The sequence below is a fragment of the Kogia breviceps genome, chromosome 6 (genome assembly GCF_026419965.1).
Source record: "Kogia breviceps isolate mKogBre1 chromosome 6, mKogBre1 haplotype 1, whole genome shotgun sequence".
NCBI classification, from domain to species: Eukaryota; Metazoa; Chordata; class Mammalia; order Artiodactyla; family Physeteridae; genus Kogia; species Kogia breviceps.
The window spans coordinates 32,075,748-32,147,836 of NC_081315.1; the positions used below are offsets into that span (position 1 = coordinate 32,075,748).

A 72,089-nucleotide genomic window follows, 5' to 3' on the forward strand; every position below is an offset into this window, starting at 1 on the left:
AAAAAAAAAAAAAAAAAAAAAAGAAAGAAAGCCAGGATGACTGTGACTGTGAAAGAGGTGATATTTCATGCTATTTAAAATTCTTTCACATTCTAACACCAACACCCATTCTTAAATTTATTTTATTTATTTGTTTTTGGCTGCGTTGGCTCTTCTTGGCTGTGCGCGGGCTTTCTCTAGTTGCAGTGAGTAGGGGCTACTCTTTGTTGCAGTTCTCATTGTGGTGGCTTCTCTTGTTGTGGAGCATGGGCTGTAGGTGCGCGGGCCTCAGTAGTTGTGGCACGTGGGCTCTGTAGTTGTGGCTCACGGGCTTAGTTGCTCTGCGAAATGTGGGATCTTCCCGGACCAGGGCTTGAACCCGTGTCCTGGGCATTGGCAGGCAGATTCTTAACCACTGCGCCACCAGGGAAGCCCCCAACACCCATTCTTGAGAGTATCTGGGCACGCCTCTCCATTGCAACCTTCAAGAGTATACCTGCTATCCTGCTGACCTCAGCTTCAGCAAGTGGGAACTTTATTTTTTTTCCCAAGTGACCAAATCCTTACCAGTACCTGGGTCCAGAAACTAGGCTTTTTCCTTTTCACCCCTATTCTAAGACCTGGCCGTTTTTCTCAGCATGATACACCATTTCCACTGGCTCCGGGGTCCTGCCTTTACTGCTATGCTGCAGCTTCTGTTATTTATCTCAGGCAGTGCCCACCTTCAGGCCTCCTTGACAATGATTAACACCTTCTGAAACATTTTCCTATTGATTATAATGGGAGGATGCAATGTCAAACAGTGGTCTAAAGCATGTGCTTTGCAGTTGGGGAGACCTGAAAAGTATACTGTGAGCATTAAAATGAGATGACATATTAGGTATTTATCACCTATGGCCAGGATTGCTACTCCATCAAATGCCCAATATTCTTTCACTGCTTTGTGAAACAGAACGCTCACTGTTGGGTGTGATAGGATCCAACCATAGAGACTGCAGTTCCCTGCTGCCTTCCAGATGGCTTGGCCAATGAGATGCAGGCTGAGTTGTTTCATTGGGCTGGTGGGGAAAAGTGGCATAACAGTATTTTTTTACATTAATCTCACTTTTAACTTTAAAAGCAAGATATACACATACTAAGTTATTGCTGATCTACCAGATTGTTTTTTAACTTGTTGAATCACTACAATTCTTGTTCTTTCTGAAAGCTGACATTTATTAAACATGCAGTTTTCCCATGTTCCTTATGTTATTTATAATTTCAGGGGTTTCACCTAAGTCAGACTAATACAGTGATTACTCTCAACTGATCTTTTTTTTTTTTTTAACATCTTTGTTGGAGTATAAATGCTTTGCAATGTTGTGTTAGTTTCTGCTGTATAAAAAAAAGTGAATCAGCTATACATATACATATATCCTCATATCTCCTCCCTCTTGCATCTCCCTCCCACCCTCCCTATCACACCCATCTAGGTGGTCACAAAGCACCGAGCTGATCTCCCTGTGCTATGCGGCTGCTTACCCCTAGCTGTTTTATATTTGGCAGTATATATAAGTCCATCCCACTCTCTCACTTCGTCACACCTTATGCTTCCCCCGCCCCATGTCCTCAAGCCCATTCTCCACATCTGCATCTTTATTCCTGTCTTGCTCCTAGGTTCTTCAGAACCTTTTTTTTTTTTTTTTTTTTTTTGGTTCCATATATATGTGTTAGCATACAGCATTTATTTTTCTCTTTCTGACTTACTTCACTTTGTATGACAGTCTCTAGGTCCATCCACCTCACTACAAATAACTCAGTTTTGTTTCTTTTTATGGCTGTAATATAATATTTTATATATATACAATGTTCCATTTATATATGTGCCACATCTTCTTTATCCATTCATCTGTCAATGGATACTTAGGTTGTTTCAATGTCCTGGCTATTGTAAATAGAGCTACAATGAACATTGTGGTACATGACTCTTTGAATTATGGTTTTCTCAGGGTATATGCCCAGTAGTGGGATTTCTGGGTCATATGGTAGTTCTATTTTTAGGTTTTTAAGGAACCTCCATACTGTTCTCCATAGTGGCTGTATCAATTTACATTACCACCAACAGTACAAGAGGGTTCCCTTTTCTCCACACCCTCTCCAGCATTTATTGTTTGTAGAGTTTTTGATGATGGCCATTCTGACTGGTGTGAGGTGATACCTCATTGTAGTTTTGATTTGCATTTCTCTAATGATTAGTGATGTTGAGCATCCTTTCATGTGTTTGTTGGCAATCTGTATATCTTCTTTGGAGAAATGTCTATGTAGGTCTTCTGCCCATTTTTGGATTGGGTTGTTTGTTTTTTTGATATTGAGTTGCTTGTATGTTTTGGAGAGTAATCCTTTGTCAGTTGCTTCATTTGCAAATATTTTCTCCCATTCTGAGGGTTGTCTTTTTGTCTTGTTTATGGTTTCCTTTGCTGTGCAAAAGGTTTTAAGCTTCATTAGGTCCCACTTGTTTATTTTTGTTTTTATTTCCATTTCTCTAGGAGGTGGGTCAAAAAGGATCTTGCTGTGATTTATGTCATAGAGCGTTCTGCCTATGTTTTCCTCTAAGATTTTATAGTGTCTGGCCTTAAATTTAGGTCTTTAATCCATTTTGAGTTTATTTTTGTGTATGTGTTAGGGAGTGTTCTAATTTCATTCTTTTACATGTAGCTGTCCAGTTTTCCCAGCACCACTTATTGAAGAGGCTGCCTTTTCTCCATTGTATATTCTTGCCTCCATTATCAAAAATACGGTGACCATATGTGCGTGGATATATCTCTGGGCTTTCTATCCTGTTCCATTGATCTATATTTCTGTTTTTGTGCCAGTTACTGTAGCTTTGTAGTATAGTCTGAAGTCAGGGAGCCTGATTCCTCCAGCTCTGTTTTTCTTTCTCAAGATTGCTTTGGCTCTTTGGGGTCTTCTGTGTTTCCATACAAATTATGAAATTTTTTGTTCTAGTTCTGTGGAAAATGCCATTGGTAGTTTAATAGGGATTGCATTGAATCTGTAGATTACTTTGGGTAGTAGAGTCATTTTCACAATATTGATTCTTCCAATCCAAGAATGTGGTGTATATCTCCATCTGTTCCTATCTTTAATTTCTTTCATCAGTGTCTTATAGTTTTCTGCATACAGGTCTTTTGTCCCCTTAGGTAGGTTTATTCCTAGGTATTTTATTCTTTTTGTTGCAATGGTAAATGGGAATGTTTCCTTAATTTCTCTTTCAGATTTTTCATCATTAGTGTATAAGAATGCAAGAGATTTCTGTGCATTAATTTTGTATCCTGACACTTTACCAAATTCATTGATTAGCTCTAGTAGTTTTCTGGTAACATCTTTAGGATTCTCTATGTATAGTATGTCATCTGCAAACTGTGACAACTTTATTTCTTATTTTCTGATTTGGATTCCTTTTATTTCTTTTTCTTCTCTGATTGCTGTGTGTAAAATTTCCAAAACTGTATGGAATAGTAGTAGTGAGAGTGGACAACCTTGTCTTTTTCCTGATCTTAGTGGAAATGGTTTCAGTTTTTCACCATTGAGAATGATGTTGGCCGTGGCTTTGTCATATCTGGCCTTTATTATGTTGAGGAGAGTTCCCTCTATGCCTACTTTCTGGAGGGTTTTTTTTTTTTTAATCATAAGTGGTGTTGAATTTTGTCAAAAGCTTTTTCTGCAACTATTGAGATGATCATATGGTTTTTCTCCTTCAATTTGTTATTATGGTTTATCACACTGATTGATTTGTGTATATTGAAGAATCCTTGCATTCCTGGGATAAACCCCAGTTGGTCATGGGGTATGATCCTTTAAATGTGCTTTTGGATTTTGTTTGCTAGTATTTTGTTGAGGATTTTTGCATCAATGTTCATCAGTGATATTGGCCTGTAGTTTTCTTTCTTTGTGACATTTTTGTCTGGTTATGGTATGAGAGTGATGATGGCCTCGTAGAATGAGTTTGGGAGTGTTCCTCCCTCTGCTTTATTTTGGAAGAGTTTGAGAAGGATAGGTGTTAGCTCTTCTCTAAATGTTTGATAGAATTCGCCTGTGAAGCCATCTGGTCCTGGTCTTTTGTTTGTTGGAAGATTTTTAATCACAGTCTCAATTTCAGTGCTTGTGATTGGTCTGTTCATATTTTCTAGTTTTTCCTGGTTCAGTCTCTGAAGATTGTACTTTTCTAGAATTTTTCCATTTCTTCCAAGTTTTCCATTTTTTGGCATATAGTTGCTTATAGTAATCTCTCATGATCCTTTGTATTTCTGCAGTGTCAGTTGTTACTTCTCCTTTTTCCATTCTAATTCTTTTGATTTGAGTCTTCTCCCTTTTTTTCTTGATGAGTCTGGCTAATGGTTTATCAATTTTGTTTATCTTCTCAAAGAACCAGCTTTTAGTTTTATTGATCTTTGCTATCATTTCCTTCATTTCTTTTTCATTTATTTCTGATCTGATCTTTATGATTTCTTTCCTTCTGCTAACTTTGGGGGTTTTTTTGTTCTTTCTCTAATTGCTTTAGGTGTAAAGTTAGGTTGTTTATTTGATATGTTTCTTGTTTCTTGAGGTAGGATTGTGTTGCTATAAACTTCCCTCTTAGAACTGCTTTTCCTGCATCCCATAGGTTGTGGGTTGTGGTGTTTTCATTGTCATTTGTTTCTAGGTATTTTTTTGATTTCCTCTTTGATTTCTTCAGTGATCTCTTGGTTATTAAGTAGCATATTGTTTAGTCTCCATGTGTTTGTATTTTTCACAGATTTTTTTCCTGTAACTGATATCTAGTCTCATAGCATTGTGGTTGGAAAAGATACTTGATACGATTTCAATTTTCTTAAATTTACCAAGGCTTGATTTCTGATCCAAGATATAATCTATCCTGGAGAATGTTCCATGAGCACTTGAGAAGAAAGTGTATTCTGTTATTCTTGGATGGAATGTCCTATAAATATCAATTAAGTCCATCTTGTTTCACGTATCATTTAAAGCTTGTGTTTCCTTATTTATTTTCAATCTGGATGATCTGTCCAGTGGTGAAAGTGGGGTGTTAAACTCCCTTACTATGATTGTGTTACTGTGGATTTCCCCTTTTATGGCTGTTAGCATTTGCCTTATGTAATGAGGTGCTCCTATGTTGGGGGCATAAATATTTATAATTGTTATATCTTCTTCTTGGATTGATTCCTTGTTCATTATGTAGTGTCCTTCTTTGTCTCTTTTAATAGCCTTTATTTTAAAGTCTATTTTGTCTGATATGAGAATTGCTACTCCAGCTTTCTTTTGATTTCCGTTTGCATGGAATATCTTTTTCCATCCCCTCACTTTCAGTCTGTATGTGTCCCTAGGTCTGAAGTGGGTCTCTTGTAGACGGCATCTATACGGGTCTTGTTTTTGTATCCATTCAGCCAGTCTATGTCTTTTGGTTGCAGCATTTAATCCATCTACGTTTAAGGTAGTTATCAATATGTATGTTCCTATTACCATTTTCTTGATTGTTTTGGGTTTGTTATTGTAGGTCTTTTCCTTCTCTTGTGTTTCCTGCCTACAGTTGTTCTCAAAGTCCACTGCCTCAATTTTGGGATGACTTGTTGTGTATTCAGGTATTCTGCAGATTCAGGGTACATCAAGGTGATTGTGGAGATTTCATCCGAGGCTGCTGGGAGAGATTTCCCTTTCTCTTCTTTGTTCACACAGCTCCTGAGGTTCAGCTTTGGATTGGCCCCGCCTCTGCATGTAGGTCGCCTGAGGGCGTCTGTTCTCAGCTCAGACAGGACGGGGTTAAAGGAGCAGCTGATTCGGGGGCTCTGGCTTGCTCAGGCCGGGGGGAGGGAGGGGTATGGAATGCAGGGTGAGCCTGCGGCGGCAGAGGCCGGCGTGACGTTGCACCAGCCCAAGGTGCGCCACGCGTTCTTCCGGGGAAATTGTCCCTGGATCTCGGGACCCCGGCAGTGGCGAGCTGCACAGGCTCCTGGGAGGGGAGGTGTGGAGAGTGACCTGTGCTCGCACACAGGGTTCTTGGTGGCGGCAGCAGCAGCCTTAGCATCTCATGCCCGTCTCTAGGGTCTGCGCTGATAGCCGCGGCTCGCGCCCGTCTCTGGAGCTCCTTTAAGCGGCGCGCTTAATCCCCTCTCCTCGCGCACCAGGAGGCAATTGTCTCTAGCCTTTTCGGCAGCTCCAGACCTTTTCCCGGACTCCCTCCCGGCCAGCTGTGGCGCACTAGCCCCCTTCAGGCTGTGTTTACGCAGCCAACCCCAGTCCTCTCCCTGGGATCCGACCTCCGAAGCCGGAGCCTCAGCTCCCAGCCCCCGCCCGTCCCGTCGGGTGAGCAGACAAGCCTCTCGGGCTGGTGAGTGCTGGTCGGCACTGATCCTCTGTGCGGGAATCTCTCCGCTTTGCCCTCCGCCCCCATGTGGCTGCGCTCTCCTCCGTGGCTCGTAAGCTTCCCCCCCTCCGCCACCCGCAATCTCCGCCCACGAAGGGGCTTCTAGTGTGTGGAAACCTTTCCTCCTTCACGGCTCCCTCCCACTGGTGCGGGTCCCGTCCCTACTCTTTGTCTTTGTCTCTGTTTTTTCTTTTTTCTTTTTGCCCTACCCAGATACGTGGGCAGTTTCTTGCCTTTTGGGAGGTCTGAGGTCTTCTGCCAGCGTTCAGTAGGTGTCCTGTAGGAGTTGTTCCACATGTAGATGTATTTGTGGGGAGGAAGGTGATCTCCATGTCTTACTCGTCCGTCATCTTGAAGGTTCAGTCAACTGATCTTTACACTGGAAAAGATGTCACCTGTTTGTAGTATCTACAGATCATTAACTTATTCCTTTCCATGCAGACCAAAGAAGTGACAAATGTGAAGAATAGGCTTTTTGTAAAAGTCTAGTTATTTATTTACAACCTACCAAAGGCCAGTGATAATAATATGATGGCAACGAAGGAGGATGATTAACTGAGGCTTCTGCACCTGGAGACCAATTGGCACGGGACCCCATCCACCCTTGGTTGTCTTAAGCAGTTCAACATATACTTCTAATCTTGTACAGCAATGAGATTAAAGTCCTTATGTTACTGTAAGTACTTTGGTTTAAGAATTTAACTTCTTAAAATATCATTTCAGAAAGGGCTTAGAGTATGCATAGAGGTGATTTTTAAAGTTTTATTTTATATAATTGTATGGATTGCTGTCTCATGAACATGACGTATTATTTAGAAAAGATAATAGGGCAAAAAACAATACAAACCCCACCAGATATGTACAAAAGGACTAAGAGAAAAATAAAATTTGGCTACCAGACAAGATAGCATCAAGGCAATGTGAAAGAGCTGTTCAAAAAAATAAATAATTCAGGCATTTGGGTGTTTGGGTTTAGCAATTATTAATAACCAATTTGACTACTTCCACACCATACTACTATACAGTAATTTTCTGGTTACTGTAAGAGCAAAGAAATGTAATCTGTGAATGAAGCTACTCTGGACTGCCTACTGTAGATATTCAATAGGCCAGAATTCATCCTGAGTGTGAAAAAGCAGCATGTGTAAATTTAATTCAGTAGAAAATGTCAATGTTTTCCTCACAGTGAGAATTTCAGCCATGTCTTCCCGGTGTGAGCCATGTCTTATTGCTCTGCTATATTCAGAATATGTACTAATTCTGACAGAAGTTCAAACTAATGTTTATGTTTATGTTTACTCAACATAAGGGCCTTCTGACAGAGATGGTGAAAACTGATAGTTTAAACAACCAAAACAAATGAATAGACAAAAGTTTTTTGTTTTGTGGTATGCGGGCCTCTCACTGTCGTGGCCTCTCCCGTTGCGGGGCACAGGCTCCAGATGCGCAGGCTCAGCGGCCACGGCTCACGGGCCCAGCCGCTCCGCGGCACGTGGGATCTTCCCGGACCGGGGCACGAACCCGTATCCCCTGCATCGTCAGGCGGATACTCAACCACTGCGCCACCAGGGAAGCCCCGACAAAAGTATTTTTTAAAGCACCCATTTACATTGCTAGAGCTATAAGGGTGATCAGAAGCATCTGTCACCCCATGGATGCCAAGATTGATCCATGCTATGTGTTTGCTGTTTGGATGACAATGACCTTCCCAGAGAGAGGAGTCACATCACTGAGTTAAGACTAAGATTTTCACATATTTATTACAACAAGTTTCCTGAGGAGTTCAAAAGGCAATGTTGCTAACTTAGCTTACATAATATGTACAAAAATGCAATAAAATTTACACATCTTGAAAATATTCTAAAGTCAGATTTTGCTCTGATTGGCTACCCAATTAGGGCAAATTATTAAGATTTTTACTAACAATAATCTGAAACCTAAAAATTAAGTTTAGGTTTAAAAACAGTTCTTGGAATGATCATAATCTATGATGCCTCTTGACTGGACAGTAATAAAAAGATACAGAGCACTAGAATTGAACTTTGGCTGTTTTGACTCATACTAATGTCATATATCTTGCCAGAATAAACTCTTTTTTTAAAGTGCTTTGCACATTATGCAACCATAGAGGTTAGTACATTTTTCAGATATAAACACAATGACATATTGCTGAAGCTTGCTTCTTCTGGAATTTGAAGTCATTTCAAATACTGAATGAGAATATATTTACCATATCATAAAATATCACTTCATCAAAGTGAGACTCCAAGACCTCCTATCCTTCTCTGAACCACTGAAGTCCATTATTTGATAGGACTGGATGACGCTTACAGGCCTAAAAGTCCAGCAAAAACCTTAGCTACCTAGAGAAAGAAGAGACTCTTTACAGAGTCAAAATGTGGATGAGAAACAAAGTAACAAAACAGCCAGAAATGATGATTTGGAAAGTAGCAATTTGGGCATAAATATCTTGAGAGTCCCTATGGACCACAAGTTGAATATGAATATGCAAAACAGCAATGAAAACAAAAATGCCATATTAGGATGTGCTAAAGAGAATACAACAGACAGATCTGTTGTGGTTCTGTACCATGAAGACTGTCATTTGCCAAAGCTCTTTGCAATCCCGGGATGGCATAAGAGCAGTGGTTAAACACAGCCAGATAGTTCTGTCTTTCACTGCATTGGAAAGACCTCCCTGGCTTGGAACTCTGCCTTTGAAATTGTGGGCATAGTTCAGAAGGCAAGTGCTGGTTAAAGGGATTCTGAAAAAAAGGACTGTTTTCATTATGCATTAAGGCAGACTTTCAAACACAAGACCCCAAATAACAGCAGCAAATATTTGGTGAACCTCAACCCCTCCTCAGTTTATATGCAGGGAGTCACATACAGTTTTCATTCTTTGTTTCTTTCCTGGAATAAAACATCAGGTGCCGTGGAAGAGCTGAGGGCTCCTAATTTGCTAGATTGCTTTAAAAGGTCAGAATTGGAAAATTAAGGATTAAATGACAATTGATTTTACGTGAGTGGGAGTGATAACTAGGCCCTTCTGCATTTTGCACCATTGCTTCTAGCAGGAGGATGTAAACAAATACCACGTAGAATGTCATCTCTGATGACCGGTGGTGGCCTCCTGGGAGCTGCGTGGAGGACATGAACCCTGGTCCGGCTGGCAGGAAAGATCCTGAGTATGAGGAAGGGTACCTGCCTCGGGCACAGACAGAGCCTATTGCTGTTCTGTTTGTTCCAAACAACCTTAAAGATCTCAGAGACACAGAAGGTGGCAGAGGAGGCCCAGCTGCACACATCTATCCATACATCACACGCAAAGGAGTTGTGGTGAGGACAGGGAAACGTGAACAAGCAGCTGGTTTTCTCCGAGAAGGAAAACAGTTGCTCTTTCACTGAGAATTCCATTCCTCCCTCACCTGGCCAACTCAGGGTCAACACGTCCCCAAACAGCATCCCTTCAGGACTGTGGGCTCTCACACTGTGTCTCATGGCAGGGGGAAATGAGCTTACCCACCCCCTGGGATGGTGTCCACATTGAAACACTTGCTTTGTTTGCTGTCTTTTCCATGACATAACTCACCTTGAGCAAAGTTCCCACTGCATGTAATTGACCTATCAGAGAACTTAACTCATGAGAGGAAATTATCCAAAGCTAGCTAGGTTGCAAGGTGACGCAGAAGGAAACCATAGACAGCTTCCTGATTTGTACCCTGAGGAATGAAGCAGAAAGGTAACAAGGACTTGAGAGCGTGGCCAGGGTGATGGTACAGTCATCTAGAGGTTGGCTGAGTGGAGGGAACACCCACTGATAAGTGCTGACTGCATCTTATGGTTCCTCCACCCTCAGCGACGGATGGCAGCCACGCCTTTGCCTAGCACTTCTCAATCGAGCATTCTTCCAAGTACAGGTGACGCACTGGGCGTTGGAAGAGTGGGCGCTGGAAGCAACAGCAAAAGGTTCTTGTGTTTACATTGATTTGAAATTAATTAAATTCGGATCCTCTTCATCCTCTGCTGTCAGGCCCAGCAGGCTCCCTCCGGGGCTGCTTTCTCTTGGAAAACATTAGCACCATTCAGTTTCAGGATTCATTGTCACTGCAAAAAACAGAACAATAGTATATTTCCAAGAAGCTACTGAGAGCTGGTCGCTGGGCTGTGGAGGTGACTCAGGAGAACATAAGGAGTCGGGGAGCCGACAGTGTGGAGATTACAATTTCTGAAACAAAGGTCAGTTCAGTTTGGATTTTATATCTGAACCCTGAGGAGGAAGTCTAGGAAAGCCAAGAAATAATCCCTAGCTCTAGTTGTAATATCTTTCCCCAGGGCTGATGTGGAGAGAGCCAGATGGAGCCGGGGTTCCCCCTTTAAAGAAATCGAATCCCATTCTCTATGAATAGATGCCAAACTGCCTTTCCTTTTTCCTTAAAAAAAAAATTTCGATATGTTATTTTCTCTCAAGGGTTTGTGGTCCTGGCATGTTTTCAAAAGCCCTCTTTTTCCCCATGCACAGAGGATCTGGCAGTGCCTTCTCAGTGTCATTTAGAATTCATTCATCAGGCATCTTGAGGTGTGAGTAGACATAAACTATGGACATGGTGTGTGGACATAACCATGCTAGTGGGCTAATTTCTGCTTTTGTTTCTCACTTGGCTCTCTCAGCCACAGATCTGGCTCTATAGCTCTTTCCCAGTGAGACCATGTCTCCACCCAAGTCTCCTGGTAAGCAGACTACTTGACCTCCCCCACCTCCACCCATTTAAAAAAAAATTTTGTGTCCTTTCACCCAAATTCTAGCATGTCTCTACTTGAAGTGACCTGTGTTTCCAAGGAAGTGCCTGAATGACGATCATCAACAGGACCTGGTGTCTCCTTAGCTCAGAGGCTCGTAGAGGCTACAATAGGCCATGTTTTTCTGACTCCTACTTTAGTTCTCACCTGCTCAGTGACACACCAGGTGTTTCCAAAAGGTCTCTGAAACGACTTGCTAGATGATAGAGAGCCAGCTAGCTAGCTAGATGATAGACAGCCAGCTAGCTAGCTAGATGACAGAGAGCTAGCTAGCTAGCTAGATGATAGAGAGCTAGCTAGCTAGATGATAGAGAGCTAGCTAGCTAGCTAGCTAGATGACAGAGAGCTAGCTAGATGATAGAGAGCTAGCTAGCTAGCTAGACGATAGAGAGCTAGCTAGCTAGCTAGATGATAGAGAGCAAGCTAGCTAGCTAGCTAGATGATAGAGAGCTAGCTAGCTAGCTAGCTAGATGATAGAGAGCTAGCTAGCTAGACAATAGAGAGCCAGCTAGTTAGCTAGCTAGATGATAGAGAGCAAGCTAGCTAGCTAGCTAGATCTATCCAAGAAAGAGGAGGGGAGATATTGTGTGTGTGTTTGTGTGTCTGTGTCTGTGTTGTGAAGACAGGGGGAAGAACCTGTGACCAGGAAGGCTGACCAATGGGAAAGAAAGGGGAAAGCAGACATGGACAAAAGGACAACTTCTGTAGGAAAACTTACTTAATGGAAACCTGACTGCAAATGAAGACATTCTTTATCTGAAGAACAAACGTAACAACCCGTTTTCATAAGTCACACTGAACAGCTCTTAAACTGGGCAAGGAGGCTTTCTTTCTCGGAAATTGGGTGGTAGCAAGATAATATTTCTGAGATCCAGGAGTTCATCTCTATGGAGCATAAGTCTCTGAAGTGCATGTTTTCCTTTTGTGGCCTTATCTTGACATTTCAGCTACTCTAAGCAGACCAAAATACAAGGCTGTACAGCAATGGGCACAATCCCTCTTTTGTCCACAACACTAATCTGTGTCCAGCAGTTAAAATAGAAGTGATTTTTAAAGTTAATTATTATAAGACCAATCCATATTCATTGTTGAAAAAATACAAATAAGCCAAATAAAAATACTAACAACCTCACTACAGTTAACATTTTGGTATTTATTCTTCCAAACTTTTTTCTGTGATAATGATATATATTCTTTTTGTACAAAAATGGAATTATGTTATGCATATTGTTCTGTAATCTGCTTTTTTCACTCTCATTCTTATGTAGACCTCTTTTCTGGCTAATAAATACACCATATCTTTATAATTGGCTATAGAGCACACCATTGTCTCACTATACCAAGAACATTATTTTTAGGCATATCCTTATTGTTAAACATTTAAGCTATTTTCAATTTATAATTTTTATTTATTATAAAATTGCTACCTCTTTGCATTCTTCCAGTTGTTACCTTTGCATAAATATCTAGAAGAGGAATTGCTAGGTTAAATTGTATGCAATTTTAAAGCTTGACCAGCCCATTGTCGAATTACCCCCCTTCCCTAGAAATTTACCTTCTCTTGACACTTTCCTTTAGGGAAATATCCTTTCCCCAACATTCTAATACTGGATATTATTATTTTTAGCTTTTGTAAATTCAATAGGTGAAAATAATCTAATATTTACCTTAACGTATTCTTGGGTTACTTTTTTTTGTTACCAGGAAGACTAAAGTTTTTTTCAAAGCTCTGTTGGTAATTTTAATTTCTTCTTTTGCCAAACTGCTTATTAATATTCTTTGCTCATATGGGACATTATCTTTTTATTGATTTATGTATTAAGAATAATAATTCTTTGTTCATCATACATATCACACATACTTTCCCCCAATTTGTCATTTTCCTCCTAATTTTATATTGTGTTTTCGGAAGTATAAAAAATTTGAGTTTTTAATGTAGTTAAGTCTATCCTTTTCTGATATGGTTTCTGAGTGTGTGTCATGCTTTTCAACCAGACCTCACCTTACAGTTCTAATATTTATCTTAAATTTTTCTGGATTTTTTTTCTTTCTTTTTCACATATAAACTTATCCGGAGTCTATTTTAATCTAAAGTGTGAGGTCCAGTTCTAAATTTTCCCTCCAAATGTTAGTCAGTTGTTTTAAGACTATTTACTGAATAATCCACTTGCTATGAATTGCTACTTTTATAATATATTAAATGTTTACATGTACTTGAGGCTGTTTTGAATATTCTATTCTATGCCAGTAATACTTATTTGGTTCTGGGTGTACACGGTTTTAATTATCGGAGCATGTTCTCTGCAAATGCACCTCCCCACACACAATTGTTCTTTCTCCTTCTTTTAGAATGACCCTATCTGCGCACAATTATTCTTCCAGAGGAAATGCTCATTGGGATCTTTAAAAGACCAAGCTGAATTTAAAAGGATAATTTTCACACTGTTGAGTCTTTCATTCAGAAACACAGTATGTCTCTCTGCATTTGTTTATATCTTTGATGTCCCTCCATAAAAATGTGAACAATTTCTTTTTATATTATCCATTTTTTGGTTAAGTTTTTGCCTAGGTATTTCTCTTCTTGGGCTGCTTCTATCGTTGAGCCAATGCTGGCATGCTCGTGGTGGCTTTTTGCGCACAGGGTCAGGTGGGCAGAGCTTAAATCAGGGCTCAGCCACTTTCTCGCTGTGTGACCTTGAGCAAGTTAACATTTCTTAGCCCATCTCATCTGCAAAACATGCATAATAATACCATGTGCCTTAGAAGGCTGTTGGAAAAAAAATCAATGAGAAAACATAGGCAAAGCTCTATGCCACGGGCCTGACCTCCAGACACATGAACGGGCATTCTGATTTTGCTAGATTCTATGCTAGCAAATGTTCAGTTAAACACAAGCTTGAACATTGCTTCAAACACCCAGAGTCTTTAAGAAACCATCTTGCAAGACAAACTTTCCGTTTCTGAGGACAGTGTAACCTAAATGCGGTTTCTTTAGAACACTCTGCAAACATTATGAAGGCTTAGAGTGTGACACTGTCCACCAACCAGAACCCATTCATTTAAAGCATCAAAGAGCACAAGACCTCACGCATGATACGTGTGGAACTTACGTGTTTATAGATCTGGCCACTGACAACATGCCAGGCCCGCCACACCAGAGACGGTCCCAGTGTAGGTACAAGTTGCTTCAGCAGTGGGTCAGCAGGTCATTCCTAGTGTTGCAACTCTCACATGCGATTTTCACCGGTGGTGTGATGGCCAACGTGACTGCTAGCAAGTCAGCAACCCGGGACCTGGCTCCCCACCCATGCCCGAGCCTGGAGGCATTATTCTCCCTCACGCTCATTCCTTTATTGAGTTAGATGTGTTCCCTGCTATCTTTGTAGCTATTTATCATCTCTGTGAAATGATCGAATCAGCCCTGACGTTTCCAGCTCTGGCAAATCCTAGAGTTCCCTGTTAAAAATATCTTGGTAAACTGCCACAGAATTGCAACAAATAAAATCAGTGATCCCACTTCAAACCTCTATTGCTTGCCTTGATGTTAATTCGTACGGTTTTGGTCACTTATCTGTGACAGCGGCACGAGTGAGTGATTTTCCTCAGAGCGTTATATGTAGATATTTTAAGAATGTAGGGTAGCTTTCCCAAAAGCTGTCTAGTAACAAGCCTCCAAACTGTAATAAACCAATTGAATTGATTAAAAAGCATCATCTGATGATTTTTAACAAAGCATTTAAGTGGAACGCCACCAGTTAAACGAGGAGGTGCAATTGTAACACCTCGTTTCATAACTGCCCCTTGGTTGCAGTCAGGATCAGATAAGCCATCTTTGTCCTTCTGACCAGTTTACCTTGTAACAATCCCTCTTTCTGACCACAGCGAATGTTGCCTGTCTCCCAAGATGTAATAAACCTATGCTAAACCTTTCTCTAATTATGATGCTCTCTAACTTGGTTTGGGGAGGAGTGCAAAGTTCAGTTTAGCACAAAGTCACGGAATAGTTAAATCATGCTCTCTTCCTCTTCATCAGTAGAACGTCCCTTCTCCTTCCAGTAAGAGGCCTGCACAGGTGGAATTATAGAGACGAGAAACTGGCTGCCGTCAGAACCAGGCCCAGAATTGGTCCAGGACACATAGATCATGCCCACGGTGTAGACACAATCTGGGCTACTATTCAAGCAAGGCTGTGGTGTATTGAATTTAGTGTATCTTCTCTCACCCACCACACACAGGCAGAGACATACACACACCCCTGCATGTTAACCATGTCATTTGAGGTTAGCATCCTGCAGGATTATAAACTGTTACTTTGTATCCCTCATGATACTTAGATCGGATTTGAGGGAAATCAGTTGGCACTTTATATACTTAATATTTAATACTTGTTGACTTTTAAATGACTTGAGGGACTAGAGAGAAAAAGAGGAAGGAAACTCATAAAGTAATTGGAAGCGGCCACAGAGATTTACTGGAGCGGAGAGGCCAAAACGGTTCACATAAAACTGCTGTTTTCTTGCAATTCATGTTTCAGTCTTGTCAATGTCTGCACTGCATCAGCCACTGAAGACTTTCATAGTTGGCCTATGGTGGATGGCTTTCTTGCTACTAAGGGTTCTTTTTAAAAGTTTCTAATTTGTCTTTTCATTTATGGAATATCTCTTTTATTTTAACTAGTCAAAATGAAAATCCAATTTTAAAAGAAACTCTTCTCTAGATTGAGCTTCATCAAAAACTTGCTGTGCAAACTTGGACAAATCACTTAACCTCTCTGAGTTCTAGATTTACTCACATGGATTGTTTCATTTTTAGCTGGTTGTCTTGGCATGATGTGGACAATGCCAGGCACATATTAGGCACTCAATAAATATATTTGAAAAACGACACTGACGATCATATTTTCTCCAAGAAAAGACAAAGAGAAGGGAAGAAACGGAGAAATTCAAAAAATTCTCTATTAAGCTAACCTGCATTTTCCTGAGAAATACTAAAGTGATACATTTTTATAATATTATTGAGCTCAGACATGAATCATAAAATGAACAATGGAATTATTACAAAAGCAGAACAGGTATACTGTTACTTACCTTCTTTGACTTGGTTAATTTCCTAGGTAGTAGTAGCTAGGTATCTGGCATCTAGAATAAGTGTCTTATTATTGTTGTTATTACTGTACTTTCAAAGTTATAAATTGACTTGCATGAAATCTAATTCTCCCCCAATCTTTCCCAATGCTGTTACTCAACATAAAATCATCACTGTGGCCAACAGGCATAAAGGGAAAGAAGACGTGCGCTTGGCTAATATTTGCAATTCCTTTTCTGTGGTTATTCACCTAAGCTTGCAGAGGCAGAAACACCACGCTTTCAGGAAATTGTCTAGTTATAAAGGCCTCAGGAAGAAGGAAGAGACTGCCCAGACTGTAAGCACCAAGATGAAAAGAATTCCATCTTGTTTTTGCCACTGTCGAGTGGCATTCAAGAAGGTATTGTACGGATGGGGGTAGACAATAAGGGAGTGAATTCTTTCAAGACAGTTTAAACAATAATAAAGCCAACTCAATGGATCTGTTTTTTGTTATCAGCACACGCTGGCAAGGCCAAACAATGTCGGTGATGAAATTCTCTTCAACTCTAGGGCAGACCTCGGCTCCACCCTGCCCACCCCTTGGACACTGTTCCATTGACACTGTTCCCGGTACCCCATACGTCGCCTGGCACATAACATGTACGAATTATAGGGAAAAATGCTAAGGTGGGAAATAAGGATATAGAATTCCCCTTCCCCCACCATTCCTTTGCTGTCTTTTCCCACTGATTATTTGAAAACTTGAAAACCATACTGTAAACTTCCCATGGTACTTTGTACATCCCTGGCCCTTATTAAAATCCTGTGCTAAATTTCAGATTCCGCAGCTCAAGGAAAATGCCCACTCAGTGAGGATAAGGCAAAGTAATGAGGAACTGCTGGCTAATGGGATGTGTGGGAGAAATCCGGAAAGACCTGAGATTATGGACTCGAACAAGAGAAGGTGAAGGGTTGAAGTCTGCACACAATGTAGTGCACTAAGTGTAGGATGGTGACCAGATCACCTCGTTTTTCCCAGGATCGGAGTGGACTTTAAGGATAACAGAGGCTCTATGTCACGGTGTCTTTCTAGCATCAAGAAGTAAATGGATTCCAGTAGTCTTAGTTCCCCGTCCTCCTGCTAATCCAAGCAGGATGGGGAAGTGTGTTTTCCACTAAGTTCAATCTGCGGTGACTGTTATATACTTTCTGAAGCATTAGAGTCACCCGTATACTGCTCAGACGGTAGAGGAAGGGTGATTCACAGAGGTCAAAACCACTGGGGAACTTTGGACGTAACGATGTGTCAAAATAGGTTAACCGATTGTAACGAAGGTCGCGCTCTGGTGCGGGGTGTCAACAGCGGGGAGGGCTGTGCATGTGGGAGCCAGGGGTACGGGGGACTTCTATGTACTTTCTGCTCGATTTTGCTGTGAACCTAAAACTGCTCTAAAATAGAAAATCTTAAAAAAAAAAAAAAAAAGTTAGTTGGAGAGGATGGGGAGAATTATTGCCAGAGCATAAAAGAATTCATTTCACTTGTGTGGTGCTTTAAAACTTACAAAGGTTTTCTCTCTCGGGATCCTGTGAAACTAGAAGGACAGGTGGCATTATATCCATTTTACAAGATGAGGAAACTGAAGCTTACAGAGTTAAAGTGACTTGTCTTAGTACAAAGAACAAATGATCATCCAAGTCGGGTCTTGAAACCAGTCTTCTGATTCTAAGCCCAGGGACCATTGCACTTACCACCTGTATCTCTAATGATTCACAAGCTTTCAGAAAAAAAAAAAAATCTTCTATCTGTCCTGGATTCGAGATTCACAGTAAATGTTTCATCAATTATCAATGTAATTAAGACAATAAGAGAAAGAAATGTAAATAAAATCACGACAGAAAAGTTTATTCAAACTATAAGATAATCCAAACTATGTACCCTTTCAAAAATTCCAGGGCTTCCCTGGTGGCGCAGTGGTTGACAGTCTGCCTGCCGATGCAGGGGACATGGGTTCGTGCCCCGGTCCGGGAAGATCCCACATGCCAGGGAGCGGCTGGGCCCGTGAGCCATGGCCGCTGAGCCTGCGCGTCCGGAGCCTGTGCTCCGCAACGGGAGAGGCCACGACAGTGAGAGGCCCGCCTAGCACAAAAAAAAAAAAAAAAAAAAGAAAAAATTCCAGATGGCTAAGAGGACTATTCTGAAATCACCAGCATATTACCTATGCTGGTAATGGATGTGGAACCTAAAGGCTCCAGGTCATTACTAGGGGATGAAACAAATTCATGATTCCTCAGGACTGGTAAGCTCCAAAAAGAAGTTCCCAGGGAAACCAGGAGCAAAAATAATGCTCCACATACTAGATGTGCCTGGACCTTAGGACACAGGCTCATTAACCGAAAAAGCAATACGTTTATGTATATCAGTTCTAACTTTTTATAATAATTAAAAATAACTAATACTTATTGAGAGTTAATTTTGTACCAGGATTTGTTCTAAGTGCTTTGTACTTTTCTGAGTTTTTAGTGAATAAAAATTAAATTTGCTCTGCAATATCATGATACCCTTTGAAGTAATCAGACAGTGTCATCAGCACCAAAGACTGGGGACTCACCACTCTAGGTTCTATAACCCTGGTCCTGGCTTCATGGAGAGGGAATGAGGTGACAGCCTGACAGTTGTCCTGTGAATTAAAACCAGACCAGCAGAGGAATGTAGACATTCCCTTTAAAATCAATAATGTAGCATAAAGCAGCTCTCCGAATAGGTTAAGGCTTTTTGCCTTAGAGGCAGAAATGTGGTAGAGCTTATTTCAGAGACCAGCCTCTCCGTATTTCAAAAACATGATTTCTAAGAAGCTTTTTACCACCATGCAATTCTCTAACGTTAAGCTTCTTCTATGTTGCCAATAATTTCAAGGAACAAGAGGCAGGTATATAAAAACCAATGACATCTCACATCTTTTGAGGGTGCACATCAGAGATGCGGTAATAAGATATTTATAAGGTTTTGGGGGGTGATCTGAGCCCTAAACTGGACACATATAGATGTTCATTTTTAGGTAAAAATGAAAAGGAAATAATTCCTTTATAATGTCCTCTGTGATACTCGCACTAGCATTCTTTTTTTTCTTTCATCTTCTTGTTAACGTCTGATATCTCCTTTAAATAGGATAGACTCTTTTCTGAACCAGTGATGAATTCTGACTGACATCTACAATAAGATGCATATTCTGCATCAGAGCGGAGGTTCACCTCAGTAAGATTGTGGTGGCATGACTTCTCAGGTAAGGCTTAGGGGAAGAAGTCGAACAAGGGTCCAGAAGACAAACATCTGACTGCCCCAATCACTGTCTAATAATCAGTCTTTCCTTGCATTGCTCTGGCTTCAGGAACTGCTTATTACAAGTGACTGCACTCTGGAAACATTTAAGGTGACTGGTGCAGGACCTCTGGTGAACTTGGAAGAAGAGACGGTGGGTGGTCTTTATCCTGCTTTGAAAGTTTATTCCGACAGAAGTGTAATATCTCAGTTATAGGCTCAGTCAAGTTGCCTACTCGTTGGTCATCTCGGAGTCACCCCATCATCAATTCTGTGCCCCCCAAATCACAGCAGTGCTCTGTGGAGCAAGTCCCTGACTTACTGAATCATCAATCCTATTTCCTGTGAGCACGTCCCAGGTCCTGACCAAAGGATTCTCTGATCAAAAACACCCAGACACGGTCATTTCTATCCTCACAAAAGATAATATAATTTAAACAAGACTGTGGAAGGCTAAAGGACACACAGGCCCCAGTGCACTAAAATTTTCTATTAAGCAGAGCCACCTAGTGGTCGAATGGAATATGGGTTTTTAAAAATTCTCATTTAATTTCTCTCATATGTAACAATCCAATTCAGGCGGGGTTTTCTTTTGTTTTGTTTATGTTCATTTTACTCACTCTTGTTTACAGTTACCCCTTTGAGATTGTCACCTCCATCTGTTTTCCTTACCAAACATCTACTCATCCAAGGTCAACAAACCTACAGTTTGTCATAATCAGAAAGTTTTAGGACTAAAACAGGATATTTTAGGACTAAAACTAGGATATTTTCTATTTTCCATAACTCACACTTCCGTTTCTCCATACACCCATGAAAACTGTCACATAAAATTTATAGGCACAGGGCTTCCCTGGTGGCGCAGTGGTTGGGAGCCCACCTGCAGATGCAGGGGACACGGGTTTGTGCCCTGGTCTGGGAAGATCCCACGTGCCGCGGAGCGGCTGGGCCCATGAGCCATGGCCGCTGAGCCTGCGCGTCCGGAGCCTGTGCTCCGCAACGGGAGAGGACACAGCAGTGAGAGGCCCGTGTAACTCAAAAAAAAAAAAAAAAAAAAAATTATAGGCACAGGGACTTGCCTGGTGGACCAGTGGTAAAGAATCCGCCTTCCAATGCAGGTGACGTGGGTTCCATCCCTGGTCAGGGAACTAAGATCCTACATGCCGCGGGGCAGCTAAGCCCGCACACCACAACTACTGAGCTGGCGCCCTGAACTACAGAAGAGAAAACCCGCACACCACAACTAGAGAGAAGCCCGCATACCACAACAAAGAGCCCGTGTCCCAGCAACTAAGACCTGACGCGGCCAAAAATAATAAAATAGATAAATGAATAACAAAGAAATCTTAAAAAAAAATTTATATCCACAGAGAAGGTGAGCAAAAGTCCACAACTGTGGTCTCCAAACTCCCCCTCCCAACCATATATAATCTCTGGTAGAAATTAGAAGTACCTTGGATTGCTGTGGTTTGGTTCCTTTTCTTCCTCTAAAGTAGGTAAACACTCATAGTTGACTAGGACAGAATAAAAGCAAGCTCATTGTTAGTCACTAAAATTCTGTTTTTTATCTACAAAATTCGTGCAGTTGAGCATCACATTTCTCTGATCTGTATGGTTAGTTGTGCAGAAATGGCCTCACCAGGGAGTTTCAGAGGTTAAAAGATTAATGACGGCAAGGCTCTTGAAATGGAAAAAGCACTAACAGCACAGATACAAGACTTCAACGTGCCTCTGGCCCCGTTGGAAAGGGCACAATTCATCACTGCTTGGTTATTCAGTCCCTGAAGAACACCACTGGGGCTCCAAAGGCTAGAATCTGCATGGATCAGAGTAGACATGGGAATAAAACAGCTTCACCCAAGGTCCTGATGTGTCTGCGGAATGATTTCAGTCTGGAGGCACAACAGGAAAGAAGCAGGTAAAGTGGGGAACAGCCGACCTTCTTAAAGTCAGCAGAATTCTCTCCTATTATACGACTGCTGTTTTCAAGGGGGAGAAAAATCCACTGGATCTATCACCTATGTGTCAAAGCCACTCTCTGCTTTAGTTGTCAAATGGAACTGCCTTTTTCCAGATTTCTGGTTTTAGTGAGTGTAACAGGATCATGATTTTATATTACAATTATCTCAGTCACAAAAGGAAATACACCAAAATATTAAGAGATTGGTTCTGGGTGGTGGAACACTTTTCTTCTTCTTCTTTTTTTTTTTTTTTTTTGCATTTTCCAAATTCTACTGTGTATGTATATTATTTTTATAAACTAAAAACAACAAAATGAAACTACTTTAAGGACTATCTCAATGACCCACCCCTATCCTCAAATGCTTTACAGAACCATTCTTCCTTCAATATTGGACTACAAAAAACTGTTCAAAATTGTACAATTTAGTTAAATGGTTCTCATCTTTTGGAAAGCTCATCTTGATGAGCCTCTGGTACAAAAATTCTAACATCAAGCCTCTGGATTTGAGAACTCCATTGTAGACTGTTGACTCTGACAGCTCCCAGGGTATTTTCTTTAAGATAAATGTTAAAAATACAAGTGATATGATATAAACAGTAGATTGTATTAATTTAGCATGAGCATTAAAATAATTTATTGATTTTTTAAAGGAATCAAAAATAGAAAAAACAGCTGTCATCGTTTTTAAATCTAAATATTGATTTAATGAAAAGTAAGGGACATATACTACAATTATTGCCAGATATCAATTGGGAATTAAGTTATAATTGGATATTTATATTACTATCTCTATTAGTGCTGTCCAGTAGAACTTTCTACAGTGAAGGGAGTGTTCTAGATTTGCACTGTCTGATATAATAGCTGTTGAGCCCTCAAAATGTGGCTGGAATGAGTAAGGAACAAAATTTTAAATTTCATTTAATTTTTTAAATTTTAAGTTAAATAGACATATATGGCAGACATATATGCCTACTAGACAGACAGATCTATGTAATCCATATTTGATAAAGTTTTATATTTATATACAGATTAAAATCACAGATCTCTAGATTCTATAATATATCAGATAATGCCAGATGGTAACTTTTTCCAGATAGTTTGGTTTCAAGAGATTTCCTTGCTCGAAAATAAGATCATTTTCAAGAAGAAAAAGGCCATTTGAAAAACTTGTGCAAAAATACAAAAGAGTGCCAACAACTGATGCAATAATTAAACTGCCTATTTAAGGATGGTCAGACACCCCCCCACCCTGCCGCTTACTTCGTGCATGTGCCAGATGTAATGTGGGTGGGCTCACAGGGCCCCTCCAGGACTCATGGCATAGTTACAAAGTGGGGGCAGCCTTCTCTTACCAGAGAGCACAGAAAAAACCACCTTAGGTTATTCCACACCACATACCATTTCTATTCATGCTGTTCATCCACTTATCAAGCTCTTCCATTTCTATTTCCATCACAGAGGGTGTGTCTTCCTCAAAAATAGGGCTGGAGAGAGAAAATAAAGAGCTTGTTGGAAAAAACAAAACAAAAAACAAAACCAACATGTGTGATGTGCTGAATTTTGTTTGAGGAGCGCCTAGGATGTTGACCGTGGGCTGTGAGGAAGACGAACTTGATTCAGTGTCTTACACTCCAGGGTAGGCTGGGGGTTTGCCCTATTCAAGAGAACCAAACTCTACTAGGAAAAAAGGCAAAAACAAAAATAAACCGTCATCCATTACTGATGATGCGCTGAAAGGCAGCCCAGGAAACTCTGGTCCTCCGGAAGGTACAAAGCCCGAGACTCCTCCGGGGAGTTGCCACATTTAGCATTTTAGCCTTGCTCAATTTCACTTCCCTTTCTTTGGGGGTTTTTGATCAGTGCTTCAGGTCCACAGGCCACGGTCAACAGGCTACTTTCATCACCTCGCCCTTGCATTCCCAGGCTTTCCTGCCTTGAAAAAATGGAGCCCTTGGGCTCAACAATCCACCGTCCTCCCTGGCGGGAGCTCAGAGCACAGTTCAAGGGAGAAGCCCAGGTTAATGTAGGCGGGGTTGGAGGAGGGGACCACCTGCTCTGACGGCTGCGCTTCGTAGGCGCCACCCTGCAGAGGAAGCCAGCCTAGTGTCCAAACAACCGGGGGGGTGGGGCAGAGGTGGTGGTGACATCGCGCCAGGCCACTCCTCCAGGTGGCATCCTCTCTTCCTCTCTCCTCCTCCACCCCCCCTTCCCCCGCCACCTCCATTCCTCTTCTCGCCCCCTCTCCGCTCCACGCTCTGCTTCTCAACATACAAACCTCAGGCTTCTACCAGGGCTCCCCTCCCTTAATAACCAGCTAAAGTCTCTTCCCTGGAGATAAAGTTTTTAATCAGAATAAATGAACGGATGTCCTTGAAATACACCCAAGCGTCAGCATACTCAACCAACAATGCATTTGGAATCAGTAGCAGTCAGAAAAAAAAAGGTCTTTTCTGAACAAAGGACCTTGCCCTCCTCTCAGATCTCCCCTGGGGTGAGGTGTGGGCTCTCGGGCACATCCTCCTGGGACTGGGGAAGCCAAAGGTCCCCGCAAGGGGTGTCAAACCCAAAACTCTTGAAAAGTGGGCTCTCTAATCTGTTCATCCTCCGACATCGTGGCCCACCCCTAGCTGGACTGGACGCAGCCGGGAACTTACACTTTCATGTTTTCACTTTCCAGGTCATCTAAAAGAGAGTAAATATAAAAGTCATGTTAACGTTCAGTGTAACAACTTTTTATTTCCAACAGCTGAAATCTCCTCTACAAAGAGAGGAAACTACTTCTAGTACATAACGTTTTGAAAGGAGCAGTAGTTAACCTCTCTGTCAAACAAGGGCAGACTGACATATTGAAATGAGGTCCCATCCACGTGAAATCTGTTCTTTTAGATCTGGTGGTCCTCTGAGAGCGCTCACTTCACAGCAGATGTCCATCCCTCTTGACTATTTTTATCCATAGGAAGAGGAAAACAGTGGTAAGATGGAGAAAGGAGGAGTTGAAAAGAGGGCTTGTTCCTGGACCCCCAGACGTGCCAGTTCAAACCACTGCTATCTCATCTCCTTGCAACACACCAAACCACACGTGACACTGTCCCTTTGTCCCGGAGCAGGATGTGGGTTATCAATGAAGGGCTCCCCCTGGAACTCTCCTCTCGCCCTGCTCTTTGGGTGGGTGGATCTCTCATACCCTTCTGGTCTCAGTGAAGCCAAGTCCCCCCTAAAACAGAAGGTCCCCTACCAAGTTTATGATTCATCTCTCTCTCCAAACCTTCATTCCCCTGCTTGTTCCCTCCGACCTCAGTCCTGTGCTAACTGAACACTAATCCACCAGAGTCAGATGACTAAAACTGCTGTTATCGATAACATCGTTAATGTGCTAAAATTGCTGCTGTAGATCTCATCATTAAAGCACAAACTCAGGTTGTTTCTCCAGGGCAAGTGGTGCTCACAGACCCCCAGCCATGGACCACCTCGTCAGAGAATCGTAAACCAGAAATGTCCTGACTCCTAGAATCACGATTAAGAAATGTCACAGAAGTGTCACAAGACGATGATTAATCGCAGCTTCTTTGTTCTTCTTTAAAAACACCGCTAACTCAATGATCAAGTTGGACTGGATCTGAGGCTTGTCTCCCACCCCCTTGCTTGGCGCCCTGCAATAAATCCTTCCTTTGCTGCAAACTCTGGCTTCCTTTGCTCTTTCAGAGCACCGCGGGCACTCGAGCCCTTTGCCCAGTTACATCAGCTTATACTCTTTCCTCAGAGACACCTCCCCTACCTCCTCTGTCTGAAGTAAGGCCCATCTTTCCTACTGCTTCCCAGCTCAGATCCTCGTGTGCTCCTTCACAGTGCCGGCCACAATTTGTCATTGATCAGTTTCTCTGTTTAACTCTTTTTTTTTTTTTTTTTTGCGGTATGCGGGCCTCTCACTGCTGTGGCCTCTCCCGTTGCGGAGCACAGGCTCCGGACGCGCAGGCTCAGCGGCCATGGCTCACGGGCTTAGTTGCTCCGCGGCATGTGGGATCTTCCCGGACCAGGTCAAGAACCCGTGTCCCCTGCATCGGCAGGCGGATGCTCAACCACTGCGCCACCAGGGAAGCCCTGTTTAACTCTTTTTTGTCTGTCACTCCCACTAGACCATAGCTGCCAAAGGGCGGGGATCATGTCTGCCTTGCTCATGGTGGCATCCCCCAGCCCTACCCCATCCAGCTTGCACGGTACCTGACAAACACCCCGTAAATATTTATTGACTAAAGGAATAGGTCTTAATCTGGATTGTCCAGCCCTGGGGTTAAATTCGTGCCCAGTGTTCTGGATTTAGCATTCTCATAATAGTGAAACTTCCAACAAGCCTGCTTTTTGTTGCTGTTAGTTGAGGCGAGTCAGGTAACAGTTTGCAACATGGCTCGAATGCTGACCAGACTCCAGATGAACACGGGCAAGAATTACAGCCCAGTGCTCAAACTCTGTTTTGTTTGGCGGGGGAACCAATGCACCCAGAGAAACAGGGCAATGATGGCCAGCGAGTGGATAGCACAGCCCCACTGCACCTTTTTTTTTTTTTTTTTTTGGTGGTACGCGGGCCTCTCACTGTTGTGGCCTCTCCCGTTGCGGAGCGCAGGCTCAGCTGCCGTGGATCACGGGCCCAGCCGCTCCGCGGCATGTGGGATCTTCCCGGACCGGGGCACGAACCCGTGTCCCCTGCATCGGCAGGCGGATTCTCAACCACTGCGCCACCAGGGAAGCCCCCACTGCACCTTTTGTGATGTGAAAACCACTGAGAAGCAAACCACTTTGCAGAGGTCCACCGAATAGTCAAATGGTCTCGATCCTTAGCCATCAGAGGCCTCCTTTGTCTGGCAGGCAGAGGTGCAGGTCCTCAGCAGGGGAACACAACCAGCAGGCACCTGGAACTGAGCTCCTGGCAGCCGGGAGCTGCTGTAATTTCCTGTGGGTTGGCAAGCTTTAATGGCACCGCTAACCCAGGAAAGTTGGGCACATATGTCAGTTTCATGCCATCACTGCTTCCCTTCGAGGGGATGTAGGTTGTGTCCTCCTGCCTCTCGGTAGGAATCTGAAGCTTCCTGCAGGTGCCTGACTCCTCAGACACTTAAATTGGGGAAAGGGGAGTATGTTCATCTCATTTTATATCCATGCATTTTTCATCTAAAATGTACAGGCGGGCTTCCCTGGTGGCGCAGTGGTTGAGAATCTGCCTGCCGACTCAGGGGACACGGGTTCGTGCCCCGGTCTGGGAAGATCCCACATGCCGTGGAGCAGCTGGGCCCGTGAGCCATGGCCACTGAGCCTGTGCGTCCGGAGCCTGTGCTCCGCAATGGGAGAGGCCACAACAGTGAGAGGCCCGCGTACCACAAAAAAAATAAAAATAAAAATAAAAAATAAAAAATAAATAAAATGTACAGGCTATTTCCTTAAGGGATTTTACTATAAATAAAGCCCCTATACAGCTGAACCTCCCTTACAGGTGAACCATAAAAATGCCCCTGTTTTGTCCCTCCCGCCTCCCCCTCCCTCTTTCCCTGCTTAATAACCCCTTACAGCCCCACTGTCGAAGGGGGGGGGGGATTTATCTTTCTAATCTGGGTGCCCGCGGGCTTCGCGGTGAGCCAAAGCTAGCCCTGCATGTGGGTGATAGAAAAGTTTAAAAACCCATTACAAAAGTGCTCCAGATGCACCAAACGTGAAGCTCCTGTAATCAGTATTCAAAGAGAGCAAAAAGCCTCCTGTGGCCTCGTCTCCCCTGCTCCACGGCCATTACCCCTGCCCCAGTCGCCATGGCAACGGGAAAACATCTGGGAGAGTGCCCCGGAGCCGAGCATGAAACTGGGAGGGAGACCAATTACCCGTCCTCAGCAGCGATCAGGCCCTGCCCGCTCCACTCCACCTGGCTTCAGTCTCTTTATTAATAGCCACCTACTCTTTCTGCACCGGGAGGCAGACGCAGGTCTCACACAACCCACGACCCGCACTTGAATCCATTTTCCCTCCCACAGCCCTGCCACTTCCTGTCGGCCTCCCCACTCCCTCCGCCTCCTTCAGTTCCCCCCTGACACCCACTTAGCCCCACTTAGCCCCCTGCCGGCTAGACTCCCTGGTGCACTTCACGGTAGGATTGCAGGGTTGGGGTGGGGATGGGGGACCCAGCAGGACACCGGCCCGCTTATCTGGTTTCTGTGCTGAGCAGTGAGTGAGTGAGTCTTTCTGGAGCTTGAGCGCAGCCAGGTGTCCTGTAGTTAAAGCCTGTTTAAAGGGATGCTTTACTGCCAGCTGTTTCCCCTGCAGCTCTTTCCCAGAGATGCAGCACATCAGGACACCTAATAAATGTTAAATAATAACAACTGCAAATCTAATGCCTGAAAGTCTAGGGAGAAGCACAATAGCACATTAAGTCACTACACAGCCTTCCCTTTCCTGGACAAGGAACGGACAGGCCCAAAGAAAAAAGGTAATTTCCAAACAGGTGAAGTGTTCTTTCTACAAATATTGGCCAAGTGCTCCCCAGTTGTCAAATTTAAAAACGTTTCTTGGTGTGGAAGAATACAGCAGGCTCTATTCACCTGAGGACAGAAATAATGTGTCTATTTCTAACCGGAGACATCACCCATGCCCTCCCACAAAACATTCCTTTGGGAACTTTCCAAGCAAAATGCTGGTCTGACCCAGTATGACAGTTTTATTTTTCCTGGAAAAAATAAATTTAAAATATATTTAAATCAACTTCCGTTAATTTAAATATATTCTCCTTTTATTGACTTGCATTATAATGCTAAATATGAATGGGGGGACTTCAGTGGGCAGTGGTTGTGAACCTTTTTGCTGTCAGTCTAAAGAGAGATTCATCAGTTAACCATCTGAATCTGTATTAAAGGAGTGGCAAGTAAAAGAAGATATTCCAATAAAGTGCTCCTTACCAAAAACCTTGGTGATAAGCAGTTGCTTTGAAATTCTAAGTTTTCCATTTATGTTTTCTTAAAGTGAGGCATACTTAAAGTAAAAACGATATGCCAATTTGTATTAAGAATAATGTGCAAATTTACTTTGACCTCTGAGAATAAGTATTCTCTAAAAAGTTCTCACATTCTTTCATCAACTCATTCCTGCAACACATTTATTGAGCAGCTAATATATGTGTTGGGCTAGGCATTCTGTTAGATAAAAGGGATAATAATAATTAGCTGACACAATATGCTGGGTACTGTTTTTTCTTAAGTGCTTTAGATAGATGAATCCACTTAATTCACGCAACAACTCTATGAGGTAGGTGCTGAGTTTGCCCATTTGACAGATGAGGAAACTGAAGCAGAGGTCATAGAGCTAGAAAAGGCAAAAGCCAACTAGGCAGAATATTCCAAAGTCTGTCCTCGCCACACTATTCAACAAGATAAATAAGACAAGTTCTTAGTTCTCTTGGACCTTAAAGAGAACATAACCTAGTAAGAAAGAGAGACCAAAAAAAGGCAAGTCACCAACTTATGCCAATACTCTGTACAATAAGTGTGAACAGTCAAGAGGTGGTGATTAATTTTGCCTGGGGTGTGATTACTCAACTCTTCATAAAAACTTTAGAACTGGGCATTGAAGAAGGGGGTGGCAGTTTGCCAAGCAACCAAGAAGGAAATTCCAGACAGAAGACACAGCATCAATCAGGCATGGAGGCATCAGGAAAGGGAGCAGCAGATACTGCCCGGACCATGTCTGAGGTCAGTTCTCACTTGTGAATGGCTTTTGAATTTTGAGATTCTCCAAATAAAGTACAGTGAAAAGTCCCCTTCTGGATTTAGAGCCTCAGAGCATGACCATTTGTCTAGTCAACCCTGACCTCTCCCTGACCCCATGACTCCGTTAGGTAAGATCAGCTATAGGCTAGGGTTTGGGCAGGAAATTCTTACCTTCCCTACTTAAAAAAAAAAAAAAAAAAAAAAAAAAAAAAAAAAAAAAACGGGTCCAGGCAGCTCTGTGTGCTTTTTCTCTCTCTCTAGCTTACAAAGGAGCTCCCACGTGATGACTGTTATTAGGTCACCCTGAAATTGCAAGCAGTGGAGAAACATATGTATCTTCTACTTTCTTGGAATCTATTACCCTGCCATGAAAGGTAATGCTCTTCTCTGCTTCCTTCCCAGCTCACATTTGCCCTACCTGCCAACATAATGGAAAATGACCTTTTACAGCTCCAGGAGAGCTTAAAGCCTCTCCAGGTACAAGGATGGTGAGGGGGCCCGCAGGCCAAGGGCATGATCTCAAAGCCAGAGGTGCCCGCCCTGTTAGTGGATGTGAAATACACAGAGTGAGTTTTGTATGCACATATAAATATGTATCTTATCACCCTTGAGTGATTTTTGGAATCCCTAAAGGCTTCAACTTGAAAATCTAATTGGAGTCACTTTTACCAGCACAAGCCAAAAGAAACCAAGTCTGCTTTGGACTCAGAACTATCCCAACACCTAGTATGTGATAGTCCTGGCATTGGAAGTGCATTCTCGCAGAGTGTATCTCTGACTCCGGGAATGTTCTATCAGATTAGTTTTCCATTGATTATAGTCATCTTTAGCCAATCAGGGATTTCATTCTAAAAGTTAGCGTAGCTTTAATAGGAATAAAAACCATGCTTCACCCAGGCCTTTTCTAGATTAAATGAGGATGGGGCATGGGGGAGAAAACAGTATCTGTGACACAGCACAGATGGAAGAACCCTCTTCCTGGGGCGATGAGCCCAAGGACTCCAGCCTTCCCGCCCTGCCCTCAATCTGACCACAGCTTCATCAGCCTCACCCTTTCCTCCAATGGTCGGGAAATGTTACGTTGACCTATTGGCCACAATTACACAGGGCCCTCATCTAGATTAGATACAGAGATGGCAGCTGTGTATTTTAATTTTCAATTTAGGCTGAAAGCATTCTCTCTCTCTCTTTTTTTTTTTTTTAAATAGGAAGGAATATGGCATTTCTAAACTCTGGAAAACTTCATAGAAACAAGTCATTTGTCACGTATTATTTTATGTAGTTGCTTCACTTAAAAACCTCTCGGTTTCTTTTCCCACACCATCCCAACTCCAGGCAGGTGTTAGGATAATAATACTTACGTGTCTGGAAAGCACCCTGAGATCCTTGGCTAGAGGGCTCTGTGTGGAAGCAAAAAGTATTGTGTTTTATCAGTTATTCATTAACATATGAAGCAGTTGTCTGGAAATGGGAACAGGAAAAATATTTACCTTGTTTATTCCTTTTTCTTTTATGGTATATTACAAAGAGTATCACGGGTAAAAGGACGGCCAATAAAATCAATGGGATCGACACCATTAATATAAACTGTAATTGGCCTGCATCTTCATCAATAAGGGTAGAACTCATACTGACAGTGGGTATTTCTGTGGTCACTGCAGCAAATGTGCTTGGAGCCATAGCCTTTTCATCCGGGCGCTCCAGGTCTGTGGGCATTTCTCCTGACTGTTCTATTTCCTCCATTTCTGTGGGAATACACACAAAATTGAGATTGTCATGGAGGCAAAGTTAGTATGGTATATTTTCAATGATTTGAAATTTATCCTACATGCGTCCAGTGATAAACTTGATCCACTGGCTTTGGTCTTCCAGTTCAGTGTGACACAGAATACTATTGATGGAACATAAATGGAGCTCAACCCGGGAGTATATTGAACACGGATCAGAGCCCAGAGATAAACTTCCCACAAAGGCAGGCAGTTTAGACGCACTTAAGCCAAGGGACTTGAGAAGCTTTGCTGTGTCAAGGGCGATATTCCAGGATATCCTATAGGGTATTTTATAACATTTCTGAATAAATCTAAATTCCTTTTTACCGAGAGTTAAGCACTTACCACGTAACACTTTTAGTAAAAAGATTGCACTATGTCCTAATTTTTTTTTTTTTTAATAAAAGGTTACCTACCAATGCAAAAGAATTCTTTGAAATCAGGGTGACTGATCAGATGTCAGTGTCAGGCCTCAGTTCTGCAGAGAACTAAGTCACCTCTGAAATGATCCTACAGAAATCCTCCTGGACTCTAAATAAAAATATAATGTGTATCTCATTTGTAAAGTGAAATTCTCAAGGGGACGTTCCCTTAGAAACTAAGGAAACTGCACCAATATTTAAATGTATTGAATAACATGCATCTTTAGAACTTTCCCTATTAATAAGCTATACGCAGGTTTATTCTGTTGGGACTTCAGATTGTGTTCGAAAACATCCGTGGTTCATCACGGGATAGGAAAAGACTAGTAGCTAGATGATTATTTGAAAAATCTTTCCTCACCTGGCTCTGTAGTAACCATGGCCAGGAGAGCCCAGGTTTTCTTCCCATCGTGGTACAGCGTTTGCCTATCATTCAGGTGGTGTCCAATGAGAAAACCAGCATAGGAGCTGAGGCTACAGACAACTTATCCAATGGGATAATTTATGTGAAGGTTCTTTCTAAGGTGAAAGTTACTCTGCAAAGGAAGATGTCCACTTCCTGAAGCCATGTTCAGGCATGTTAGGCCACCACCCAGAGGGTGGCCGACTGGGCACGGCAGGGTCAGTTCAGTCCTTACCTCTCCACATGACTGCATGACAATGATTTATAAAAGTATTCCTCTGATCACAGTCTAGCTTTTCAGTTATATAAACACTTCAATTTCTCCAAAGACCAGGGGATCCACTTGGTAATCACATCTGTCAATGCCACCCCAAATCCTCAGAATCAATTACAAACTGCAGAGTCTAAGTAACTGGTGCTCTTCTCGTGTATATACTGAAAGCAGGATTTTAAAATATCTACCACTTATTGACCTCTGCCTTCAGGGTTAAGTGACTTTGCCCTATATTTATGTCTTTGAAATAAGGTAAGTCAACAACATATTCACACATTTATTAAAAGCTTTGATATATCATGTCTCACCCTGGACCAGGAAAAGATATTTGTCCACCAGGACAATCTCCTCCTTAAAATCCCCCTGCTTGCAGAACTACTGGGACCAAACAGCATTCTTCACTGGTAACCCAGGCCAGCAAAGACTGGATACATTTAGGGGGGGACAGGTGGGCAATGGCCCACACACAAATGCAGTTGGTGACAATGGCCCTATTCCCTGAAGTCAGTGCTGATGGACCTTCCTCCAATAACCAGACCTCCTTTTTATTTCTTCTGTTTATTTACTTCTGCTACTGCTATAGCTACTGCTATGATTTCAAGTTACCCTTTCAGATAATTTACTAAGAGCCAAGCCCTGTGCTCTGCCTTGTACCCAGATTATCTCATTTTGTCCCCACCATTTTTTCAGATAGAAACTGAGCAGGGAGCTTATACAACTAGCACACAACCACAAAGCTATCACAGGGGAGTGAGGATTTAAACCCAGGAGGGATGATTGCAGAACCCAAGCTTGGAACCTCACACAGTATTTTCCTTCCCATGAGGCAGGAATGGAATGATTACGAATCATGAAGTGGTAACCAAGAGAGGGAAACTTGTGTTCTTCTCCCTCAGCCTACAGGAAGGTGGATTTCTGGCACAAAGGCAATGAGGGGCTCTCACTGGACTCTTGCTAAGCTCCTCAGCCCAGGCAGCTGTGAGCAGAGCTGCCCAGAACAACAGGATCTTTCCAGCCTCTCCACGGAAGGCAAACAATTTCCCAGTAGAACACTCAGAGCTCTGAGTCACACTTGACCTGTTGCCCCAGAAGAAGAGAAAATGGGAAAGGAAATAAGCTAGCAAGAATAATGAGGGTGTTTGGACAATCAGGCATGAAAGAGAAATGGAGAGAAGCACACAGATGGTCCTGTGTTGTGCACATTTATTTCTCAGCACAAGGGACAATGCTGGTCACAGGTGGCTCTCGGTGGCATTTTGGAGTGAAAAAGACTGGAAATTTTCTCCACAATATCCCTCTTACACACACCCTCACGTATGTTTTCCATGTTAACCATCATTTACTCTCTGATTCTCTAGTGACTATTTAAATAAATGAGAGTCAAGGGTTCTCTGTGTGTGTTTTATTTTTCTTTATTCTGCAAGCCTTCATCTCCAGACACTCCTGTGACATCCTTCCTCACATCCCTCCCTTCCCAAACAAGTCCATAATAGCTCCAGATAACAAATAACAGTCATTTATCAGATGCTGATAGCATATGCTAGGTAACTAGGATAAACATGCACCATCTAAATATCTTCACAACAAGTTCATTGTTCACAATACAAATAAAGAAACTGAGTCTCAAATTTCTCGCCCTGTGGTACAACCCTGATATTTACACTGTCCGCTCTACTGATACATAGAGTTCTTTTTAAATTTTATTGAAGTACAGTTGATTTGCAATGTTGTTCATTTCTGCTGTACAGCAAAGTGACTCAGATATATATATATATATACACACACACACACACACACACACACATAATATATATATTCTTTTCCATTATGGTTTATCACAGGATATTCAGTATAGTTCCTTGTGCTATACAGTGACCTGGGAAGAGCCTCTCTCGACCCTCCCTTTCCTTTTGTTGTTTATTCATCCTATATATAATAGTTTGCATCTGCTAATCCCAAGATCCCAATACTTCCCTCTCCCACTCTCCTCCCCCTTGGCAAACACAAGTCTGTTCTCTATGTCTGTGAGTCTGTCTCTGTTTTGTAGATAAGTCCATTTGGGCCGTATTTTAGATTCCACATATAAGTGATATCATGTTATATTTGTCTTTTTCTGACTTATTTCACTGAATGTGATAATCTCTACGTCCATCTATGTTGCTGCAAATGGCATTTCATTCTTTTTTATGGCTGAGTAGTATTCCATTGTATATATATGCCACATCATCTTTATCTATTCATCTGTTGATGGACGTCGAGGTTGCTTCCATATCTTGGCTATTGTGAATAGTGCTTCTGTGAACATAGGGGTGCATGTGATATGTAGGGTTTTGAAGCTGTGTTCTCTTGAGCATAGGTGCCAGTGACGGTGAGGGTTCTAGTCACTTAGTGGTTATGGAAATTTGGGCTCAATGTTCTAATCTGTACAACTAAGGAACGAGATTCAAGATCCCATCTATTTCCACATCTCTATGTTGATTCTAAGGCATTTATCTTGTTTTTAATTAGACTTTTTGAACAGGCACTACACACATGGCACTAAGCTCAGAGAGGACATTTCACTACACCCTTTCCCCAGCCACTCAGTTTTCCTCCCCAGAGGTAACCACCGTTTCTGCCAGAAAACTCTCTGCATGTACAAGTGTAAGTATCATTTCCTATTTCCTTTTTTAACGCAAATGGTAGCAAAATTTATATACTGTGTTTCCCCTTGCTTTTCTCACTTAAAATTAGATCTTGAAGATTATTCCTTGTCTGTATACGGAGAGCTGCCTTTTCCTTCCATTATTTGTATATATCACAACCTATTCCTATTGATGGGGACTTAGGTTATTTCTTTTGTATTTGTCTTTGTAGGTTATTTCTTTTGTGTTTTCCATGATGCTGCCCCAATCGCCCCTGCACACCTGTCAGCTTGCACATCTGCAGTGAATCTCCAGACTGAGGAGAGGAGGTGGGGTGCAGCACCGAACTGCTCTTGGCGGGGGGGGGGGGGGGGGGTCTGCCCTCACAACTGCTCCAAGACAACTCCAGCCAGTCCCTGCACAATGAGAATTGGCAGAAACGAAGTTGGAGTAAGGGCTGGGTACGCAGGGGGTCTGTGATGGAAAAGTTGAAAATGTTGGGGATCAGCCCAGGAGTTTGTGCCAAGAGCATCAAATGTCATCAGAGGGGGAGCCGGAAATCCAGGGCGGGCCAAGCATCTCTAACCAGGAGTGAGTCGCCAAGGGGACAGGAATCCCAGCTGTGAAAATGCTGCGTGTTCCACAAAGGCCCACGCTCATGCCTGGCGTTGGTAGTTTGCTATTTCCTCTGTCCTCTGCCCACTCTGTTTCACCATCTCTAGACTGATCTATTCTCTGTTGCCCGGGAGACTGATCTGTTCGGTATAACTTCTTCATTTTGTCTTCTTATCTAAATGTGAACATATTTCATGGGAAAAGGGGTGCAGCCAGTGGTTGGGGGGGTGGCAAAACTGAAGAAGCTGCAGAAATAGAGAGAGGACCAAGCGTGAGAGTGGAGAGAGGGGCAGCAGCCAGCGAAGTGCACAAGAGAAGAGGAGAAGAAAGAAGGAGGACCATCGTTGAAAGTAGGAGGGCTGTGTGAAGGGCTGCGGGCGTGGGTTTGAACCCCACCTGCAGTGGTGGAGGGGCTTGAGGGCGGGTCTGCCGGGACCCCTCTTCCCTCCAGGGGCCTTCGTCACGCTCTCTCCAGTGAGCCCAGTGCAAACCTTCCGGGGTTCTCCCTTTCACGTTCTCTCTCTCTGCTCAGATAATGGAGCATTAATAGGAGATCATGGGAGTGGTCATGTGAGCGATGAAATTAAGCTGCAATACTTCCCTTTACTTTTTTTTTTTTTTTTTTTTTTTTTTTTTTTTCTTTTTTTTGTGATACGCGGGCCTGTCACTGCTGTGGCCTCTCCCGTTGCGGAGCACAGGCTCCGGACGCGCAGGCCTAGCGGCCATGGCTCACGGGCTTAGTTGCTCCGCGGCATGTGGGATCTTCCCGGACCAGGGCACAAACCCGTGACCCCTGCATCGGCAGGCGGATTCTCAACCACTGCGCCACCAGGGAAGCCCTTCCCTTTACTTTTAATCCTAAAATCCTAAAATGGCCAGATAATTAACTGCACAGTGTAGAGAGTCACTTAGAAACGACTATTGACAATATCCATGCAAACACAGCTGGGCTGCGTATTTCACACATCTGGCGGGGACCCTGGGAGGGATCCTCATAAGTGGGAAAAGAGGGGAAATGCTTGAGGTGAGCCTGGCAGCCCAGCAACCGGGTGGGCACCTCGCCCCTTTGGCACCACTCCGAGCATTGTCCCCCAGTGGAAGTGACTCTGCTTCTTGGTGAAGCAAACTAGCTGACTTCTCTTTTTGAAAATGGAACAAATGTGCGACCAAGCTCTAGTTCTGAAAGTTAAAATAAAAGTCTTATATAGCAACTTCAAGGTTGCCACACTGATATTACAATGTAAAATAAAACAATGAGGAGAGAATGTTATTAAACTCAGAACATCGGGAAGCATGTTGGACCTCCATTCTTTCACTTGTTATGTCGACTCCATACACAGATGGTTGAAACCATCTTATAATTCAGGTAGTGAAATGAAGAAAACACGGCAGGTGTCAGGTATTCAAATGCTGTCCTGCTCGGTGGAGAAACTGGATTTAATATGGATTTCAAGATGCTCAAGAAACCAAACCCAAGAAGCCTGCCCACTTTCCATTCTCCCGTACCTCTGTCTACAGCAAAGAGTCAGATTCATGTTAGAAGGAAGAGGTCAAACCAAACCATGAAGTCCTCCAGTGCTTCTCAGCCTTGGCGGTGCATGAGAGTCACCTGGGGCCCTTTCAAGCCTCGCAATGCCCAGGGCACACACCCAAACCATTACATCCGAATACCTGGGGTGAACCCAGGCCTCGGTATCTTTTATAGAGTCCAGTGTGCAGCCAAGGTTGAGAACCAGGGCTCCAGACCCTGCCGACTCCTGGCCCTCCCCTGTCTACCCCTCTTTCTCTCTGTTCCTTCTTGGTGAACTGGAGGAGAATCAGGCCAGGGATTTGGATCCCAGCTCCCAGCAGCTGCCTGCTCTAGCACAAGAACACAATCGTTTAAAAATCATCACTGAAGCCTTGAACCCCCGAGAGCCTCTGGCCGGGATATATTGAGAGAGAGCTGTGACAGTCGTGCCTTATTATTCGAATAAGTTTGAATAACAGACTTATTAATAACAGAGATTGTGCTGGAACTTAAAAACCACATCTCAGCAAAGGTCCCTGCTGGCAGAGCGGCTTGGAGGTCCACCTACATTAGGGTGTTCCAGAATCATCAGGAGGGCTCCTCCCACACACATGACTGGGCGCCACCCCCAGAGCTTCTGATTTAGCAGGTCTGGGATGAGGCCAAGAACTTTCACTTCTAACAAAATGCTGATGATGCTGGTCTGGGGGCCATACCTAGAGAACCATGGGTTTGAGTGGCCCAAATAATCTCATGGAGTTGTGTTTAATTATCAGTCATACCTATGGCTGTTCACGGCACTTACTGTGCACCAGCATCACCTGGTTTTTTAAGCTCCACCTAAATCAGTTCCTTGAGGGCATCTGAGGTTGTGGCCCTGAGCAACGGAATGTTTTTAAAACTCCCTAGATGAGTCCATTAAGTATTTATGCTGGGTCGAAAATTACTGAGTCAAATCATAATTCAATTGACTTTAATTTGCTGTTATTCATGAAGATAGTCCTATTAGCTTTAAAGATGACTGGAGAATCCTACACAGAAAGAAGCCTTTGGGAGCAAAATTAATAAGGTGTATTTTGGCATTGAAATTGGAAGGAAAGAGTAAAACTGTCACTATTTGCAGATCACATGATACTTTATATAGAAAACCCTAAAGTCTCCACCCCCAGACTATTAGAACTCATAAATGAATTCAGCAAAGTTGCAGGATACAAGATTAATATACAGAAATCTGTTACATTTCTATACATTAATAATGAACTATCAGAAAGAGAAAGTTTTTTAAAATGCTGTTTAAAATTGCATCAGAAAGAAGAAAATATCTCAGAATAAACTTAACCAAGGAGGTGAAAGACCTATACTCTGAAAACTATAAAACTTTGATGAAGGAAATTGAAGATGATACAAAGAAATGGAAAGATACCCCATGCTCTTGGATTGGAAGAATCAATACTGCCTAAAACAATCTACAGGTTTAATGCAATCCCTCTCAAAATACCCATGACATTTTTCACAGAACTAGAACAACTAATCGTACAATTCGTATGGAACCATAAAAGACCCAGAATTGCCAAAGCAATCCTGAAGAAAAAGAACAAAGCTGGAAGCATAACCCTCCCAGACTTCAGACTATACTACAAAGCCAGAATAATAGAAACATGGTATTGGAACAAAAACAGACACATAGATCAGTGGAAGAGAATAGAGAACCTAGAAATAAACCCAGGCACCTATGGTCAATTAATCTATGAGGAGACAAGAATATACAATGGAGAAAAGACAGTCTCTTCAATAAATGGTGCTGGGAAAACTGGACAGCTACATGTAAAAGAATGAAATTAAAACATTCCCTCTCATCATATACAAAAATAAAGTCAAAACGGTTTAAAGACCTAAATGTAAGACCTGAAACCATAAAAGTCCTAGGAGAGAACATAGGCAGAATACCGTTTGACATAAATTGTAGTAATATATTTTTAGATCTGTCTCCTAATACAAAAGAAATAAAAGTAAAAATAAACAAATGGGACCTAATTACAAAAAGCTTTTGCACAGCAAAGAAAAACACAACCTACAAAACGAAAACACAACCTACGGAATGGGAGAAAATATTTGAAAATGATATGGATGACAAGTGGTTAATATCCAAAAATACATAAACAGCTCATACAACTCAATATCAAAAAACAAATAACCCAGTCCAAAAATGGGCAGAGGACCTGAACAGACATTTTTCCAAAGAAGACATAGACATGGCCAACAGGCACATGAAAAGATGCTCAATATCACTAATTATTAGAGAAATGCAAATCAAAATCACAATGAGATATCACCTCACACCTGTCAGATGGCCATCATCAAAAAGTCTCCAAATAACAAATGTTGAAGAGGGTGTAGAGAAAAGGGAACACTCCTACACTATTGGTGAGAATATAAATTGGTACAGCCACTGTGGAAAACAGTCTGGAGGTTCCTCAAAAAAATAAAAATAGAACTACCCACGATCTAGCAATTCCACTCCTGGGTATGTATCCAGAAAAAATGAAAATCCTAATTCAAAAAGATGCATGTACCCCAATCTTCACAGCAGCACTATTTACAATAGGCAAGATAGGGAAGCAACCCAAGTGTCCATCAACAGATGAATGGATAAAGAAGATGTGGTATATATTGGGGGGGCCAAAAGGTTCATTCAGTTTTTTCCTCAAGATGGCTCTAGTAGCACTTGGTTGTCTTTAACTTCATTCGAAACAATTTTGTTAGATTGTATAGTGACAGCTGTCATATCAGCGTGCATTTAAAAACAGACTTATCAAAATTGGTGAATTTTTGTGTAGCCATTTTAATAATGAAGATGGAAGAAAAAAAGCAACATTTTCGGCATATTATGCTTTATTATTTCAAGAAAGGTAAAAACGCAACTGAAACACACAAAAAGTTTTGTGCGATGTACGCAGAAAGTGCTGTGACTGATCGAACGTGTTAAAAGTGGTTTGCAAAGTTTCATGCCAGAGATTTGTTGCTGGATGATGGTCCACAGTTGGCTAGACCAGTTGAAGTTGATAGTGATCAAATCAAAACGATGATTAACAACAGTCAACGTTATACCACGCAGGAGATAGCTGATATACTCAAAATATCCAAATCAAGCATTGAAAATCATTTGCAGCAGCTTGGTTATGTGAATTCCTTTGATGTTTGGGTTCCACATAAGTTAAGCGAAGAAAACCTTCTTGACCATGTTTCCTCATGCGATTCTCTACTGAAAAGTAATGAAAATGTTCTGTTTTTTTTTTTTTTTTTTTTTTTTGCGGTATGCGGCGGTATGCGGGCCTCTCACTGTTGTGGCCTCTCCCGTTGCGGAGCACAGGCTCCCGACGCGCAGGCTCAGCGGCCATGGCTCACGGGCTTAGTTGCTCCGCGGCATGTGGGATCTTCCCGGACCAGGGCACGAACCCGTGTCTCCTGCATCGGCAGGCGGATTCTCAACCACTGCGCCACCAGGGAAGCCCAAATGTTCTGTTTTTAAAACAAATTGTGATGGGCGATGAAAAATGGATAACGTGGAACGTAAGAGATGGTGGTGGGGCAAGAGAAATGAACCACCACCAACCACACCAAAGGCCGATCTTCATCCAAAGAAGGTGATGTTGTATGTATGGAGGGACTGGAAGGGAGTCCTCTATTATGAACTCCTTCTGGAAGACCAAATGATTAATTCCAGTAAGTGCTATTCCCAGTTAGACCAACTGAAAGCAGCACTCGATGAAAAGCGTTCAGAATTAGTCAACAGAAAACGCAAAATCTTACATCAGGATAATGCAAGACTGCATGTTTGTTTGATGACCAGGTGAAAACTGTTACAGCTTGGCTGGGAAGTTCTGATTCATCCACCATATTCATCAGACATTGCACCTTCAGATTTCCATTTATTTCAGTCTTTACAAAATTCTTTGAATGGAAAAAATTTCAATTCCCTGGAAGACTGTAAAATGCACCAGGAACAGTTCTTTGCTCAAAAAGATAAAAAGTTTGGGGAAGATGGAATTATGAAGTTACCTGAAAAATGGCAAAAGGTAGCGGAACAAAAGGGTGAATACATTGTTTAATAAAGTTCTTGGTGAAAATGAAAAATGTGTCTTTTATTTTTACTTAAAAAACTGAAGGCAGTTTTTGGCCCACCCAATATATACAATGGAATACTACTCAGCCATAAAAAAGAATGAAATTCTGCCATTTGCAGCAACATGGAATCACCTAGACAATATTATGCTTAGTGAAATAAGTCAGACAGAGAAAGACAAATACTGTATGAGGTCACTTATATGTGGAATCTAAAAAATAATACAAATGAATCTATATGAAAAACAGACTCACAGATACAGAGAACAAACCAGTGAGGAGAAGGAAGGGGGTAGGGGCAAATTAGGGATATGGGATTAAGAGATGAAAACCACTATGTATAAAATAGATAAGCAGCAAAGATATACTGTACAACATGGGGAATTATAGCCATTATCTTGTAATAACTTGTAATAGAGAATAATCTATAAAAATACTGAATCATTATGCTGTACACCTGAAACTAATATAATAATGTAAATCAACTATACTTTAACAACAACAACAAAAATAGGTGCATGTACCTGTCAAGCAGTCTATCTCTTCAACTCTGACATCTTTTTAAATGAATCAGTTGTTCAGTATCTGTGACATCTGACTGTGATGTGGCCAGGGGTAAAACGGGAATACAACAGGGACAAATGACATTACCAGACCCCCCAGGCCCAAGCTGGGCTGCAGGAGGATGACAGTGCTGATGCAGGGGGTACTAACGCCGAGTGGATGGACCACCTCCTCGGTGCTGGGGTGCTGGCGTGGACCAGACGGTGCCGCTGGGACACCATCCTGCATAAGGCACAGGCGGAGCTCTGAAGGGTTCTGCCCTCTCTCTGGTTTACTTGGTTTTGCAACAGTACTATGAGCTGTTAATTACCTGAAATGATTTCCTCCCTGTACCTACTTGCTTATCGTCTGTGTCCTCCTTTGTTCTGCTCTGTATCTATCTCCAGCCCCGGGAACCGTGTCTGCTCTATGGTTTCTGTTCACTGAACAGCTATTTAGGAAAAAGACCAGATGAGCCGGAGGTAAAGTGCTAGACAGTCCTCATGCCTTTTTATCAAGAGACTGATATCTTCCTCCCTCAATCAACCTAACCTCCTTCCAGAAACACACACGGTGTGTTCTTAGTCACAGAGAGAAAAGGGATCTACGGTGGTTTTCTCAAAAACTTATCTGAATTTTAAAGAAAACACTGGGAAATGGGAGGAATTGTTTTGTGAAAGGATAAGTAAGAATCTCTAATGATGAAATTTCACGTTTCTGGCTTTGGGGGTTTTCTTTTTGTTTGCTGGTTTCGGTTTTGGTTTTGGTTTTGGTTTTGAAATCAGGTGTGTCACAGGGTTCCCGGTGTGTATAGTTCAGGCACCTGAACTCTCTCTGGGGACCAGGACTAGCGGGGTTGAGGGACTATTATTTCCTCTGTAAGCTCTGTTGTACTATGCATCTGACCATTTTTATTAAGTGAATATGTTCACTTAGTATGTTTTTTCTGACATTATACTTGAAGACGAATAAATAGTTGGGTGAACAGCCTCAGTGCAAAATCAGTGAAGGTTAGTGGCAGACTGTAAGCGCCGAAGGGCAGTTTCGGTAAAGTGGTGCCTGTGTTGTGTACACCCTTTCTCTTCAGCCATCAGATGAGGAAAGGTGACAATGCCTTATGTAGAAAGATCATTAAGAAATGTCTCTTTTGCTTATTTTGAGCAAGGTCATCTGATACAATAGTATCAGCTTTCATACAAGAGTCTGCTCTGGAAAGCACCTGTGAAGCACCATTGTGTTTTGCCACATTGCCTTGAGAAGCACCCTGCAATTGCAATTTACTATCAGATTACAACATGCCTATCATATGATTGCACTGCTATGTGGAATCTAATTTTTAAAAATGATACAAATGAACTTGTTTACAAAACAGAAACAGACGCACAGATATTGAAAACAAACTTAAGGTTACCAAAGGGGAAACGTGGTGGGGAGGGAGAAATCAGGAGTTTGGGATTAACATACACACACTACTATATATGAAGTACACAACCAGCAAGGACCTACTACTGTATAGCACAGGGAACTCTACTCAATACTCTGTAATAACATACATGGGAAAAGAATCTTAAAAAGGCTGGATATATGTTTATGTATAACTGAATCACTTTGCTATACATCTGAAATTGACACAACATTTTAAATCAACTATACTCCAATAACATTAAAAAAAAAAGAAAAGAAAGGAAAACATGTCCCACCATGGAGGCCCACATGCTCAGATGTATTTTTCATTTTATACTTTTTATTTGGTGTCTTTTTCAGAGAAAGCTTGTTTGTTTCTAAGCAGACTTGCCCAGACCCTAAGGCTGTCTCTGGTTTGAAGTTACTCACCTGGAGAAGCTGCATTTTTTACCATCTGAGTACCTTTTTAAACACTGGAATCCTATCCTAGCCTGTCAGTACCTGGCAGTTTTAAGAAATGTATATATTTTTACGACACAGAATACACTTTTTTTTTTTTTTTTTTTTTTTTTTTTTTTGTGGTACGTGGGCCTCTCACTGTTGTGGCCTCTCCCGTTGCGGAGCACAGGCTCCGGACGCGCAGGCTCAGCGGCCATGGCTCACGGGCCCAGCCGCTCCACGGCATGTGGGATCTTCCCGGACCGGGGCACGAACCCGTGTCTCCTGCATCAGCAGGCGGACTCTCAACCACTGCGCCACCAGGGAAGCCCACAAAATACACTTTTAACATTTAAAATTTCTTCCTACCATCAGTGGGATGATAGATACAAAGGTACTTTATTTTTTTTTAATTTTTATTTTATATTGGAGTATAGTTGATTTACAGTGTTGTGTTAGTTTCAGGCGTAGAGCAAAGTGGTTCAGTTATACATCCACATATATCTATTCTTTTTCAGATTCTTTCCCATATAGGTTATTACAGAGTATTGAGTACAGTTCCCTGTGCTATATAGTAGGTCCTTGTTGATTATTTTATATACAGTAGCGTGAAAAATACTTTAAAATGAAAAAAGAAAGATTATTAAGTGATAGAAAGTATTCAGGTTAGTAATGATAATTACTACTTTTATTATATTTCTACCTCTCTTTTGAAGCCAATTTCAAAATTACAATGTAGAAGAGTAATGTGAAAACAAATGTTCCTCGACCTGCCCGGCCCTCCCTGGCTGCTGTGTCAGCCTCCCTCTGGGTGGATAAATGAGGGGAACTCTGGTGCAGGTCACACAGGTCTGTGCTGGCCTGGCCTCCTTGCTCAGGTGAGCACAAGCTCAGTGTTACCAGAGCCACTGCAGGAGAGACAAACCAAAACCTAAGTGGTAGATGTATGCTTGTGATCATCAGAGAGGAGGAAGGCAGGGGAAGGAGATGTGGGTGCCCAGCTCAGTGGCTGATGTGCCTTCACCAGGAGCTGCAGGAGGGAAGGGGGGAGGGTACAACCAAAAGTTCTCCGTGGGCTTCCCTGGTGGCGCAGTGGTTGAGAGTCCGCCTGCCGATGCAGGGGACACGGGTTCGTGCCCCGGTCCGGGAAGATCCCACGTGCCGCGGAGCGGCTGGGCCCGTGGGCCATGGCCGCTGCGCCTGCGCGTCCGGAGCCTGTGCTCCACAACGGGCGAGGCCACAACAGTGAGAGGCACACATACAGGGAAAAAAAAAAAACAAACGGTTTTCCGTGCCAGCCTTTGGGGCAGCAGAGGGCCAGAGTGTGTTTGCTGTTGGAAGTTTTCTTACAGGAGGCTCAAGAAGGAAGCAAGTTCGTGAGGTCTTCCAAGTGGCATCTGAGGGGAGAAAATGGTGGATGGGGTTTTCTAGGGTCAGCAAAGCCACTTTGCAGGTCTCTGAGGCTGGCCTGGCTTGTGATCCTATTTTACCTCCAAAGAGAATCAATCCTGCCCTTCCATCCAAGTCCTCAGAATTTCAGTATCGCAGCTTGAGCTTCTGGGCTATTCTCACTCTTTTGTCAACCTCTTTTCTGCGTTTATTAATACAATCCCATGACTTTTTTCCCATTTAGTTTTTTTAAATTAATTAATTTATTTATTTATTTTATTTTTGGCTGTGTTGGGTCTTGGTTGCTGCACATGGGCTTTCTCTAGTTGCAGTGAGCTGAGCGGGGCTACTCTTGGTTGCGGTGTGTGGGCTTCTCATTGCGGTGGCTTCCCTTGTTGTGGAGCACGGGCTCTAGGCGCGTGGGTTTCAGTAGTTGTGGCGCACGGGCTCAGCTGCTCTGTGGCACATGGGATCTTCCCGGACCAGGGATCGAACCCGTGTCCCCTGCATTGGCAGGCGGATTCTTAACCACTGTGCCACCAGGGAAGTCCCTCTCATTTAGTTTTTGATGTGACAAATTACATTCTCTAAAGTTGATCCACTCTTGGATTCCTAGTTTTCGTCTACTTAATCACCAGGGGTTTGTTTGTTTGTTTGTTTGTTTGTTTTTTAGTGATAATTCCTTGTTATTTGAATGACTGCTCTAGGACTCAACTTAAATATTCTAATATTTGTTAACTGGCTACATAGCCAAAATGTCTCTGGTCTTAGTGATGCACCAATACAGCGATGGTCTTTGCCTGGCAAAAGATCATCATAATCATAAATGAGTTACTAGATAAAATACAGGACACCTGTTAACTTTGAATATCAGGTAAACAACAAATAATGTTTTAGTATAGATGTGTCCCATGCAATATTTTATGTATACTTACATTAAATTGCTTGGGATGTACAATAGTTATACTAAAAATTTTTTGTTTATTGGAAATTTATATTTATCTGAGTGTTTTATATTATTTTCTAAATCTGGCCATCTGAATCATAGACAAATAAATAAGCATAATTTTTAGAAAAGAATAAATAGATTTTAAAATTAATAAACAGTGTTGTCAGGGGAAAAAAATGTCAACAAACCCTCCTAACGAGTAGGCTCCTGTTTCTGAATGACACAATGGGGTGGGGAAATAAGAAATAATAAAGATCATTTTCATTCATATAAAATAAAGAAACACACAAAAAAATTCAGATTGCAAAAAAAAACTAGATTTGCTGGTTTTGTTTTAAGGAAGCAAACACAAAACACCACCACCCATCAGATCCTGCTGTGGTAGATAGCTCTCCTTTCCAACCAGCTCCTCTAATTTCTCAGGAAATGCTTCTATGCTGTCTTTAGCACCAGAGGCAGACTTTTCTATTCTTTTTATGTTACATAACTTTTTTTTTCAAGTTTTCAAATCAGCTCTTACTGGCTTGAAATTTCATGTCTATGAAACTAATATTCCCCTTTCTTTTTCAAAAATACTTCCCCAGACTTCCCTGGTGGTTCAGTGGTAAGGATTATGTGCTTCCATTGCAAGGGGCACATGTTAGATCCCCGGTTGGGGAACTAAGATCCAGCATGCCGCGGGGCACGGCCAAATAAATAAATACATAAATAAATATGTTAAAAAAAAAAAGTACTTCCCCAAAATGTCTGTAACTACCTGGCTTTTCTGTGAATTGTCATGCTGCTCAATGCCTATCTTCTGGGTCTGAACTTCCCTCTATATTCTGAGAGGGAAACGGACAGATGACTTTCTCAGAACTACTCATAGGTGCAGCCACGCAGCTTTCGCTACAGGAGAGAGAGCTATAGCTGTTCCCTGTTTGGTTTGAGGAGCCAAAACTGAACTATTCACACACAAAATGTTTTGGGAGACTTTTAACATTTCAGAACAAAATAAAACTGGATTAACGAAAAGTCACATTTATCCAGGTATCACCACAGTTTCATTGCATTATTGAAATGATTATAATTTTGTCACAAACACAAGTAAGTCTTGGGCTATAGAATAAATGTCATGTCATTCATTCCTTTAGTCAGTAAGTTGTGTGCCTGTCATGTACCAGGAACTATTCTAGAGACATGAGGGTGAATGAGACCAGGCCCCAGCCTCCCTGGGAAGTGACTGGTAAGTAGGGACAATGGCATACAAATCAATAATTACATTACAGTTTCATAAAAGCCATAATATGTTTGGGCACAGAGCATCATGAGGGCATGGGAGGGGAAGGCATTCATTGCATCCTGGGTGGAGGATTCAGGAGGACTTCCCAGAGGAGGTGACCACTGAATTGAATCTCAGGAGTTCATCAAGCAACGATGGCAAGGAAGGCACTGCAGCTGAAGCACAGCTATAGAAAGTTCCGTGGCCCGACAGAAGTTGGCACGTTCAAGTACTTATATCATAGAATGCATGGTGGGAAGTGTCTAGTAGGAAAGGAACACAGCACAAGCTTACAAGGGGCCTCGTAATGAGGCCGAGGGGGCTGGAATCTATCCGAAGGAAATGAAAAACCACTGAAGGGGTGAAACAAGAGAAAAATAATCACAGTTTTGTTAGAGAACCATCACGCTGGAGGTTATGTGAAATTGGGTTGGAGAGGAGACTAAAGGCAAAGAGACTAGTTAAGAAGTTAATGAAGTAACCTAGGTGAAAGCTAAGAAGGGCCTAAACCAGTAGGGAGCAGAGAAAGAGTTCCGTTTTGGCCAAGCTGAGCCCAGGGCCCCTGGGACGTCTCCAAGGAGGACAGATGATGGATATGTAGGGCTAGAGCTAGGCAGACATCCCTGATTGGAGTGATTTGGGGAACCATCAGCCTAGGAGGGAGATAGAAACGATGAAAGTGTGTCACGACCCTGAGATGATGTAAGGAGTGAGAAAAGAAAAGATAAACACAAAAGGAACAGGTGGAAGAGAAAGATTCATATCTCCAAACGGGAAAGGAACAATCAGAGTCATAGGAGACCAAGAAGAAAAAGGCCTCATAAGACCCAAGGAAGAGGAGGGTTTCAATAATTGATTATGTTAAGTGCTACAGAGAAAAACAGAAGATAAAGACGGAAATGGGTCCTTTGGGTTCGGCTATTAGAAGGCACTGGTGACCCAGACAGAGCAATTTGAGTGCGGTGCTTGACGTGGCAGCCAGATCGCAGGGGGTTGAGAAGTGAACAGAGAGTGAAAATGAAGATGTGTTGGCTGTCTTTCAAAGAGCCTGGGAGTTATAGAAAGGAAAGAGGGAGGAGAGCTCGCGGGGACTCAGGAGAGCTGGAAAAGAGCTCACAGGCTCCCTCACTTTTCATTATGAACGTATACCTACCAAAGGGAATAGAGACGAATGTAACAAATAACAGGGGACCCACCCTAATTATCTTCTATTTCCTCATAATGACTAGAGCAGGGGTTGGCAAACTTTTTCTTAACAGGCCAGAGAATAACTGTTTTAGATCGATCGTGTGGGCCAAGAGACAAAATACAGGCTATTATCTGTTTTTATATAACCATTAAAAATATAAAAACCATTCTTAGCTCAAGCATTGGAAAAAAGCAGGAAGCTGGCTGAGCTTGGCCCATGATTCTTGGTTTGCTGATCCTGGACCACCATGTTTTTTTCTGAAAGAAACACACCATTTTAAATACAGCTGAAGCCCTCCTTCCCCCAATCTCTTTCAAGTTAACCGCTCTCCTCAATTAGCACATATCAGTCACACACTTTCCAAATACGCCCGTGTCCCTAAGCAATAGAAGCAGAATTTAGAGTGTTTTAAAAACTTTAAATAAATGTAATTATTCTGTGAATACTAATCTTCCACTGGTTTTTTGGTCAACATTACATTTGAGACTGATTTATCTTAATACATTTGGCTGTAGTTCATTAAGTTTACCTGCTCTATGATATCTCATTCTGTGACAATACCAAGTTTCATGTATTTTTCTTTTGTTAATAGATATTTAGATTGTTTCTATTTTTCCCATTTTTAAAAACAATGCTACAATCCACATCCTTGGCCATGACTCTTCGCCGTCGTACATTTGTGAGTGATCTGACAGTGAATTGTTGTAGTTGTAGGGTATGAACAATCTCCAGTTGACTAAATATTTCCAGATTGTTCTCCAGAATGGTCGTATCGAAAAAAATTCCTTTTCCAATAACCTCATATAGTTAGTAACCTGAAAAATTTGCCCAGTATGCAGCACCTAGAAATACTGGATGAAATAGAAGAAACAACTTCTTAAATGTATAAAGAAATCACAAAAAAAGCAAGGAAATCCCCAGGCCCCAGAAAATATGGAGAAAGAAAAAAAAACTTGTAGAGGAAATTTAAATTCAGAGCCATACCTACCCACCTATGGGGACTTGCCCGAATCCCACAGGATATGAGAAGCTATATAGTACTTTAAGGTGTCCCTGTCCACCTACTGGGTCAAAAGTGAAAGCTAAAACACCAGTTCATGGTTTTAAAAAAGAAAGAAAGAAAAAAGAAAAGCAGCTGCAATGATTCTGGCAAAGTTCAAAGTCAGCTGCACTTCCCCCAGGCTGACCTCACCATCATCCTGACACTGTGGACCCCTGACCCACGGCCTGGTTTTGAATTTGGTTTTGTCTACTTCTTTCTCCTTGGCAGTCACTTTGGTCTCTTCGGTCACCTGCTTCTGGTTACCGGCTTGCCTCTGCTGGCCTGCACCTCTAATGAGGTTTTGGTACCTCACGCAGCTCCTGGAGGCTGATCTCTGAGGTCTTCGTCTCCCCATCCCGAGGCTGGGGTTTAAGCCTGAGGTCCAAGCACCCGCTCTCCTCAAACCCACAGCACACCCCTATCTGAGTTTCTTCCAAACCCTATTTTGTGGTGACAGGACTGAGGCTGCACTGGGAAAGTATTTACAGTAGCTTGGTGACAGCATCAGAAAATTTGGGGTTCTGTTAAATAGGGTGGGCCAAGCTCTGTGTGCTGGGTTTTGCCCTAATTCCCCCAAGATTTTCATCATGATGGGAGGTGACAGATAAAAGAAGCAACAAGATTCGATCTACATAAACTTCAGATAAAAATGATCAAATAGTGAATAGTATGTTTAAAGACATCAAAGAAGGAATAAATAAGGAAAAATAAAACCAAGACTCTCTCTCTCTCTATTGTACAATATTCTATATTCTAGGATTTTCTAGAAATGAAAAATATGGTAACTTAAATTCAAAGCCCAGTGCATGGGTTCAGCAGCAGGAGACACTAGAGGATTGCACTGATCTGCCCTCCCATGGGCGGTGCCTGGTTCCTGTTTCTCCACATCTTTGCCAACAGTTGAGGGTGGTGCAAACTATACACAGGTAGGCAAATTGCAGGCTGCACTGTTTCTTTACAGAACTGAGTCTATCCCAGCCAAAGTCCTGCCCTCTTCTGGTTTCCTGGGTCAGCCTTTTAGACACAGAAGAACTTTAAGCCTTAATAAAACCCTCTCTGCTTGTTTGTTTGTTTGTTTTTCTTTTCTTTTTGCCCCTGAGGGCTGTTTGGTCCTTGGGGTCAGTTCTCAGCAGGGCTCTCCCACGGCAGTGACTCTGCCTGACAGAAAGCTGGGCTTTCTCTCCCTGGTTCCCACACCCCAAAGCCTCTTACCCAGTGACTTTCAACACTCTGTTTTTCCTGCTTCTGGTCTTAACTATGCTAGTCCCCAGATTCTCTGTTGCTCACTCTGTACCTTTCAGCTTCTCCCTTCCCCACCACAGGCCAAAGTTTAACCCAACTCCACTATCCCTTTTCCTGTCAGCCAGTCTCTGACCCAATCAAACAAATACAGCTCCTTTATGAACATGTGATAAACTTACAGCCCAGCCAAGAGTTTGTGTGATACACCTACACAGTCAGGAAGGCACCAGAGACATACTTTTCCAAACCTAAAACTAGACACATAGCCTGGCAGAGCCTGCAAACCCAGAGGTAATACAGTGTATTGTTAGAGCGTGGACTCCTGAGGCTGAATCTTACTTAGATCCACTACTTAGCTGTGTGACCGTGGGCAAGTCAGTTAACCCCTCTGTGCCTGTTTTCTCATCTGTAAAATGGGAATAATAGTAACCACTGTCTAAGGTTTGTTATGAGAATTAAATGAGTTGGTCCTGTGTTCAGAACAGGCATATACTGAGCACTATCTATGTTGGCCATCATCACTTTTACTACTTGAAATTGGGACTGTCCCAGAAAATAGCAGGTGGCAGGCACATTCATTGAAATAAGAACAGTATCAGAAAGTGTAGTTTCATCTTTGCAACCAGTATTTTCTTCTCTTCTTTCTCTCCTTCTGAAGGTTCGTCCAATAATGATATGTTCCTTACTGTTCTGAAACAGCCCAGAAAAATCTCCTAGTCCTCTCTGTCAAATTCAATGTTTAACTCTGGTCACCAAAACAGTTACAGAGGCCTTAGGTCTGCCTTGTGACACTTTGCTCTTTTTTCTACAGACCGTTCTGCTTTTAGCAGCTAATAAATCCCGTGCTTTTGGTATCTGGAAGTTGCTTTTAGCTTTCTGATAGTGTTAAGCTGACATTGAGAGGGCACAGGGTAAGGAATGAGGTGGTCCTTCATTCTATGGGCAGAATGTTGCCTTGAGTCTGAACTTTCTTAGCATCCTACACTGGCCACGATACCTAGGCCCAGAGCTTTTCTTTAATTATTCTCATCTGTTTTGTCAAAATCCCAAAAAAGCTATTTTCTCATTTCTCTCACTTCTAAGTGGATTATTTCACTTGTGATAGTAATCAGTTCTGCACCAGACTCTCTATCTACATAAAGCAAAAAAGATGCTGACTCAACCATAATGATGCCGGTCTCAGGTAACTGCAGTTATTAAATAATGTTGCCTATTTGTGGTTAATAAAGGCTTGACTTGAGATAAACCTGGATTACGCTTGCAAAGGAGAATCAGGCTGTTCAGTAGATCGGATTCTTTTACCAAACATCTCCAAGGTATCTTTTGAAGAATTCAAGGAAATAGATACAACTGTGACACCTTTAAACGAAATCACATCCTAAAGTCTTAGGCACCATTAGCTCAAAGGGATATACCTTACTTAATTTTACAATATATATTCAGTCCTTAATTTAGAGCAGCCTTTCCCTTGGCTAATCTCAAAGTAATAAGCTTTGATTATACAGCTGCTTGCATGTGGGCATTTTTGCATTTTCAGGCACTGGGAATGGAGACAGGTGAGGGTGTGGCATGATTCAGACAAGCCCTGTGCTCCCCTGAAATGCAACTTTTCACCTTCCACTTCTCCTGACATCCTAACACAACCTGCTCTCAGGAGCTCATCAGTCTTTACTGATCAGTCTCATAGCCATTCTAGGACGATTTTAGTATTTATCAAGAATAACTGAGTTCCTAATTTGTGTTGACCCCTTACAAGAGTTGGGGAAATCAACGATGAACAAAAGGGGATTTTCTTTTCCCTGGAGGTGCTCACAGCCTGGTGGGAGGCATGGACATAGACGCAGTTATGATTCCAGGTGGTTAGCTGGGTTTACAGAAGTTTAGGCCTCTGGGGGCATAACAGGGAGAGTGCCAGGGAAGGGGCAGTGAGAGAGACACCAAAGAAGAGGTAACATACAGTCTGAGCCTTTTAAGGTTACATAGGCATCCATTCAGTAGAAAACAATGGAACTTGTCATCACTTGTGGCCAGAGCCCCAGAGGCCTGGAGCTCACACTCTGTACCATGACTGAGGGGCTGCAGCCGGGGAGCAGGAGGGAGGCAGAAGGAGGTGCCGTGGAAGGGAGGTTGCAGTGAGAGGCCAGGGGCCATAAATGAGGAGCCACCGGAGCTCTTTCAGGGGAAGAGTCACTGATCAGGTATGAGTCTCAGAGGGACACCTTTCACTGAGTCCTTTGCATCTCCTGAATTGCAGACACTTTGAGTCAATCCTTTTCAGATGCTCAAGAAACTACAGGCAGGTTAAACGTCATTCTCAGGAGCGTGTTTGAGGCAAGTGTGGTAGCTGTGAGAGTTAAAAGAGGTGAAGAGGGATGGCTGGGCCCTGCTCCCGTGGGTGCTGCAGGATGCCCCTCAGGGAAAGGAATATGGTCCAGAGGTCCGGGCAGGGGGCGTGGTCGATCCCCTGCGGGGAGAGGGGAGACCCTGGAATCCAAACCAGGAGAGCTGACTGTCGGTGGGTTTCAATTTCCTCCACCTCAGTTTCTTCATCTGCACCCCCAGAACAGCTGTACCCTCAGTATAGCTGCACCCCCAGTACAGCTCTACACTAGCAGCAGGCAGTGTCCACTGACAGGAACCACAAGGCAACTAGCTTGTTTACCCAAGGGCAAATCCACACAGCTGTAAGAGGCAATGGAGGGTGATTGTACTTGTTGTCAGGGCATAAATCAATTGCTGCTCTTAGCTCATAATTATGAGATTTAATATTTTGTCTTTTCTGGTACCTCTGATTCACTACAGTCACATTACTTTTTAAAACAAAGCTTCATTAGTCGCAATCAATGCAAAGAAAAATCTCTCCCAAAGTAACAAGATCAAAGGAAAGCAGATGAAAGACTTAATAAGTTACAGTGGATGCCTGGTAATTCCTCAGATAATTTCCTGTTTACTTTTTTTTTTTTTTTAATTATGGTGTTTCTTTAGTCTACTTTCCAGTAGTAAAGTTCCATACCCCAGTTTTCCAGGAATTTTTGGAACCAGCAGACTTCTCAGCCCACATTATTAAAAGTGAATTCATGATTTCTCTGTTTCAGCTGATTGAAACGTTCTTTTACAGGAACTGCCAAAGAGTTGATCATTTTCTTAATATGCCCATGAAAGCCGGTAAATGACTGGGACCGGTAAATTACATCTTAGAAAACAAAGACAGCGGGAAGGGTAAATTCGGTGAGTGAGCTGAAGCTGGATTAGCCGGCTGCAAACGAAGCCAAGCCCCTCCTCCGTCCTTCCCCCCAAAAAAGACTGTTTGACTTTTCTCCACTTTTTTCACAGGAAGGCTTAGAGTTTTCTGGGTGTTACCCTCCCCGGCAGAGTTCTGTAGCCTCGGCAACGAGACAAGCGTTCCTTATCCTCCTCGCCTGGAGTGGAAAGCCTAGGGGTGCTTACCCTGCGCCTGGCGGGTGGGGAGGAACGCGATGACCAGGGCGAAGATGAGGGCTGCGCGGGGAGCCTCGGGATCCGCGCGCCCCGGCATCGTGATGCTGCGCGCAGTTTCAGCCCTGCAGAAACGCGAACGTTTCCTGTTTCCTGCTTGTTTGGGTCGGTGCTGACTTGAAGGAGAGGTGTTTTGCCTGTTTTTTAGGAAGTGATGTAATTCTGCAGGAGCCTGTCAGACCAGCAAGAATTGCCAAAGAGAAGTTGCTCTTCAAGCACTGATTTAGTTAACACGCCTCTCAAAGCCCCTTTTCCGTCCCGGCCCCGCGTGGGCCTCCACCTTTTGACATTGTCCCCGTGGAAGCAGTTTTCGTGGCTCAGATGTCATTCAGAATCTGGGACTGGGGTTCGGTTCTCGATTTGTGATTTTATTGATCCTCAGTCCCCAGGTTAGCCTCCGGGGCTGCCTGGAGTCTAGAGCAGCGCTCTCCGGTAGAACTTTCTGACATGATGGACGTGTTCTGAATCTGAGAGGTCCAATGCAGGAGCCATTTGCCACATAGGCTGCTGAGCACTCGAAATAGGGCTAGCGAGAAGTGAATTGTTAGCTTTTATTTTTCTAATGTAAATTTAAGTAACTCCATGTGGCTAGTGGCTACCATATTGGACACCAGAGAGTAGGGACACCTGTTCCGTCAGGAAATAGCCATTCCACTTCTCTCTGGCCAGGCACATGCCTCTCCTTGGGCCCGGAATGCCCTGCCCCCCACAGCTCATCAGAAGGAAAAGGACAATGCTACACCCAGGCCTGAAGGGTGTGCTCTTCTTCTCCAGAGAGAAATCATCTTTTTAGGTTTGGTTGACTTTTTTTCATTATAAAGACTTTATTTTTTTGAGCAGTTTTAAGTCCACAGCAAAATTAAGAGGATAGCACAGAGATTTTCCATGTACCCCCAGTCCCCAAACATGCACAGCCTCCCCCATTATCAATACCCCCTGCAGAGTGGTACATTTGCTACCATTGATAAACTTACATGGATACATCATAACCACCCCAACAGCTGACAACTACTGATCTTTTTACTGTCACCACAGTTTTGCCTTTGCCAAAATGACAGATAGTTAGACTCATGAAGTACGTAGCCTTTTCAGACTGGCTTCTTTCACTTAGTGATATGCATTTAAGGTTCCTCCACGTCTCTTCCTGGCTTGAGAGCTCATTTCTTTTTAGTGCCGAATAATATTCCATTGTCTGGATGGATCACGGTTTATTTATCCATTCACCTGCTGAAGGACATCGAGGTTGCTTCCATGTTTTGGCGATTAGGAACAAAGCTGCTAGAAGCATCCGTGTACGGCTATTTGTGTGGACATAAATTTTCAACTCCTTTGGGAAAATACCAAGGAGCTCGATTGCTAGATTTATGGTAAGAGATAAATGATCTTTTAAGGGGCCTATTTCCAAAGCAGAATATGTTCTCAGGGGGAAAAAAATTCTGTAATTTACCTTTCTTCCTTCTTGAATGACTATTTTCTCAGAGGTTGTAAACAACAAACAAAATAGAACTGAGTTGGATTAGAAAGGGGGTGGAAATCCTACCCCATTGAAACAATGCAGGAAGGAAGTGATAGTTCATAGCAGCGTCTGGGGCGATTAGAGTAGGTTAGGTTTTCTGTGTTCTGTTGAAGTTCTTTCCTTGGTTTAGGTCTAGGTCCTAAACACTGCAGAATGGAATTTCACATAAATGTTGAGTATTTATCCCACAAATATCATAAGACCGTTTTGAGAAATAAAGTTTATAGAAAAACAACAAAAAAAGAATGGAATTTCATAATCATGTTTGTTATGGTGCCAAGACAGGCGGACAGAGAGAGGTATCAGACACCCATCTCATCTCTAACCCTTTGCTGGCAGCCTATCGTGAGTCACCAACTTCTGGCCCATACCATCTTCACTGATCCAATTGCTGTGGGCGCACGAGGTGACTGGATTCCTCAGCCCCAGACGTGGCCATTAATTTTTTGTTAAGTGCATTGCTGCTCTTCTCTGTCATTAGTCACCGCTTATCTCAGTTCTTATCCACAGAAATAGGTTGACTCCGTGTTAATGGATTTACAGTCTGCATTTCGATATTTTAAACTGGCAGTTAAGTCAATTCCCGATAAAATATGCTTTTGCGCTCTAGGTGACAATACAGAACAAACAGCAGAAGAAAAGGGTTCAAAACTGGATGATCGATTTGAAAACAACAGAGAAAGACCTGTTAATCAAACTATTGATGAACAAATGAAAAGACCACTGGCTCCAAGACCCTCTGGCGCTAAGTTTGAGGGAGGTCATTCCCGCACTAGCAGGCATTTCTCCCGCTGCAACGCATGTGTGCCAGAGAGAAGACCCAGGGCTTGGGAGATCTCTTCATTTTGCCATTTATGCTCTATTAAAACAATCCTGGATCCCAGGCTTGAGGCATGTGTTTGGCAACAGCAAGGTGTGAGCCTTGGTTTCTTTGATTTTTCTTTGATTCTAAAATACAGCTCGGGCTTCCCTGGTGGCGCAGTGGTTGAGAGTCCGCCTGCTGGTGTAGGGGACACGGGTTCGTGCCCCGGTCTGGGAGGATCCCACATGCCGCGGAGTGGCTGGGCCCGTGGGCCATGGCCGCTGGGCCTGCGCGTCCGGAGCCTGTGCTCCGCAATGGGAGAGGCCACAACGGTGAGAGGCCCGCGTATCACAAAAAAATAAAAAAAAATAAAAAAAAAAAATAAAATAAAATAAAATACAGCTTGCTGGAGGCTTTGCAGAGTCAGGTGTCTGCGGCTGGAGCACAGACCTCCGTGGAGCCCACACCCGGCCAGCCAGTGTCTCAGTCTCTCTAAGGGTGCCCAATGTTGCTTCTGAGCTGGCAGCAGTACATCACTTAGAATGATGTGCAAAATAAGCCGCAGAGAAACCCTGCATCACCCTGTACTTTTCTTTTGACTCCTGTGCTCTCTAAGACCCTTTGAGTGATAAGCTGATCTCCAGGGGAAGAAAACTACCATCATTGATTAGAAAATTGTGGCACCTCCGTGATCTCCTTGCTGCAGTTAAATCCCAGGGTGACTGTGCACTAGGTAAAGGGCTATTTACCTTTGTTTGTTCTAATTTTACCCACCATTCATTTTGGCAGTGGCCGCCTGGCCTCAGATTTAAATCCTGATACACTCGTGGCAGGAAGTCAGGGCCCCAGTCACAGCTGTGAGGCAGCCGGGAGCCTCAGAGAGAATGGCAGGCACACAGGCCAGGGGTGAGGTCAGCAGTGCCTGCCTTAGGCTTTCAGCACAGGTAGGAGGAGGGGAGGTAAGGAGGTAGGGTGCCTAAGAGGTGCCCTGAGGCCCCTTCCTGCTCAGGAGGGCAGGAAGAGAAGCCGTTACTGGTTGGAGGTGCTCTTTATGACTTTCACACAAGAGGCTGGCGTTTACAATCAACTCTCATCCAATTCCTCCTCCATTCCACTCCCTTCTGCCCCTTCTCCTCAGCCCTAAAGGAAGAGGGAACTCCAAGGGAACAGCCCAGAAGTGATAAGATCTTGAAGGGAGCGCACCCGCCCCCATTTTCCCCCTCTAGCCGCCAACTTCGCCATTTCCAACACACAGGCACACCCCCTACACATGCTTACACACACCCATGGATGCTGTGGAAATACAGGAAGGCCAACCAAATGAGAACAAGCCAAATGGCAAAGGCCGTTTATCGAGAGCTTGCTACGGCGAGGGAGGTGGCCACCATCACTTGCATTACGCAGAAACTCAAAGTCTAGCAGAGGAGTGGGATAAAAGGGGAGGCTTCAGCGCCCTGATGGGAGCCGTTGGCATGGGGAACTAGAAGCCAGTTCTAGTGACTGGTTCCAGTGATTGGTTAGGGGGTACATATCTGGCTTCTCCTAAATTGGAAGCAGAGGAATAATTAGGGCCAACTCTTACAGGGATTGCTGCTCAGTTTCTTGGACCACTTGCTAGAGGTAGGGTCTGAGTTGTGTTTTCATGTACATATATATGCCCTGGCCGTGGTCTGTATACAGTCTCTCAACACCCACCCACACGAACACTCACATACTCATAAGTGTACATGCATGTTCACATGCACACACACAAACTCACACTGACACACTTGCACACACTTTCTGGGGATCCTTTCTCTGTCTAAATGCTAGCTGGTTGTCATTAAAGACTTAACAAGGGGGGGTAGGCCCTCAGACAATGTAATAGTAACATCAGGTGGGGCCTGTAGATCACTCTAAAGCCAGCTAGGAGGGTACAGGTTAAGGTCCCAGGGTCTAAAGGAGTGCCCAGAGAGATGAATGGGCAGGGCAGGGGCTGGGGCAGAACTCCAGAGCATTCAGGGAATCCCAGCCAGGAGAGGGCCTGACAGCAGTTCCACTGTGTCTTAGCTGGGCTGCCATGCAGAATACCATAGACTGGGCATCTTAAACAACAGACACATTTTCTCATAGTTCAGAGGCTGGAAATCCAAGATCAGGGGCCAGCACATTGAGTCCTGGTGAGGACCCTCTTCCTGATTTGTAGGCGGCTGCCTTCTTACTGGGTCCTCACACAGCACTGAAACAGAGCGAGCTCTCTGGCATATCTTCTCACAAGGACACTATGTCATAAGGGCCTCACCTTAACAACCCCATCTAATCCTAATCACCCCCCAAAGGACCCATCTCCAAATACCACCATATGGGAGGTTAGGGCTTCCAATCTGAATTTGGTGGGACATGAGCATTCAGTCTTTAGCACACTGCCTTTGAAGCTGGGAGTCCACACTGCCAGGTTCATCTTGACCAGCCCCTGTGACTCATCAGAACCCTCAGTGGCTCTGCCCCTGCATCCTGGCTGCCAGCCCTGGTCACTCACCCTTCAGCTGGTCACTCCGAGAAGGATTTGGGGAATTCCAGCAGCTTCAGCCTGGACCTCCTCTGTTACTGAGTCTAAGCTCATACTGCTGGCTACATGACAAGCCAATCATCGAGAGACGATTTGTTGGGGCAAGGAATAGTGACTTTATTTGGAAAGCCAGCAGACTGAGAGATGGTGGACTCATACCCAAGGAACCATCTTGCCTGAGTTAGAATTCAGCCTCCTTTTTTTTTTTTTTTTTTGCAGTACGCGGGCCTCTTCCATTGCGGAGCACAGGCTCTGGACGCACAGGCCCAGCGGCCATGGCTTACGGGCCCAGCCACTCCGTAGCATGTGGGATCTTCCCGGACCGGGGCACGAACCCGTGTCCCTGCATCGGCAGGCGGACTCTCAAACACTGCACCACCAGGCAAGCCCCAAATCATATCTTGATAGCTTTTCTTTCTAAGTCCCTTCAAGTATTTTTGAAGTAGGACATACATCACTAATAAATACAGAGTATCTCTATCAAAGCCCACTTGAGAATGATAAATGTGGATGAGTGACCTCAGAGCTTGTTCTTTTATTTCTTTTTCTGTTTAATTTGACTTTCCAGAGTCACAGTTGATAATGTATTGGCCAACTAAGTCCTCAACACCAATGAAACTAGAAAATACAAAGGCACGAAGATTTGGGGGAAATAAAAAAACTATAATGGAATAAAGAAAGACACCACAAGGAACAACTCCAGTGCCAAGGTATATGGGTCATGCCAAAAATAAGCAAAAATTGGGAGGATTTGAATCAAGTGGGAGAGAGTAGGGGAGGCTGGGATGTAATTGTTTTTAAATTAAAATAATATATTTTTAAATTACAAAAACAATACATGTTTATTGTGGAACTTTTTTAAAAAAAATAAATTTATCTATTTGGGTCTTTTTTGATGCGCGCGGGCTTTCTCTAGTTGAGGCGAGCGGGGGTTACTCTTCGTTACAGTGCGTGGGCTTCTCATTGCAGTGGCTTCTTTTGTTGCTGAGCATGGGCTCTAGGCACGCAGGCTTCAGTAGTTGTGGCACGAGGGCTCAGTGGTTGTGGCTCACGGGCTCTAGAGCGCAGGCTCAGTAGTTGTGGCGCATGGGCTCCGTGGCATGTGGGATCTTCCCAGACCAGGGCTCAAACCTGTGTCCCCTGCATCGGCAGGCAGATTCCTAACCACTACACCAGCAGGGAAGTCCCTATTGTGGAACAATTTTAAATGCATATAAGCAAAACAAATGTATTCCATGTTTAAATCCTTCAGATCTTTTTCTATAGATATTAACTAGCAGTATCACCTCTACTTCCACTTGCAGCACTTGCCATTCATGTCATTATCCTACCAACAGACTGTAGGTACAAACATGGGTATGGAAAAATGGTAATTTGCTCTATTTTTCTATTATAGCATCAATTTCAAATTTCAGTTCTGCTCATGGTAAACTGAATACAGTCACAGATACAACCCGTCATCTCTCTCCCTCCATCCTCCAGCTTTCTCTGAGATTGCCTTGGTAATGCCAGAGCTGGTAGGGAGGGCTGTCTCCTTCCTTGGGCCTTTAGAAGATTACAAGTGATTGACTCTTTATCTTTGCATTTTAGCTGAGTCCTCCTTTTCCTAGACCGAATAGTAGCCTAATTTGCTAGTTACGGGGTCCTTAGGCAGGTGTGTAAATGGAGTCCAGAGCACCCCCCCCAGTCCACATATTTTTTTAATTTCATCTAGTATCCGGCCACCATGTTCATGATAATTTCAATAACAGTGAAACTAACTCCCCTGGAGGAAAGATGGATGTGGTGGGACACTGGCTCCACTGGACTGAGAATCCCAAGTTCAAGGCCCCAGTCTTAGTTCTTGCATGAACTAGATTCTCTGGCCTCATTTGCTTTGTCTGTGAAACAGTGGGGTTGACTAGATGATTGCTAAAGCCCATATTCTATGAGTCTATGAGGTTCTTTGGGGAGCATGCTCATTAAAAAGTCCTTAGTGGAGAAATAGATCTCAGCTTCTAAAGACAGGACCTGCAACAAACAACCCAGCCCATTTTCAAGCCTGTCCTTCACCACTGAGCTCCAGAAATGTAGGCAGGTTATTTACAGCAACGTTGCAGCCCTGGGCTGAATGAGAGAGGATGGTGCAGGACCTCCAGAACTGCCAGACAGCTGAGTACGATGAAGTGGAAATGGAGCAGCTATTAACATGGGGGTTGGAGCTGCATGACAGCTGTGGATCTGGGGTAGGAGGAAGGAAATAAACAGGCAAGTACACCGAAAAGAAAGACGAAGTGTTTCCTTCACTGTTTGTGAAGCAGCAGGTGCAAAACTTATCTGAAGGCGGGGACAAAAGTTTTCAAGTCTCTACAGTGATGATCATTTCAACTACAACCACACAGGGGCACTGGCACTGGTGTCTCAGCACCCACGGGCCCACAACAACTGCACTACTTGGAAAGAGTTCACTTACTTCTTGATCTCATTGTGAGGTTTTCTCTTTAGGAGAATGGCAATCCCTTACAGCTGATTAGATAGGAATGACAGGAATTTCATCCATGCCCTGTAACTTGGCAGTTTCTCCCACTCACGTAGGCAACATTTACTTCCCCGCCTTCTCGATCTTGACCCAGGCCATGTATGACTTGCTCTGACCAAAAACATACGGGTGGAAGAGACAGTGTGGGCTAAATTCTTTCAGAGCCATCACACAGTCTGGCTCGCCGTCTTGTGTTCCTGGGATCTTGCATTTCTGTGACCTGAGATCCTGAGCCTCGTAATGCAAAACAGACCTCAACAAGATCAGCAACCTGGAATCCAGTCCAGCTCAGCCTGGATCAGCCAAATCTCAACTGACTGACAGATCCAGGAACATAAATGTTTATGGTAGTAAGCTATGGAGAGATTTAGGCTTGTTTTCACATAGCATCAGTGCAGCAAGAGCTGACTAATATAGCTCTTAAGAGTCTTCATTCACAAGTTGCAGACCTGAACAGAAAATGTCAGAGAAGAAAATAAGAGCTGCTTTTGGAGAAGTCGTGAAAGCCCTGAGAAATGTGGCTGTCACATCATCCTGTAAACAGTAAAGATAAGGCTTATGGAGATAGAGCTGTTTACACTTAACGTGCCGCTGTCATCTTCCTGCCCACCACCTGTGGGGGCCAATGTTCAGTCCAGAGCCAGCAAATGTACATGGCTGAGTCATGCTGAGCTATCACCCGTGGCCTTCCTGGATCTCTGGGTCCCTGGACAATTGTGCTGGAAACACGGTTCATGGTAGTGTTTATTGGAGAGGAAGTATACTGATCGCATCTGCAGCATGTTAGCTGTACTCGTGACCTTTATCACATTATATTTGGATTACATAATTTAGACGATCTCTTTCTGCCCTGATGGACCATGTGCTTCTGGAGAGCAGGATCCATGTCTGAATCAACCTGATGACTGCCGTCTCCCCAAAACTCTGCCCCACAAGGCAGCCTAAAACTACTGAATACATGTTGGATGAACAGAGGAATTAGAGGAAGAATCTAAAAACGGCCCTTATTCAAATGGGATTTTTAAAACTCTCTTCTTTGCACTTGGGCACCTGCATTTGTAAACAGTCACGAGTTACTGAATCAGAAACAAAATAATTCTTACTATCTCCCAGCCAGGAATTTAATCCGAGAGGCTTTTCAAAGGAGCACAGTCCCTGGAATGAGCCCCAGTCACACCCTGTCTAATTCTCCTCCTCTGGTGTAGCTATTTTTTGCCATTGCATAAACCTGTCTGTCCTCTCTCCTCAGGGTCCTTTGCAAAACGTGTTGCTTCTTTTAAAAAAGAAAAAAAGAATCAAAGAGAATGGAATGGAGGTCTTCATGTGTGGGTTAGGGTGTGAATACCTGAAGGGGTTCGCCTGGCCTTGTTGGGTTACCCAGTGGTTCCGGCGCACGTGGCTGCTCCCGTGGGGCTTTGGCAGGAGTGGACTCCATTTTCGATACCTGCAAAGCGCTAATAAAACCTCCTCTTTTGACCATCTTTAGGGATGGAGAATTATTCTGGCCAGACACAGAATAAGAGAAAACTCATCGTCATCATATACAAACATTAGCATGTTGAAAAAGCAGCGAGGAAAAAAGATGCTTGCATCTGGATAGAAAACTAGAGGATAAGATCCACCAGGAATTAACAGTTACTTCTGGAGAGGGACAGTGAAATCCGGGCGGGAGGGGGCAAGAGGTGGAGGAGGAGAAATCAAGGGGACAGACCTCTTTTAATACACTTTGGTACGATTGGAAACAATGTAATGCATGTATTACCTTCTTAATATTAAAAAACAGAGCAAAATAGATGTGTGAGGAGAAAAAGAGACCCACAATGATGGAATGACTTTTAGGCCTGCAGGTAGTTTGGAAAAAACTTGGATTTTTAAGAGAAATTGTGTGTCAAAAGTAGGATTGTCTAGTAAACAAAGATGGAAGGAGGAGTTAGAAAAGAGGAAGTGTTTTTGAGTTCAGTGTCCAGAAAATGAAGTTTTCTTCTGGGAGATTCTGTGGACAGAATCCAGAGAAGGTACTAAGTCCGCACACGGATAACTGCAAAAACATCTTTATAAAAGGTTGGCAGAGAGCGGGAGAAGGTGTCGGACATGGAATTTTAAAAAGCCTTGTTTATCTGATGATGAGAAAAGACTGTGAATGGGTCTAGAGGAACGGTTTAGGGGGAGAGATGGAAGGGTGACCAGAATACAGCTCTAAGGACTTCCCTGGTGGTCCAGTGGTGAAGACTCCATGCTTCCAATGCAGGGGGCATGGGTTCAATCCCTGGTCAGGGATGTTCCACATGCCATGTGGTATGGCCACAAAAAAAAAAAAAAAAAAACCCCAAACGAAAACAAAACAAAAGAACACAACTCTAAAAATTCATCCTATACCAGGGGTTCTCACCAGGGGCACTTTCTCCCCTGGGACATTTGGAAATGTCTAGAAACATTTTTGGTGATGCTACTGGCATCTAGTAAGGAGATATCCTGCAACACACAGGCCAGCACCACCACCAAATGGATCAGCCAGCCACCCAAAATGTCAATAGCACGGAGGCTGAGAACCCCTGTACTAGACTAAAGTGAAAATTGAGATTGAGACGTGAACACCTCACCCGGGGTGTGCTTTACAGCTTGCACGGTGTTTTCACACCTATTGACTCCTCATCCCAAACCCTGAGGGAAGCAGGGCAGGGGTCCTTATTTCCCTGAGGCAGCTGAGGAACAGAAAGTCTGGGACCGACCCAAGGTCACAGAGCTTGGAATCCAGGTACTGGGCCTGGGCTCCATGCTCGTCCGACTTTCTCGTGGAACCCACGTGACACACCAAAGTCCTCTTGGAACCAAATGGTTGAATGAATATGTGCTGTACTCCAGGAAAGGGGCTGCCATTGAAGCACAAGGTAGGAATGTCCCAATTCCAGGGTGTAGTGATCAGAAGAAACTGTTGGAAAATTATTCAAGTGTCAGTGAAATAGCTACAGAGTTTTCTCCTTAGTAGTGGCTCTTAGTCACGTTTGTTGCACACCCGCAAAAGGAATTTTTGATACACAGGGATCTGAAAGTCCCCAGCTTGCTCAGAGAAGGGCAATCTCACATGGTCAGAAAGTGGGGTGTATCAAGAGACGTGGTGGGCGATAAGGTTAGAGAGGAAGCTAGGACGAGGGCTGGAGACGGAGTGAGGAGGAATGGAATTGGATTCTGTCGGTGACAAGGAACCCTGGACATTGTTAAGGGCAGTGGTGACACGACTTGACTGGTACTTAGTAAGCCTGCTCCATGAAGAACATTGTCTTTTAAAGAACATTAATTCTTCCTGTCCATATCACAAAACAGGTTGCTTTTGAAAGCATTGCTTTTGATGTTGGTGGGTTTTCATTGAGGACTGGGTGCTTTGCTGCAACTTGGATGAAACCACTTTCCGAGAGATTGGAGGCAGATGAAAATAGCATCTTGCACAGCTGTCCATCTGGGTGCCTATTTAAGTGCATAGTAAGTGGAGTCATAGCACAAATACTCACATGACTAACCATCATCTGAACTAACCCAAATGGGTTTATTACTCCAATTCTAAATTCAAATGCACCAAAATAGGCTCCAGTGTGTTCCCAGGGTATGTAGTGTCCTTTACATGTGCTAACTCTGGAATGGAGATCATCATACTCAAAGGCATTAGAAAAGAGAGCCCTTATTTACTTACTTGTGGCACCATGCTGGCTACTACACCAAATAAATCGCTGTCTTTGCCTTTTAACTGCTTCCAATTCATATGTTAATACAACATTTATATATTTCTCAGGTGATACATTCTCACTGTAGAAACATTAGAAAATGCAGATAAGTAGGTGGCAGAAACTGTGTCACCCACTATTTCTTTCTAGAGTTTTTTTCAAATTAATAAAGATGAGTTATCATTTTTTTCAAAGAATAATTCTGAAATCGCACTTGTGTTTTCCTGTTTAAAAATTAAATCTTGGGACTTCCCTGGTGGTCCGGTGATTAAGAATCCGCCTGCCAGTGCAGGGGACACAAGTTCGAGCCCTGGTCTGGGAAGATCCCACATGCCTCAGAGCAACTAAGCCCGTGCGCCACAACTACTGAGCCCACGTGCCACAACTACTGAAGCCCGTGTGCCTAGAGCCCGTGCTCTGCAATAAGAAAAGCCACAGCAATGAGAAGCCTGCGCACTGCAACAAAGACCCAGTAGCCATCAATAAATAAATAAACAAATTTATTTATTTTTAATTAAAATCTTCCATTTAAGTAAATACATAAACCTAATCTATCCTCCAGGTAACTCTTTTTTTTCTTGGTGAGGTTTATGCCAATGTGATAACCTCTCTGGGAGTATAACTGCATGTACAAAAGTATTTGCCCTTAAAAAAAACTACAGCATTGCCTCATGAATTGTTTTTTTTAACTAGTTAATTTAACATTTCTAAATATTCTTAGTCTTTCAGAAATTATGACATTGTGGATTATTTGTTCGTATAGAGCACATTTTTGTTTCAGCCCTGATAATTCAATTTTCATTTCTTTTCCCCAAAACAGGTTAAAAATCATTGCTGATTCTAAAAGAGAGACTTTGATTCAATTTTACTTCGTTCTTTAAACCTGCGGTGGGGGAAATCAGTGTGTGTCGCACATTCACAGCTCTCCAGGTCATGGAGGCACAGTTAGTACCGTGAGGGTATCACAGCAGTGAATGAAGATTCTAGTTCTAGAGTTGTTTTCTAAGTCATCCTTTTAAACATGCAAGGCATGGTACCTTTCACTCCTAACTTCCTCTTACAGTTTCAGGGAAGACACATCAGGATATTTTATTGTCTTGAGGTTGTCACTATCATTGTCACTCTAGGGGGCCCTTGATCCAATGCTGTCCAGTGACCCATAAGGTAGTGGGCCTGAGGGCTTTTGCCCTGTAAAGGTGATCACAAGCTAATCAAACTTTGTCCCTCTGACATGAGGACTAAACGATTTGTGGCCCTTTGGCCAGTGGGTAGTGATACAGCCACCTTGGAAGACAGTTTGCCAGTTTCTCACAAAAGGAAACAAATTCTTGCCACATGATTCAGCGATCATGCTTCTTGGTATTTGCCCAGAAGAGTTGAAAATTTTATGTCCACAAAACAACCTGCACATGGATGTTTCTAGCAGCTTTATTCATAATTGCCAACACTTGAAAGCAACCAAGATGTCCTTCAGTCAGTGAATGGATAAACTGTGGTCCATCCAGACAATGGAATATTATTCAGCACTAAAAAGATGTGAGCTCTCAAGCCATGAAAAGACATGGAAGAACCTTAAATGCATATTACTAAGTAAAGGAAGCCAATCTGCAAAGGTATACATACTTTGTGATTCTAACTATATGCCATTCTGGAAAAGGCAAAACTGTGGTGATAGTAAAAAGACTGGTAGTTGCCAACGGTCGGGCTGGGGAGGGATGAATTGGTAGAGCAGAGAGGAGTTTTAAGTCAGTGAAACTACTCTGTATGATACTATCATTGTGGACTTATCTAATTTACATTTATCTAATCCCATAAAATGTACAGCACCAAGAGTGAACCCTAATGTAAACTATGGTCTTTGGGTGAATCTGATGTGTCAATGTGTGCTCCTCAACTGTAAAAAATGTACCACTCTGATGGGAGATCTTTTAACAGGGGTTGGGGGTGCTATACATGTGTGGGGCAGGGAGTATATGGGAAATCTCTGTACCTTCTTAATTTTGCTGTGAACCTAAAACTACTCTAAAAATATGAAGTATTTTCTAAAAATAAAAAAAAATCATCATTCCTGATCTCAAGGAATTTTTGAGATATACACACAAATATCTACAGACAAATAAAAATATAGTAATTTAAAGATGGCTAAAATAACACGTAACATTTAGGATGCTTTTACTTCAGCAAACAGAAGACCTGACTTAAATAGCTTAAACAAAGAGAATCTCACGTAACCAGAAGTCTGGAGATAAGGCACCTCCAGAGCTTGTTGGTTCAGTGGCCCAAGGACATCATCAAGGAAGGAAGCGGGCGCGGGCTCCTCCCATCTTTGTGCTCTGCCATCTTCAAGGTATTGACTTTGGTCCTGAGGCTTCTTCCCTCATAGATGTCAGATGGCTATTCCTCCTCCAAGTATCAAACCTCATATAACAGTCTGAAGACTGACACAGAGAATGTTCCTGAGTCCTGTTCCAAGGGAAATTTTCCCAGAGACCTACCAGCTGACTTCCCTTCACATTTATTGCCATCTTTTTATACCAGTCACTGGCAGGGGAAATGGAATTACCTTTATTGGTTTAGCCTAATCAAGAGTCCCACCTGATTATACTGTATTACTATAATTGAAATTTGCCAGGCAAAATGTTCTTTCTTTTTCCCTCCCTCCCTCTCCTCTCTCTCTCTTTCGCTCTCTCTCTCTCTCTCTCTCTCTCTCTCACACACACACACACACACACACACACACAAGATAAATATATAAGATGACGGATGTGTTAATTAACTAGATGGGAATCCTTGCATAATGTATACATATATCAAATCATCACAATATGCATGTTAAGTATCTTACAATTTTATTTGTCAATTACGCCTCAATAAAGCTGAAAAAAAGACGTTAGAGGGGCTCATGAAGTATATGACTATCCAATCCGTCAACCTAATAGGGGTCTAGTAAACAGGAGGTAGGGAGTATAAAATGACTCTTGAGTGGGCGAGAGCATCTGTCACATGGGTCAAAAGGGCAACTTAAAAATACTGATAGAATAAAATAGAGGATAAATTAAAGGTAGTAAGAAAAATCTAGATAAAATATAAATTAAGAAAAAAGATTAAATACTGTATAGTTTAATGAGAAGAGGAAAATAAAAGCTGAGGAAAATTAAGATCTAACTGAAACATTAAATCCAGAAAACTAAAACAAGGAAAGGATGAAATGATAAAACAGGTTAAGACCAGCAGTTCTCAAAGTATGGTTCTTGAACAGGCAGCAGCAGCGTTACCTGGGAACTTGTTAGAGATGCAGACGATTGGAACCCACCCCAGGGTTACTGAATCAGAAACTCTGGGGGTAGGGCCCAACATCTGTTTTAACAGGTTCTGGTGATTCTGATGCAGCCAAAATCTGAGGATCCAAAAGGGAATAGACATTTTCAAACATTAAGAATTATAAAACTGAAAAGATCAATAGGCCAAAGGGCAAAATAAAAACTAGCACCTGGACCAATTCCAGGGTCAATGGTCCTCTGATTCCCTTTAGCACCTCCACCCTTTACCATCCCTTCCTGACTGACCACCCATTTGGTTACCCAGCCAAATCAGAGGTTCTCCCCCCAGCTACCCTTTAGAATCACCTGGAGAATATTTAAATGATGTTATATCTCAGATTCCACCTCAAACCAACTAGGTTGGAATCCCTAGGGGTGGGGACCTGTCATCTGTATTCTTAAGAAATCCTTGGGTGATTCTATTGTACACCCATAGCTTTGAACCACTGGCTGAGAGCTTCTGGGCTGAGAGCTGAGGGTCAGAGAGGCCTCCTGCTCTCCGGGGCTCCCTTGGCCTCATGTTTGCTGCTCATATCCCCAACAACCTGACCAAGAACATTTGGGAAAAGATGAAGCAAGCACGTGTGCAGCTCATTTCTCCAGCAGGTCCAGTTTTCCTTCCTGGCTTATTTTCGTCCCCTCTCTGACGTGGATCACTTGATCCTTCAGCCTAATGCAGTGGACTCTAGGGGTCCATGGCCCACACCACTGACCCCTCATTGAATCAGCAGTGCCTACAAGGTAAGACACTTCCTGTTCACTTGGAGAAAGATTTCTGGAGTCCTGAACATTAAAGGACCACAGTGCAGGCCTCTGGTCCATTCTTGAGTCATCTCCCTGAACTTCACATCTCTACAGACAGATCCCTTCTCCTCTGCACACCTTAGCGCCTGTCTGCCCTTATCCACTCTGTGGATAGGACCTGCTGACTCGTTTCCCCTGTGTGTCCTTCAGTCAGCAACCTTGACCCACACGGTCCCCTCATCATACATCTTAAATATCTGAATCAGTTATTCTCAGTCATGGCTAAACTCCCCTGAGAAGATTATATACATACATGGGACATCCCCGGTGGTCCAGTGGTAAAGAATCCACCTTCCAATGCAGGGGACATGGGTTCGATCCCTGGTAAGGGAACTAAGATCCCACATGCAACGGGGCAACTAAGCCCGCACACCACAACTACTGAGCTTGAACGCCTCAAGAAGAGAGACTGTGTGCAGCAAAAACTACAGAGCCCACGCGCCCTGGAGCCCATGCGCCACAACTAGAGAGAGAAAACCTGCATGCCACAACTAGAGAGAAGCCCGTGAGCTGCAACTAGAGAGAAGCCTGCACGCCACAATGAAAACCCGACACAGCTGAAAAAAAAAGAGAAAAGAAATAAAGAAGATTATGTATATACATATGGATTGTGCTTTGTGGTGGTGATGCTTCTCAAGAGGGTGAGTGCAGAGAGGAAACAAAGAAGGGTCTAAGGAAGGAGCCTAAGGGAACCTAAGGAATTTGTGTGTGTATATATATATATATATATATATATATATATATATAATTATAATATATAATATATAATGTATAAAGGAATTAATAGAATACATATATAATGTATGTATAAAGGAATTTATATATTATCATAACATAATATGTAAGTTCATATATATAAAGGAATTTACATATACAATATAATCAAATACAATATATAATCATAATATAATTAATATAGTATATATTATATTGATTACAATATTATATAAAAATTCCTTTATATTTATATACTGTTTGTAATTATAGTACATATGTAATTATATACATATATGAATTTCTAAGAAATTTTATTATATATATTTACATACAATATAATATCCTATTATATTATAATTAATATAATACATTATATATTATTTATGTATATTAAATTACATGTTCCATGTAATTATATTAAATTCCTTTATATATTATATGTAACTATTATACATATACTTATATATAAATTCCTTAGGAATTCATATGTATGTAAACTATTATAATTAATATGATATATAATATTGAAAGGAATTTATATATAATGTAGTTCATATATATTAATTACATATGATTACATATTATATGCAATTATATATAAATTCTTTATATAAGTTCATATATTATATATAATAATATAGATACATTCCTTTAGTTATATGTAATTATTTTATATTATATAGATATATAAATTCCCTCGGTTCCATTCTTAGAGATTCCGATTTACACGGTCTAGGTCGGGGTCTGAGCATTTTAGAAGCTTCTCAGGTGATCTTCCCGTGCAGCCAGGATTGAGGACCACCAATTTAGGATGAAACCTTTGTAAACTCAGATTTCTAGGTAAGGTAAGTATAACACATTTAAAGCAAAAGGGAGAAATACAGCTAACAAAAGTCCCCAAGTAATTCATGTCCAAGGGAAGAAGTCCTGGCTGGCCACCTCCTCTGCCCTCACCCGCTTGAAAAGCATCACCACAAAGCACTATCAGTGGCCCCTGAAGCCACACGGACTCCTCCACTGAAACTTCATCTTCCGTCCTGGCCCAAAGTCTTCGCTCGCGCTCCCCCCCCCCCCCCCCGCTCGCCCACCGACCTCCACACCGGTAGGGAGCTCAGTTCAATCGCCTCTTCACAGCTGCCTCTACTGCTAAGTCTCCCTGGAACCAACCACACAGGTGATGCTCCTGAGGCTTCTTCTCGTCTTCAAGACCATCTTTGCTGAGCCTGCCAGCAGTGGCAAGGCAAGACACGTGCGAGGAATGCCCCACAGGGGCCAGCAAGCGGCAGTCCAGCAGAAAAGAGGACTGGGAGGTAAGTGACCAGCTGTCCTGGCTTGCTTTTTCAGTGCTAAAACTGGGACAGTATTAGACAAACCAGGTTAATTGGTCACCCTACAGCTTTGTATCCTTCTGGAATGGAAACTCAGGTGGGGCAGTGAGACCTTCCTTAACACAAGCATCTTCTGTCTTCTTTGTTGCCCTGTACCCATGCAGGGAGTTATTTCTCCAATTTTATTTTTTGCTTTTTCAAAAAATTAAGCAATTGATGTGTCAATCATAGAGAAATTTAAATATCCAGAGAAGCAAGAAGAAAACAAATGAAATCGCTTGTAATCTCATTCCCCAAAGTAAACGACTTTTGAGATTCTAGCGTTTCTCCTCCCAATCTTTTTATGCATATATATTCTAAATTTCTATGCATATATATGAGTATGTTCAATTTATTTTTCTATTAGAGAAATCAAAGATGTCGAGAGAGTAGAAAAGATCATTCAGCACAAACGAAAGATGGCACACCAAGGGAAATGAAAATGAAAACATTAATGCCTCGGTAAGTTAAAGTGGAGAGCATTTGAGCTTTGCCAGAGCCATGGTCTTGCTCTGAGGCATCGGGTTGTGCTTTGCCTGTGAGGGAGGTGGTAGAGCCATGAGGTCATGCTCCTGGCATCCCCTCTGATGGTGGCTGAGGTTCTGTGTACATCCTAGGCTCCAGAACTCAAGGGGACTGTATAGCACTTTCACAAGAGGCAGTTGCTATAGCACATTGAAAAGGCTCAGAGAAGAGAAACCGGGATGGCTAAAGGGACACAATGAAGCCTGTGAACAGAGGTGCAAAAGCAGAGCCCTTCAGCCTGAAAAGAAAGAAAGTGAGGGGCAACTTAATAGCACTCCTCATGTAGATGAAGGGTTTGCCTCACCGG

The 72,089-nt window shown here is 42.9% G+C and overlaps 1 protein-coding gene across 3 annotated transcripts; it reads right to left on the reverse strand.

Moving 5' to 3' along the window:
* Positions 1-7,132: 7,132 nt before the first annotated feature.
* On the reverse strand, positions 7,133-54,073 carry TMEM154 (transmembrane protein 154). Of its 3 annotated transcripts, XM_059066699.2 has the most exons (7): positions 53,902-54,073; positions 30,749-31,003; positions 30,620-30,658; positions 24,177-24,204; positions 22,921-23,006; positions 21,013-21,073; positions 7,133-10,483 (listed from the first exon to the last, which is right to left on the reverse strand). In XM_059066699.2, exons 1-7 carry the CDS (start codon positions 53,987-53,989, stop codon positions 10,468-10,470), a joined length of 573 nt encoding a protein of 190 aa, XP_058922682.1. In that variant the 5' UTR covers positions 53,990-54,073; the 3' UTR covers positions 7,133-10,467. The 3 variants fall into 3 exon arrangements, with proteins under 3 accessions (XP_058922682.1, XP_058922683.1, XP_058922684.1); XM_059066700.2 differs by lacking the exon at positions 21,013-21,073 and having other exon boundaries at positions 8,113-10,483; positions 53,902-54,038; XM_059066701.2 differs by lacking the exons at positions 7,133-10,483; positions 21,013-21,073 and adding an exon at positions 21,411-21,451 and having other exon boundaries at positions 53,902-54,033.
* Between the last annotated feature and the right edge of the window lie 18,016 nt (positions 54,074-72,089).

Coding starts and splice junctions, on each gene's coding strand:
- TMEM154 (XM_059066699.2), bottom strand. CDS start 53,989: ATGCCGGGGCGCGCGGATCCCGAGGCTCCCCGCGCAGCCCTCATCTTC. Junction 30,659..30,748: donor AAGAAAAAGGAATAAACAAG/GTAAATATTTTT, acceptor GCTTCCACACAG/AGCCCTCTAGCCAAGGATCT. Junction 24,205..30,619: donor TCAGGGTGCTTTCCAGACAC/GTAAGTATTATT, acceptor ACTCTCTTTTAG/ATGACCTGGAAAGTGAAAAC.